At 42.1% G+C, this 63,599-nt stretch overlaps 4 protein-coding genes and 1 long non-coding RNA gene across 6 annotated transcripts; 1 reads left to right on the top strand and 4 right to left on the bottom strand.

Moving 5' to 3' along the window:
- Positions 1-3,503: 3,503 nt before the first annotated feature.
- LOC121318965 lies at positions 3,504-5,296 on the bottom strand. Its single transcript, XR_005950639.1, has 3 exons — positions 5,121-5,296; positions 4,613-4,734; positions 3,504-4,468 (listed from the first exon to the last, which is right to left on the bottom strand). It is a non-coding gene; the product is annotated as an uncharacterized LOC121318965 (long non-coding RNA).
- Positions 5,297-9,089: 3,793 nt separating this feature from the next.
- LOC121318964 (LON peptidase N-terminal domain and RING finger protein 3-like) lies at positions 9,090-23,196 on the bottom strand. Of its 2 annotated transcripts, XM_041256197.1 has the most exons (12): positions 22,153-23,196; positions 19,082-19,200; positions 18,844-18,966; positions 17,945-18,091; positions 17,346-17,586; positions 16,955-17,054; positions 15,488-15,602; positions 14,953-15,074; positions 14,481-14,639; positions 13,742-13,904; positions 13,149-13,298; positions 9,090-11,779 (listed from the first exon to the last, which is right to left on the bottom strand). In XM_041256197.1, exons 1-12 carry the CDS (start codon positions 22,805-22,807, stop codon positions 11,621-11,623), a joined length of 2,253 nt encoding a protein of 750 aa, XP_041112131.1. In that variant the 5' UTR covers positions 22,808-23,196; the 3' UTR covers positions 9,090-11,620. The 2 variants fall into 2 exon arrangements, with proteins under 2 accessions (XP_041112131.1, XP_041112132.1); XM_041256198.1 differs by lacking the exon at positions 18,844-18,966.
- A 1,739-nt stretch (positions 23,197-24,935) lies between these two features.
- LOC121318963 (COMM domain-containing protein 5-like) lies at positions 24,936-31,714 on the bottom strand. The gene is made up of 7 exons (XM_041256196.1): positions 31,285-31,714; positions 29,712-29,872; positions 29,333-29,361; positions 27,830-27,880; positions 26,605-26,700; positions 26,223-26,324; positions 24,936-25,120 (listed from the first exon to the last, which is right to left on the bottom strand). Exons 1-7 carry the CDS (start codon positions 31,418-31,420, stop codon positions 25,027-25,029), a joined length of 669 nt encoding a protein of 222 aa, XP_041112130.1. The 5' UTR covers positions 31,421-31,714; the 3' UTR covers positions 24,936-25,026.
- Positions 31,715-32,313: 599 nt separating this feature from the next.
- Positions 32,314-40,243, top strand: LOC121318962 (protein FAM199X-like). Its single transcript, XM_041256195.1, has 8 exons — positions 32,314-32,398; positions 32,910-33,066; positions 33,644-33,831; positions 34,296-34,515; positions 34,677-34,829; positions 35,920-36,081; positions 36,429-36,668; positions 37,259-40,243. Exons 3-8 carry the CDS (start codon positions 33,665-33,667, stop codon positions 37,439-37,441), a joined length of 1,125 nt encoding a protein of 374 aa, XP_041112129.1. The 5' UTR covers positions 32,314-32,398; positions 32,910-33,066; positions 33,644-33,664; the 3' UTR covers positions 37,442-40,243.
- A 13,830-nt stretch (positions 40,244-54,073) lies between these two features.
- LOC121317927 (homeobox protein ARX-like) lies at positions 54,074-56,276 on the bottom strand. The gene is made up of 4 exons (XM_041254024.1): positions 55,844-56,276; positions 55,055-55,100; positions 54,485-54,777; positions 54,074-54,378 (listed from the first exon to the last, which is right to left on the bottom strand). The coding sequence occupies exons 1-4, from the start codon at positions 56,167-56,169 to the stop codon at positions 54,189-54,191; spliced, it is 855 nt and encodes a 284-aa protein (XP_041109958.1). The 5' UTR covers positions 56,170-56,276; the 3' UTR covers positions 54,074-54,188.
- Positions 56,277-63,599: the final 7,323 nt, after the last annotated feature.

The following is a 63,599-nucleotide window of genomic DNA, read 5'->3' as shown; positions in this document are numbered from 1 at the left end:
AGATCATGATGCTGGATGAAATGCTATGCTGAAAGATCATGATTCTGGATGAAATGCTGTGTGAAAGATCATGATTCTGGATGAAATGCTGTGTGAAAGATCATGATGCTAGATGAAATGCTGTGTGAAAGATCATGAATCTGGATGAAATGCTGTGTGAAAGATCATGATGCTAGATGAAATGCTATGTGAAAGATCATGAATCTGGATGAAATACTGTGCTGAAAGATCATGATGCTGGATGAAATGCTGAAAGATCATGATGCTGGATGAAATGCTGTGCTGAAAGATCATGATGCTGGATGGAATGCTGTGCTGAAAGATCATGATTCTGGATGAAATGCTGTGCTGAAAGATCATGATTCTGGATGAAATGCTATGCTGAAAGATCATGATTCTGGATGAAATGCTATGCTGAAAGATCATGATTCTGGATGAAATGCTGTGCTGAAAGATCATGATGCTGGATGAAATGCTGAAAGATCATGATTTTGGATGAAATGCTGTGTTGAAAGATCATGATGCTGGATGAAATGCTATGTGAAAGATCATGATTCTGGATGAAACGCTGTGCTGAAAGATCATGATTCTGGATGAAATGCTATGCTGAAAGATCATGATTCTGGATGAAATGCTATGCTGAAAGATCATGATTCTGGATGAAATGCTGTGCTGAAAGATCATGATTTTGGATGAAATGCTGTGTTGAAAGATCATGATGCTGGATGAAATGCTATGCTGAAAGATCATGATTCTGGATGAAATGCTGTGTGAAAGATCATGATTCTGGATGAAATGCTGTGTGAAAGATCATGATTCTGGATGAAATGCTGTGTGAAAGATCATGATGCTAGATGAAATGCTGTGTGAAAGATCATGAATCTGGATGAAATGCTGTGTGAAAGATCATGATGCTAGATGAAATGCTATGTGAAAGATCATGAATCTGGATGAAATACTGTGCTGAAAGATCATGATGCTGGATGAAATGCTGAAAGATCATGATGCTGGATGAAATGCTGTGCTGAAAGATCATGATGCTGGATGGAATGCTGTGCTGAAAGATCATGAATCTGGATGAAATGCTGTGTGAAAGATCATGATGCCGGATTAAATGCTGTGCTGAAAGATCATGATGCTGGATGAAATGCTGAAAGATCGTGATGCTGGATGAAATGCTGTGCTGAAAGATCATGATGCTGGATGGAATGCTGTGCTGAAAGATCATGATGCTGAATGGAATGCTGTGCTGAAAGATCATGATGCTGGATGGAATGCTGTGCTGAAAGATCATGATTCTGGATGAAATGCTGTGCTGAAAGATCATGATTCTCAATGAAATGCTATGCTGAAAGATCATGATGCTGGATGAAATGCTATACTGAAAGATCATGATGCTGGATGGAATGCTATGCTGAAAGATCATGATTCTCAATGAAATGCTGTGCTGAAAGATCATGATGCTGGATGAAATGCTGAAAGATCGTGATGCTGGATGAAATGCTATGCTGAAAGATCATGATTCTGGATGAAATGTTGTGCTGAAAGATCATGATGCTGGATGAAATGCTATGCTGAAAGATCTTGTTTTGTGTCAAAAAAGGAGGGAGAAATCAAGGAGAAATGCCCCCTTTTTATTTATTTTTTCCGCTTTGGATTTGAAATTTTAGATATGAAATGTATGAGTTATATATCGTGAAATGCCTGGCTGAATATCACAGATAGTTCAACGGTGTATAGAAATTGCAATGACTATCGATGGCTTTTTCACATGAGAATACTTTATATTGAAGGATACAGTAAAACATGGGACGCTTCAATGTGTTATCTGTAACATTTACCTTTTTTTAAATGTCGGGAGTAAAAAAAAATCATCACTGTAAACATAACTGTATAACCAAATATATGAATTTTGTTTCCTTTGTATCTGCATTTCTTTGTACATTTAAATGCTTATTTTAATAAATATACAAAGGTAGGGTGATACAATCACGTTACACAGCATCCTTGATTTAGAGCAGCAAGATCTGCAGCTTTGCAGGTGGCATTCGTTTTTGGCACTGCACACTACAGAGAGCTCGCTGTTCACTGACCCACTGTGACAAAATGCAGCATTTTGTCACAGTTTCTAATTGTTCTACAGTGTATATATTTTTTCAATTTTATTACTTTTCTGTTTTAGACTCAGTTCTATTTTTACAAACTGTCTTTTTTAATTAGTTTTTCTAACTTTACAATTAAATTGTTTTTCATTTTGTAGTTTAATTATTATGTTTTTGTTTGTCCTTGTGATGAAAGGCGCCATAGAAATGCGAATTGTATTGTATTGTGTAGTAATCCATGCCAGGCCTGCATTAGTATCCCTATGTAATTTCACGTCATTGTAGACACTGTACAGGGGAGCGGAATAGGGCAGGGCCTTTTCCAGCACAGACTGTTACATTTTACCATCATCTGACACCTCACCTGAGACCCGTTTACAGTAACAGAAGGGTGTTGCAGTATCAATGATATATCAATGCAGGGTTTGTGGATTTATAACTATGAATATTCCTTCATTGATTGGAGGAAATGCTTTACCTGGCAGTGTCTCTCCCCTTTAACACTACGCGATGAAGATGAATCTTTTGAATTGTGTTCAAATATGATGTTAATGTGTGTATATATCCAGGACGTCCTTACAAATTACCACATATTCCTGTTTGCAGCTTTGCGTCACACACACACACACACACACACACACACACATATATATATATATATATATGTGTTTGTGTGTGTGCGTGTAAAATGTCTGGAACTAAAGTCAAATCTTCAGCAAACTGCTTTTAATTAGCACTGCAGAGAATATGTGCGTGTATATTTATTTAAACTTTAATGTATTATAGCTTAAATAACTTAAATGTCCCCAAGATTAAACAGATGGTAAGGGGCACTGTAAGAGTATGTGACGAATACATTACTCCGCTCACAGTACTATTGTACATACACACCCGTCATCAAATAATACGGCATCTTCATTTTACATCACTAGGGGGACCAGTAGCACCACTGAAAAGCATTACAGTCCTTTAAACTTATCACACCCCCGGGTATGTTTATTTATTATTTTATTTCCACAGTGGCGTTCAGTTATTTTTTTTATTTGTTTGTTGTTGTTTTTTTGTATCGTAGCTCATCTACACAAGCCTTAATCAGAAAGCGCAACAACTCATTCGTTTTCAGCAGAAAACTAACATTATACAGTTAAAAGATATACATACGTGTTATATATATATATATATATAGAGAGAGAGAGAGAGAGAGAGAGAGAGAGAGAGAGAGCCATAGCCATAAGGTTTTTTTTTTTAATGTACGAAAGAGAAATGTCGAATCGAGCGCTGCTGATAAAAACATATCTCTTGTTGTGAAGATGGATGCTCAGGCAGTAGCGGTCAGCTGCACGACATGTAGACGGACTCTAGATATTATGCAGCGATGTACGAGGTGCAGTACTGGTGAGCGTCTGTTTTTACTACTGCATGGAAGGAGTGTGCGCTGGGAGATTTAAAATGAAACCTGAAATATTTCAAATAAGACGAGAAACCCGGCGACGCTCTTTATTTATTGATCCCCGCATAGTAGGAATCGATCTGAACAGAGCGGTTTCATTTAAGTATATCCATGTTGTATACGTGCTTTTCTTTTATTATAATAAATAAACACGTAAAGAAAGATTACACATAGTACATTATTGAATTTGACAAAAAGATGCTACTGGTAAACATGCTGACAAAAATGCACCGTGCCTTCCAATATTTCATATTTCAGTCGTGATAAATAATATTCAGTGTAATCATAGACAGTGCCTTTAACATTGTACTGTTTAAAAATAATAGACTCAGCAGCTATTGGTTTTTATTTGTTTTTAATCTATTTTATTTTTCTCTCTATATAGCTCTAAAGACTGTCAGCTGAAGCACTGGCCTCTTCACAGAGAGTGTGCGGCGATCCCATTGTTAAAGCGCCGCCGGGCAGCAGCTCCGCTCGGTGCGGCTCTTCAGCAGGGCTTGCACGGCAGGGCGATGATGACAGGGGTGCCGCGAAGGTCCTAGGCTGCTCCGTTACCATTAAAGTGAAGCACAACACGCTAAACCACACACTGCAGCTCCCCGAAGGCACCACTGGGCTATGGACTGATTTCAAGGCAGCTGCGGGTACCCGCGGAGAAGATGAGGCTAGTCTCCAAAGGGAAACTGGTGCGCAGGGGCAACGTTGTGGACTTTCTGAAGGAAAGCGCCGTGTTTCATGCTTTCGGGAGGCAGGCGGAGGGCGAGGGTGGTTTGGACCAGCGGGATATTGAAGTACTGATGACCCAGCTGTCAGTGGAACGCAATGTGGCCGTCAGAGCCCTCCACAAAACCGGGGGTGTGATCAACGCAATGAGCCTCCTCTCTGACAGCATGTAGGGGGACAAACACTTGCATTTCTAAGACGAATAATAAACAATTTTAGAGGAATCACAACAAGCCCCTAAATGAAATGTCGGATTTCTTTTATTCCTAGCTTGATAACTTTACTGGGTACATTTCGACTGTCAGAAAACAATTAAAAAAAAAAAAAAAAAAAATACCTGCTAATGACAATTTGGAGTAAATGATTTTCAGAATCCAGGTCTGTGTGTTTAAAAGCAGGGGTTTATCTCCAATTCACGAGGCAACAAATGCAGGTGGAAATGAGATATGGATGAGGGAGCTGTGATAAGAATAGGTGTTACTGCTAAGAACTAAATAGAACTGTAAAATTGGGATCAAAATGGACAGATAGCTTCAAGAAGCACAGATCCAAGTCCTTTATGCATTGCAACTGCTAATTCCATTTGAAACTTTAATTTACATGCTTTATTTTTATGCAAATGCATGCACTCCCCTACTGTGTGGAATATGCTTTAGGTTTTTATAATTTAAGTGACCATTGATCCAGTGTATTTACAAATCAAGTATTTACAAATAAAAATACTACTAACAACAAACAAATATTAACTAGTAACACTGTAAATTAAAATAGTTTAGCCGTATTTAATTTTTATCTGCTTTGCAGCTTTTTCAGTTGCTGTATGGAAAATCGCCCATTTTGTTTACCTTTGTCATGTTTCCATAGTGAAATAAAGTGTCAAAAGCCAGTGTTGTTCCTTGTTAAATGCAATTTGTCTGAACTGCCCATGCTTGAGTTTATGAGGAGTGTTGCTTTTATAAGTTTATAGAACGGTGCGAGGGACATCTGTTCTGCTTAAACAGATGCCTGGTAAGAACTGAATGTGAAATGTGTTTACCACGACTCAGAAAGGTCAGTAAGATAAATCACATTGCTCTAGTGACAGCACCTACTGCATTTAGCTTTCACGCTGCATATGTTATGCAAGCACCCATTAGCCAAGTATTGAGCGCTGTGTTAATGTCTGGTTAATATGATATAGTTGCGTAAGCAGCAGTTATGTAATTAAGGGGAGGGGGCATTTGCAGTCAAGCTGGCAGTTTGATCTCTTTGCAACAGGAAACCTCTCTTGTTTCCTAAGTGGTTATCATGTGTTGTGCATCACAGGTTCCCAGGACCCTTAACAAACGGGCCAGCCAGCCTAGAGCATCGTGGATACTGAAGCATATGTAAACCCATCAGAACCTGGCTTCCCAAGCCTGTTTACTTTCAGATATATTTTCTTTTTTAAAATGTTGGGCAACCATGCTTTTACAGTTCAGTGAGTCACAATAACAACAGGGAGGTAGCTGATGTACTCCCGATATAGAATCACTATTGTGTAGCAGCCTGCCCTGTAGTTGTGTAACAGGTTATGAGTTCAGCTCACGTTTGCAGTATTGTGGAAGGCAGCGTAGACAAAAGCTTGCATAACATTCCTGTCTTTAAAAAAAGGTGCATCTGTCTCGTAATAGCTTATACAATCTGTTATGGAGTTTTCTAATCAGCTTGCTTTTCAAAAGATTGTTTATGACACTGACGAAGGCATTAGCTTCCTACTTGTCTTATTTTTTCAAAGCCAATATTATGATTCATACATTTGCATAAAATATTTATTTGTTAAGAATTTGGTGAAACATCTTGACCTCCTAAGGTTATTACAGTTACCGAACAGAACACAGTGCTCCTTGTTAGTGCCAAGGGCTTTCCTATTGCTTAGCAGGAAGACCTTTACAGAGGGCTTGTCTGGTTTGCACTGATGCAGTAGAAAGGTTGGATCTCAAGGTCACGATAGAGATAAAGGAGTTCCATAACAGCAGTGGTTTGCATGAGAAGATGTTTCTGCAGGTTCAAGGTCATGACAGAGTGTTGGGTGGCCATGGGGTCGTGTAGCTGACTCTGCTCAGCGTTCTCACAGCCGGTAAGTTGCTTGTTAGAGTTAGTAAGCCTCAAATCTGAAAACTATCCGTTTACCCTCAGAGTTGCCTTTTCTGGGTGAGTTACGTAACTGTTTCCCAGAAATCACTGCTCTGACCTAGTTCTGCTCATGTAACACTTTATAATTTTTTTTAATTTGTTTGGATAGGTGTGTCTGCCAAGTTTCCACAGTAACCTTTCCCTCCGGTGACCTTGTCTTTGGAGTTACATAATCCGGCTTGTCAAGAAAAATATAAGGCATTTGATATGGGACAGAGTGCAGCACATCTCATTTCAAGCAGATCCTAATAAAGTAGGATCACTGTGCTCCGATTGATTTTGCAGCATTCCCTTTTACTGAGTGTCATTTCAGAGTCTGGTTAAGATGGCGTATGTCTTTCAGTGTCTCAAGCCAAATGAAGTGTGAAGTGTGTCTAGAGTGATCATTCGAACAGCTGTGAACCCTTTTAGAAACGGGCTGGGTAATCGCCAGCAATAAGCTTGCGCATTCCAACAGCTACTGCCTGAAACACTGTCAGTCGCAGGGCTTTCTGGGATGGTTTGCTGTATTTCAAACCATTGTATTTCTTTTTTTCCCTCCAGTATTTGTTTAGGTTTGAAGAACCTCATGAGGACTTCCTTCAGATATGTCTCTGTTGCTGATATTAAAATCTAAACACAGAGCCCACACTGGAGCCAGGCTCCCACAGTCCTTGTCTGCCTAGATTCCACAGGTTTCTATTTCCCTGAACGCAGGCACATGTAATACTGCTATTGCAGAATCTCCTTGCATGACAGGTGTCATTTACAGACTCAATAAACACTTGATACTTAGCTGAACCAATTTAAACCTTGACACGAGGACTGTGCTCTTGCCGGCGTTATGTAAACATCATTAAGGATGACACTGGTGCCTCTCTCAAGACATGAGAACATAAGAAAATGTACGACCAAGAGGAGGCTGTTCGGCCCATCTAAGCGGTTCCTAGGAGCTGATTGATCTCAAAACTGTCAAGTTGGGTCTTAAAGGATCCAACTGATTCTACCGCAACAACATGACTAGGTGCACTCACCACTGTCTGTTTGAATAGGTGTCCTAAGTCTTATTTTCACCTACTTGGTAACTGTGTCCTCTGGAACTGTTTCTGTGCTGCGCTTAAAGTATTGGTTCGGGTTAACTATGCCAACTCATTTTAAGCTTTTAAAGACTTCAGTCATGTCCCCTCCTGATTCTTCTTTGCTCCAGTCTAAATAGATTCCTGACAGGACAGGGCAGGACCAGCGGAGAATGCAGGCTGCGCTCCGCTCTCCTCATGTAGCACAGCTGCCACTGGCAGGGAGGCAGGGAGATTATTCTCAGGGTTCTTTTTAAACAACCGCCAGGGCAGCAGAATTTAGGTCAGTGGGATGGTTAAGCTGCTGCACAGTTTCCTTCCTCCTGTCAGTCTGACCTACATTGCAGCTCGTACTTTAACTGCTAGCTTATGCTTAGCTAATGGCTAAGTAGGTTCCATGTCTTTCTCTTGCACTGAGGACCCAGCTCTGTTGGTGCAGACATGTTTGGTTTATCATGACAGCAAAACAGCCCCCCTCAAGGTGTCTCAGGACAGCATTTGATTGCCATTAGTTGTGTACTTTCATCACAGTTGTAAACATAAGTATATATTTATATATGGTTATAAACATACGACCATCTGTCAAATGCAAACGTGGTATGAAGTCTAAAGCCTGCTTTAGATTGAAGCTGCTGAGGAAAAAGAAAGAAATCAGTTTGTATTCTTTTCCCTTTGAGCTTGCAGCAGCTGGGATGTATAAAGCAATGTGTGCGGTCTGCGGAATGCTTTGAGGACTGGAAACATGTAAATTACCAGTAAGGGCTTTCCAGGAAGTCATTTGTTAGATACCTTAGAGATGTAAAACAGTAACAGATAGTTTAAGCTTTTCCAGGTAAACTATTGATCAGTGACAATAGCACAGTAGTCTGGGTTTCGCTGGTTCTGAAGCAATTGTTTCACCAGCTGAGGGTTTGATACCTAACGCCCACGTGGAGACGATTCCCAGGCTTCATACCACCAGTTGCTTACACTCCGACATCTTGCATCTTTGCTTTGTTAAATGTTCAATGCGTTTGTGCCTTTTGAGAAGTAATAAGCAATAAGAATGCCTGAGGATGTGAGCAATGACTACGCAGTGGATTCCCAGATGTGTGTCTGGTTAATTCTGGAGCTGTGTTCTGAGGTTTTCCTGACTCACCCTGTGTACAGTGTGTGCATTCCTGAAGCATTGTTTCCACTCATGTAGCAATGATCACTTGGAGTCTGACTAGAGAAGTGCTGCAGAGCAGTGGGCAGGTCTTTCTTTCATGTCGTTTTTCTTTCTGATCTACAGAACGAGGCACGTGTCTCTGCAACTGAAACTAATTTCAGGGACTAGCACAGTCAATGACGCCTGCTTTCGAATGAAGCCATGGAAGAAGCAGATGCTAAGGAATCACATTTTACTATAGGGGTTAACCCTTTGCTGCCCACTGCCCAATATATTTGACGTGGAGAAAACAGGCATTAAAGAGGTATGGGAACAAGCCCTGGGCAGTAAGGGGTTAAAAAGGTCTGGGAACATGCCCTGGCCAGCAAGGTGTTAAAGAGTCACTATAGTGATTAGTGACTCAGCAGGTGAAATCCAGTTTACATATATATGTAAATAACTAAAACCCACACCAATAACTGAAAATTTCTTTTTTTTACTTTGTTGTACATTTTCACAGTGTGACACACATTGAACTCCTGATTACTGTGCCTCAAAGAGGACTGAACAGGAAACCCCAGGAAATACATACATTGCATACATTCAACCCCAGAGTCAGCATTTACACAATAATACAGAACCACAGGCAGAACACACAGAGGCGACCGTAGTATACACACACAGACCAAACCATTCCCTTTGATTTAAAGAGACTGGAAGAACTAAATGCTTGTATCATAGAGGTAGTTCAGCTGTACCACAATCTGAGATGCAACTTTAAGGTAAAACGTCTGGATTTTAATGATGGCAATAATTTAAACAAGTCCAGTAACCTATTTGTGTCTGTTTGGGTTAACGCCTGTTCTGCTGTTTTATACACACAGACTCTCTGTTCACAAGTTAAAGATGATTATGAGTCAGCAGCAATTGCACTATAACTTTGCTGAGGGTGTAGATTTCACACTGAGAATGTCACCTTGAACAGGTTCTATATTATCAGATTAGGTATGTTCACATCAGGTTTTCTTCTGTGTTTTTATTTACATGTCATGCCTTCTAATATGTATATTAGTGTTCAGTGGCTACTATCAAATTGTGAGAGTATTTTCTTTTGCTTCACTTGGCCTGACAGAGCAAAGACTGAACGAGAAATACACTCTCAACTTGATTAGGAGGTAACCACTGCATACAAAAATACAAACAAGACACCAAGCATGAACAAGAAGCACATCCAGTGCCTGCTGCCTGAAAACAATCATACAGGGTCTACCACAGCAATAGACCTGCAGCATATAAAAAAAACTTACATCTAAAAAAACACAACACAGCTGTTCTAATAGCAATTGCCTGCATCTCTGAAGTTAAGACAAACTAGAGGAGTTTAACAATGGAACACCATTTAACAAACCTTTGAACTGAGTATGCAGAGTTCTTGATATACATTACATGGTAAAAAAAGAAATACAACTAAGGCACTACAAACAAACACACAGAATGCATGTCATCACTCGAGGTGGCAGTCAGTGAGGAGTTCCTAAAATGAAACCGTAAGGGTACTTTGCAATGCTGAACATCCAAAGATCAGCCCCCCTCTTGTTTTTAACTTAGCACTTGTGAGGACTAAAGGAACGGTCACAGCTCTTAAATGCAAAACGAAGCAGGTATTGTGGACAGGGAGAACCCTCTTACAGCTTTCTTCAGAAAGCATGAACATGTCAGGAGCAGAGTTTCCCAGGGTGTCTAGCAGGTGTAGGATGGGTATCAGTATTGTGCCTCAGAAGCTATCCTTGCCCAGTCACATTGGTTTTACAGACAAGCTCTGCAGCTGGTTTCTCTGGGTTTAGCAAGTCAACAATGGCCAGCACTCTGCTCTTTTATCTGGTTGTGGAATGTTTTTGAAAGATTTAAAAAAAAAAAGATTTTCATTTCAGTCTTAATCATCACCAGTGGAAATAAAAAGTTTTCTTTCATAAAGCTGTCCACAGATGGCAATACTGTACTAATGGCCTGTCATTCAGAAACCCTTGTTCCTTCTTTGTACATCTACTTCCATTCAGCGCCAATCCAGTCACAAAATAAATGATACATTGACTTATTACTTCAAGTATGCACATTTACAGACAAGACTACATTCGTTGCTTTATGTGCAGTGCTTTAAGTGTGTGTATTGCAGCTTAAACTATAGTGTAGCGACGTTTCCACTATAATGAGACACAGCTAATAGGAGCAAGGGCACCTATTGAAGAACATGCATTTAATTTGTTAAAACAGTCCACTGTCACCCCTTTTATATGACAGGGAATTCATTACTACAGGGAAATGACAGCTGTTCAATTGTGATTCATATGCATGTGTTTCAATGTTAGGTGTCTGCCCCACTTTTATAACTGTTACAATGTACTGCTGTTTATATCACCTATGTTAACACAATTCTAATGTGTTCTTCATTTAAACTGATAAGGAAAATGGCTAAATGCTGTATAGGTTTTATTTCCATTATTCAGTGTGTTTTCACACAGGTGCGTTTTGATAAGCTGCGAGCTCTGCCAGTTGTTTCTGGAGAAGGAGGGTTCATATACAGACAGCCTGTCTGAAACCAGTGCTGCTAACAAGTGGCTGGTTGCACAGTTAGTACTGCACAGGAATAAACAGAGTTGGTGAAACGTTAGTGTGTCTGTAATAGGAAAAGAAGGAAGCCCGGTCAGGGATGACAATGAACCTCTCCAGAAGGAAGGTGAGACTATTCTAACTTATACAGTAAGAGCCTGGACTATGAGTTCCAGAGTACAGTAAAAGCCTGGACAAACAACCTACTCAATACAACAACAGATCCCAGATCCACACGGAAAACTTGGCATTGTATATTAAAGCACGCTGATTGGAAGCACAGTGGAGCTAACCAATGGTAGTTTTTTTTTTTTACACAAGGCTGTACAGGGATACAATTTTGGTCTTATAAAAAAAAAAAAAAAAAAGTAAAAGAAGTGGAAAACGAGGCAGCGGGCGGTCAGCGGGCACGGCCACGGGACATGAAGGACAGCACTCTGCGGATGCCGACCAGACGCTCCCTGAGAGATGTCATGGCCAGGAATGGCAGCTGAGCGCGACCCTCCAAGGGCAGGACCGCCAGTAGCCACCAGCACCAGGAGGGACCATTGGGGCTGACCTGGAGAAGAAGAGAGAGGACGGGTTAGAGCTGGAGCATTCATACAGTGCAGGGGCACCGCACCCCCCCCCTGCCACAGCACAGGGCAGCGCACAGGGCATCTGAACTCTGCTCAGTTCAAAGCACTTCCCCTTCTAATAGGATGTCACCCTGCAAGTGGTCCAAACAATGCAAGTGTAATTGTGTTATTATTATTTTTAAAGATCAGTTCAATGTCTGTCTTAATCGGAATTCTCTGTCCATCCCCAATTATTAACAATTAGGTCATTCAAATATCCTGCTGTACAATAGAAAAGGAAATATGCATAGAGTGCATATGTGTCATGCGCAGAACCAAGCCAATGGCAGGACAAAAATATCATGCATTTGAGAAATGTACAACTGATGTAACATGCAGATGTGCTTAGTAAGCAAGCCTGTAAAATACAAACCATTATTTACTTTAAAGTGATTTTCTAAAGGTTTGAGCTTCAAAGTACTTTTATATACATTACTTTTAAATACATTGTCAGACCTTGTCACAGTAACACATGCGCCAAAATTGAATTCAGTGGGCAAAATGCACACCTGAGTGCTAAGCAGCAAAATCAATCTGATTTGATCATAACTCTAGTGCAAGAATCTATCACCTACAGCACTATACAGAGGGTATGTGGATTAAAACAGATATTAAGTGCCACAAAAAATACAATTTAAAGGGATAATAAAAGGCTAAAAACAAACAGGATTGACTTTGCTCTACTTTAGACACAATTTGCATCATGTGATCAAGTCCTGTTAAATAACCTTTTTTTTAAGTTAATATGGCACATTAATAATTCCCTGTCTAGCCAGACAGAGTGACTGCAGCGTTGGAGGGAGAGCTTCACGCAGTGTCTGAAGAATTCCATGGGATCTGGATACGTCATGTGTGTTGCTCAGTCTGATATGGATATATATCCCTATGCCCCATTCAGTCTGACCTGTTTCTGCATGTACTGCCCTGGGGAATAAGACCTGGGGATAAGCTCTTTGTAAGCTGTCATTTAAGACACTTTAATTAATTAAAGTATTTTTTCTGTTTTGTTTGCTTATTTCAGCCTTTAAATGCCCTCTTACACACATGGAACTCCAGGCGATTTCCCCCAGCGTTCTGCGTCAGCAGCAGACCTAGTTTTCTGCTGTGCTGGAGGACGCGCCCTCTTCACATGCTGTGACAGTAATCCTGCAGAGCACTAAAGCTCGAAGCTCACTCCTCTCCTGGTGTCAGAGCTGTACCTCCCACTGCACCCTTCCACATGCCAATTAAAGAAAACTTTCTCATTTCCCACAAGGAAAGCAGAAGCGCGCCCCCTGCAGCTCAGCTGTGTGGCCTGCACTGCACCTGTACCTGTGGCTCAGGTTCCTTGTCTGGCATTGGTCCGAAGTGCCCAGTGATCCGCTCCTTCTGTTCTGGTTTGAGGGAGTTGAACCACGTGAAGGACTGGTTGTACACTGCGTCATGGAGCGACAGCAGCTCTGCATATCCCTCCCCCTCCACCTGCACCAAGGGAACAGCAGGCAGCTTAGATCAATGGACACAATCACAGCAGAAACATCAGAAATCACTGGTTTGTACCTATTGATGGGGATCCTCTGAACCAGAGTGTGGAAATGTGCAAATGTCGGTTGGATCAGTAGGAATAGTTCCCCCTGACTAAGCAGTCAAAAGCAAATAAGCTCTGCAATTGAAGTATGAAGTAAATTATTTCTCTGTCCTCTGCATCGCACATCCAGCATGAAACCACACTCCAGGTACACAAATCAACGAATCAGTCAAAAAAGGGGCCTCTACAGATACCAGGACCAACAGGTCGCAGTAAACACTCCAGGAAAGAACTAAAGTGCAGCACAAGATCTCTGATACAGATACACACAGCACCGCATGTGTGTCTGCATGTACAGGAGGTGGCAGAGACAGAAAGTCAATCTGCTGAAACTCACCTTCTTGTCCTCCAGGTATTCGATATCCGCAGTGTTGTAGCCGTCGCGCTGGCGTTGCTCAACCACTCTAAACCTCCTCTTCCCGATGGTGTCGACCACAGAGCGGCCGTCTGCGAAGAACTCCACGTTCCTGATCTCAAGAATGCAGCCGTAATCTGCAAAACTGAGCAGAGGAAACCAGGCGGTTAACAACACAGGCTTCCCCAGAGAGGAGCACTGCAGGGCACACAGTGAAGAGCTGCTCAAGATGCTCAGGCACATACATGGGTACAGTTTAGGACTCCCGCTGCATAGCACTTTGAGCCGTTCCAGATGTTAGTGAGCATCTCGATAAGACCCATAACTTGAATTGGTGCCGTTTGCGCAATGAACTGTGCTGTGCAATACTGTTAAGACATCTGTTTTTAAGATTGCTGAAAATCTAAAGCGGTTTACAGTTCATAATGGCTATATAGATAGTCAGATAAACTGATAGACACTTTTATTGGTTTCATTTCGAATGGCAACTCTAAACCCTCAAGTCTGTGAACGGAGACAGGCAATATCCCAGCAGCACGACCAGGCGAGTCACTGCAGAGACCAGTGTTGGGAGAAATTCCGATTCCTGCCAACACTGGATATCCAAAATGTATCAATTTATCTTAGGGGCCAACATTCCTTTGCTTTCCTTTCCTAAGTAAACCGTGCTGAGCTGACCCAGTCCTGTAGAGCTTGTGTTCTGATTGGCAGTTTCTCTTACCCTTTGACGGAATCGGCGATGCACATTCCAAACTGCTTGGTGCCGGTCTCCATGCATCTCCGAATCATGAGCCGGTAGCAGGGCTCGAAGATGTGCAGGGGGCAGGGCACAGTGGGGAAGGCCATGGTGCACACGAAGATAGGAACGTTCTTATTCAAACTGCAAAGAAAAAGGAGGCGAGCGCCAGGGTGAGAGCTTGAAAGCAACACAAATGTACTCAAGCGATCTCGATCTCGCACGATACACTCATGTGTTTTAAAGGAAAACATGCTTCAAGTGTTGAACATGCTGCAGCTGGAAATGGAGGTTCTTGTTCACAGTTCAATGCCTACAAGACTTTGAGAAGTGCTTGCACCGGACAGCCTCTAATGTTCCATTATTAAACACAGGCAGTGTGCTAGACCTGCACATCCTCTTCTTATAAAGCATGTGCCCTGCCTGCCTGTACTCATCCCACAACTCCAGGACTCACTTGGACAGCTCGGCGATTTCCTCCTCGTGAACTTTCCTCCTCTCCACAAGCTCCTCCAGCAGATAGTTATCTATGAGGCCCTCCAGCAGCGGGGTCTTGCTGTACTTCCTCTGGGCCAGGTACTGCAGGGACAGAGACAGGGTGGTCAGGGCTTGCACTGGGGGCACACTCATAGAGGGCACAGAGGTATACGCAATACACTGTGTTCAGGGTTGTAGCCTGTTCATATCTATCAGTGCCCTGTTGCTTTACCTGGGATTTAAAGGGTTACTCTTTATTCTAATGGGTCGACGATACCCCTTGCAACTTTTTTTTTTTTAATCTATTATCCTAATCATAGCACCAACCTAAAAATTGTAATTATCAGCAGTTCTTGCTGGGAAATATACCTTAACATATAAAAGAAAGCAAGTCAAGCAGACAGGCTAGGAGGGCTTCTTGAGTGTCAGGTAACCACAGCTTGCACTACTTGCTAGGATCTTTGCGACATGACATGGCAGAGCTGCAGTGCCAGTGGCATGCTGCGTACACGCACCTCAGAGAGCCTCTCTTTGCACAGCGGGCACTGGGAGTTGTGGTCCAGGCATCGCTCCAGGCATTTCAGACAGAAGGTGTGGCCGCAGGGAGTTGTCACAGGTTCATAGAAAAGTCTGAAACATGTCAAAGAGACGAGGAATCATGCAACAGAAAACAATGATGACATTCATACTGTACAAATAACAGCTATACCCAGACAGCTAAATCTATGCTGGTCCGCAGTGGATACATTACAATCTAAAAGGTGGGCCACAGTTAATCCATATTGGTGAAGTTCTTAGTGTTCATGGACATAGAGCCATTTCCTGACCCTGAATTCAATTCCGTGAATTAAAAAGATCAAACCAATCAAATACAAACATGTTTTACCGAAATGCATTTTAACACAAATGGGATTTTTATTATTTTACCATTTTGAAAAGAGCCCAAAATGAAGTCCTAGTAGAGTGCCTTGCGATATGGCTGTCTCTTAATGCTATCAGTTTTAAAAGTGGACTCATGACCTGTTCTCAACGGTGTGTGCTGTCAAAATTACAGCACACAGTTCTGTATAAGCTGTGAAACTAAGCATGACAGTTTTAAAAATATATATTTAATACATTCAGAGCTCAGAAATACAAAAATAAAACTCAAAAAAACCAAACACACAAACAAACAAACAAAACAAGCCAATGAGTGATTGGTCCAGGTTTTAAATAGGCCAGGACAGGGCGAAGCGGGGAGGGGTTGGGGGGGGGGGGGCAGCAGGAACAGCAAAGCTACTTAGGTATGGAAAGGGCAGCAGCTGAAGCGATTCCCAGTTTCACCGCAAGCTTTATTACTTATATTTGCAAATATGGAGTGGCTCAAAACTGAGGAGAAACACATCTCTACTCATCCAGCAGTCATATTACAGTCTAAGCAAGGTGCAGCACACACAGTTACTGTAAATCGCAGAAGAGTATGGAAGCATGGTTACATGAAAAAAACAAACACAAGAGACAATGGTCTCTGGAACAGAATTCTTATCGTCCTCAGGTGACGCCTGGACTGCTGCTCAACACCGTGGCTCCGCCCACAGCTCTGTCTAACAGCTCTGCAGACAGACTTCATGAGGTGGAGACTGGAATATTGACAAGTTAGACGACAGGAAAACCGAGGCTGGGCTTCCCAGTGAAATTACATTAAAAAAAGATGTGCTTACTCCAACATATACGTAGTGGATAATAAAACCAAGCAACTTAAAAATGGTGCGAAATCATATCAAGAAAACACATGTGCAATTAATCCAAGGGAAATGCCTCAGATAAGTGAAAATCACAGGGAAAGCAAAAGGAACTCAAGGGGCTTGTAAGATGACACTGTGGGGCCTGTGTGGACAGGTCAATGTTAGTAAGGAATTGGAAAGGGGCTGGCATTCTACTGGGGAACCCTGGATGGACTGCAGGGAGACCACATGGAAACCTCTCTAGGAATGAGTGCATACCTCATACACAGGGAGCACTCCAGGTCACAAGGGTCAATCAGGTCACTTGGGACAGAGCACCATGTGGCTGTGGCTTCCTTCGGCACCGTGGACGTGGTCTCTGTGGATGAAAAGAGTCTCCAGTCACTGCCCTGGCTGTGTTTCACACTTCACATTACTGTCTATAGTGTTGTCTTGATCCATTCAGCTGTGCTCTACACCACACAAAGAAGATGTGCCACCTACCCAGTATATACAAAGCTTATCCCTCTCTTCTTTATAAACCCCATTTAAAATAACTTGACTCAGACCCAATCCCTGCCACCTCGTTTTTATCTCCATTACTACACTATGGCAGAGCTCCACGGAGCATGTGAATGCAGCTCTGTTATATAACTGGTCTATCATTTACCTTGCTTCATATACTTGCAGGATCTTTCGAAACTCCCTCCCTTGTCTTCCTCCTCCACGCCGAGTTTCCTCTTTAGAAGGCAGCTTGTGTCAAACGCAGGCGGCTGATACTCTTGTGAAAAGTACTTGACTTTGCCCTGGTCTTCACAGCAAGGAGGCTTCGCTCCCGGTGCATCAGCAACAGAGAAAGATGACTGCGATTCCACTGGTGACATCACGCTGTCGTTTCTCTTCTTACAGTCCTGGAAAGAAGAGAAAAAAAGAAAGAGCATTTCACAGCGCGCTCCCGCTTTTTCTTTTTTAATGTTGCCGTGCAGTATGGCACTTATTTCAAGGTGAGCGGGGGCTTATGCTCTTTAAAAAAGAAACTTGCAATATGATCGAGGCACTCGTGACATCAGTGTTGAAGCTCAAAGGCTTGTGCTCTGCGATGTTAAGCGTCAGAATCACAGAACCTCTTGAGTTAAGCATAGCCCTGCACATAAATGTTCATTTTTTGGTACCCTATTTGGATAAGTGATCAACCTTTCCTTGCAATGATCGGAGTGCATGTTTGTAAAGTGCCACTCATGCTTGTACAGAGCCCTGCCCTCTCTCTACCTGGTATGATCTTGGTGTGCTGCTGCTTTTGCTCAAAGTGTTCAAGGTGTTTCCCTTTAATCTGGCTCGAGGCGACAGTAAATGCATGCAGTCGGGAATTCTCTCCTGGACGTTATCCGGGACTGGAGAGAACAGATCAATCAGCAGCTACGAGAGGAGAACAATAAGCATCTATTAATACTACTAATATAATTCTTTTATATATATATATAGAGAGAGAGAGAGAGAGAGAGAGAGAGAGAGAGAGAGAGATAGATAGATAGATATATAGATATGTAACTGTGCACATTAGTATAACACATTAGGCTTGGGGTTCACATGCATTAAGGGAGAAACACATTCAATTCATAGCATAAACCTGCATGAAAATTACTGAGTACATTTACCAGTTTGCTTTTAAGATTTTAGAACGAATTCTGGATTTGTCTGCTGTTGACTTGATCCAGTTATCCTTTCAGTATCTATTTTTTTAAAAACTTTATTTATTGATTGATTTTCAATTAAAGGGAAGGGGTTCAATTCTGCAGAACCCACAGTGTGAGATTCATTTCCCACTGAATTGAATTTACCTGGCAATGAGGAAACACAACAAGGTATTTTTCAGGGCCACGTCATAAATATGTTATGCACTGTTTGAAAAACATCGGGTCAAAGAGTAATCTCCTGTGGATTAAATATCAAACGGCTTGAAATGCACTCTTTTGTAAGCTTTCCCTTACAGTGGAGATCAGTAAACAGGAAGTATGTGTATACTGTTACACAGGTACTTCACTCTCTGCGAGGGTGCTTTGGGTTATGGACCACTGACACACCCTGGAATGCACACTCACTCACATGGGTATGCAGTAAATCTGCTTCAAGGACACAAACTCAGCACTGATGCCAATATTTCCATGTACCTTTTGTGCTTCACATTTTGCCATCTTGCTTTCTGGTTCCAAGGCAATACAGAAGAGGTATTCAGTTAAAGCCTCCTCTGATTTCCTGAGAATCATCAAGGCTTGTGCTTTCCGTAAGTGTCCCTTTATAGAAAAATAACACAAGCAAGATGGTTTTAATGATGTCTAGAATTGCACACACATGCAAACACACGGGGGGTCTCAACTAATTATACGGATGGGAAGCATGCTTCCTCACCTTGAGCCAAAGAGGTTGAAGTCGACATGCCATGTCAGCATCGCTTAATGCAGCTTCACAGTTCTTCAAACTGGAGTTTATCTGTGATCGGTTGCTGAACAGCAGATGGTCCCTGGGAGCTGAAAAACACAAAGAAGACATTTCTAATTCTAAACACAGTGAATTTCAATCGCACGCCCCTTTTAGACATGTCCTCATTTGCTCCACAAGTACTGTAGTAACACTAAGGCTGAACTCTGGTTTGTGAACATGGTTTTAGGAAAGGGAGATCGTGTCTAACTAACTTGCTTGATTTTTTGGAGGATGCAACATCGATAATGGATAATTGCAAAGCACATGACAGGGTTTATTTAGATTTAGATATACAGACGACACAAAAGTAGGAGGAGTGGCAAACACTGTTGCAGCAGCAAAGGTCATTCAAAATGATCTAGACAAGATTCAGAAGTGGGCATACATATGGCAAATGACATTTAATAGAGAAAAGTGTAAGGTACTGCACGCAGGAAATAAAAATGTACATTATAAATATCATATGGGAGATACTGAAATTGGAGAAGGAATCTATGAAAAAGACCTAGGAGTTTTTGTTGACTCAGAAATGTCTTCATCTAGACAATGTGGGGAAGCTATAAAAAAGGCTAACAAGATGCTCGGATACATTGTGAAAAGTGTTGAATTTAAATCAAGGAAAGTAATGTTAAAACTGTACAATGCACTAGTAAGACCTCATCTTGAATATTGTGTGCAGTTCTGGTCACCTCGCTATAAAAAAGATATTGCTGCTCTAGAAAGAGTGCAAAGAAGAGTGACCAGAATTATTCCGGGCTTAAAAGGCATGTCATATGCAGACAGGCTAAAATAATTGAATCTGTTCAGTCTTGAACAAAGAAGACTACGTGGCGACCTAATTCAAGCATTCAAAATTCTAAAAGGTATTGACAGTGTCGACCCAAGGGACTTTTTCAGCCTGAAAAGAGAAACAAGGACCAGGGGTCACAAATGGAGATTAGACAAAGGGGCATTCAGAACAGGAAATAGGAGGCACTTTTTTACACAGAGAATTGTGGGGGTCTGGAATCAACTCCCCAGTAATGTTGTTGAAGCTGACACCCTGGGATCCTTCAAGAAGCTGCTTGATGAGATTTTGGGATCAATAAGCTACTAACAACCAAACGAGCAAGATGGGCCGAATGGCCTCCTCTCGTTTGTAAACTTTCTTATGTTCTTATGTTCTTAGCTAGTTTTAGTTCAGCCAGTGTGTTTTCTACTGTAAATTTTCTGGGTTACAGCTCCATAGCTTTATTCAACTCCAGTTGGCAACGCTGACCTTAAAAACGACCCTGCTTGCAAAAAAGGTTTTAGTATTCAAACATGTGACAGCAAATCTGAACAACACAGCTCAGGACTCAGTTAATGTTACAAGATGCTCAGATTATTAACCTTCCTATTTTTTTTTTTCTCTGGATGTGCGTTAATGGTGCTGGATTGTTATCTCTGAAGCTTTGAAACACTTTCATATTCTCTTTACATCCAGCAAAATAACAACAACGAAAAAAAGAAAACCTGAAAAGGTGGAAAGACCTGCCTTTTCCCAGAGCGGGTCTATTTCAAGGACCCTGTTTTGAAACATCATGTTGGAGTTTATATACCCTATTAAGTCATACGGTATATCTGCCTTTTGCCTGTAGGGGCAGCATAGAGCACACCAGCTGGCGATTTCGTATGGCCAGTTAATTAACTCTTTAAATTGTACAGCATTCTGTTCAAACATAGCCATCACACGCATCAAACAGCAGCAGATCGTATAATCGCATTGCTCATTCTCATACAACACTCTTGTTTAGACTTACAAGACCAGCTGACTCCAGGACAAATATTCCTTTCATTTAAACTTGTGGTTATAGACTCTGTAAACACGGTGCAATTTTCATTCACAACTGTTTATTTCCCCATATAAACATGTACAGTGTTAAAGTCATGGCGTTTCCTTGCAAACTGATATATCGTTTAACAAACTGCACTAACTCGTTTACGCAATAGAGTGAAACTGTAACCCGCCGCACTGATCGATTAATTTTATAAAATGGCTAAAGGCGTCACAAATTCTACAGATTACTGTATGTTGCGGGCACGACCTTGTTTAAAAAAAAAAAAAAAAAAAAAAAAGGAAAGCGAGACGCGGTAGCCTAGTATTTAAATGTCTGACTCGTTGGCGCTAATTAACTGTACAGTTACTGCTATCCACCCGCATGAAGAACCGTTGTAGTTAAGTGACGTGTGTTCTTTATGCTGACCCACATTCTAAGGTTACACTGCGGGTTACACTGCTGGTTACACACCCACTGAAGGATGGTGTGGGGAGCGGTAAGCGAGCGCCGCTCAAACACAAATGCAGAGCTGCGGGTTACATAATCCCTGCTCGCTGTGCATGCGGTCTCTTCTCTGCTTATACAACTTCCACGCATCTGAAACTATAAGATTACTACGCACTGGCTCAAGACTTCACCCGTCGAAATTAACGTGACACACAATAACCTAGTTATTATGCAACGGTTATAAAAGACTTACAGTTAAAATAAAGATAATAAAAACAGCTGTCCTTTTTTTGTTTCAGTACCACACCCGCACTAAGTTTCAAAGTTTTAGTTTACACAACGAGTAAACGTTACGTCCTACAAGTAATTATTTAAGAACGACACGTAGCAGTGACCTTATCCCAGATGATATTTACAATACCAGACCCTCTTTGCGACTGACAATTGGGTTTTCAGTATGCCTAAAATAAACGCGTTTGAAGACGTTTAATACAAAACACTAGCAGTAAAACACTACCTCACGTTTCAGGCACATCACATCTGGAAGACCGCTACAGACCGGTACGCGTGTAGTTTCCAGTACCTTTACTGCTAGTCTAATCATAAAAAGTGTTTGGCTTTGAAATGTAATTTTACTAAGCAGTAACACACACAAAAAAACAAAAAACAAACAAAAAAACAGTGGGTATCTGTTATATAGCGTACTAAATATATTAATATAATGACTCTCCCCCCTCTGAAAAAGTGCATTACCTAATTGTATTGCTTCATTATACTTTTCCAGTGCCGCTTCCAGGTTTTTCTCCGCGTATAAAGCATTCCCTTCGTGTCTCAGTCTCACTGCCTGCACTTGCGACGGAAACCACTTTGCTAACAGGTTGCACAGCACCACGTTCATCCTGTAGTCGTGCACATCGCAGAGCTTCGTACTGTCTTTGCACTGCTTGCAGACCAGCGGTCTTTCTTTCTCTCTGTCCAGACACTTCCTGCAGTACGTGTGTCCACAAGGCAGGGTGACAGGCTCGTATAGGAATCCCAGGCATATCCTGCAAGTGAATGCACCGTATACGCTGCTGCTGGTGGTGTCGTGCTCCTGGTTCTTATGAGCGCCCAGTCCCTCTTTGCTCCTGATGCTGCCAAGCAGACACTCGGTCAGATTCTCCAGCTGCGCCGGTCGCAGCCTCTCGAGTTTGGATGCTTTCTGGTAGATCTCGAACGCTTCGCTCAGTCTGCCCCCCAAAGCTAGCGCGTCAGCCCTTCTCAAGAGCACTTCCACTTGCGTAGCAGGGTCGCTGAAATGCCGTAGCTGGCATTCGTAGATCTCCGCAGCCAGCTCAAAGTTTCTTGCCTGGAAAGCTTCAGCAGCGAGCTCCAGCATCACATTGCTTTCCGCGGTCTCTGTGCCCATCGCGGAGCTAGGACGGTGCTAGTATTATTCCTGTGTGGAACCCAGTGTTAACAGTTTGTTAAGACGATATACTATTTCATTCATTTTGGTCTCCCTTGTCCTCCTGTTTAGTTCACGAACATACACAAGATCCATCGCACAGCTGTAGGTATTGAGCTTAAGGGGAAAAAATGTTATATAAAGTACACCACGTGGCCCCGTTCAGCTCTTCTAATTGGTCGGGTCTGTAAGACTGTTACAAAACATCTCCCGTTTTGTAACATTGTTTTGAGTCTTGCTGCCTGCGTGTCTGAAGTAATGTGTTTTACTGTTGCTGTAGTTTCGAAATAGCTGCGAAGGTATTGACTGAATGACATTTAGTAGCTGTGCTAGTGCTACCTTACATTGAGGCAACTCGGATTAAGCAAACTGGCACCTAAATATGCGCACTCAACTGACCCCCGATCACCTCTATTTATAGCATGCGGAATACATGGCTCAGAATTCAAGTGGGGCTTTTCTCTGAGCAGAGCACGCACAGCACAGTTTATGAAACGCGTTATCACTGAGCTTTGCATGGTTCCTGGCAATTATCCCTGAATGTGATTACCATCTTTTACAAACATTAAGGGTGACCACACACTTGCCCCCTCCCACGGAATGTTTTATAAATTCAAGGATGCTGATGACGTGGTTCCTTCATCCACATGCTGCATAACTCTGCGGGATATGTCGACTTCATTTTATATAAGTTTCATGTGTCATGCAATAATGATTTGCGTACTAAACTATCCTGTATACGTAACCGTTTCTTGACTCAGTTGACCTTATGCAACAGAACTATTCATAACAAGTGTAAATTAAATGTCAAAATTGAAACAAGTTTTTATTTATTTTTTCTTTCATAACAATATTAATATAGCCTCTACGGCGCACCGTATCATGATCAACTGTGACAATATATTAATATTACATTGCATAATAATAATAATAATAATAGTGTATGTAAATACAAGTACTTTTAATCAGCAGGCGTTACGCTAGTTCACCTTGTCCATGTCTACCCGACACGGTCTCAAGCCCCTTTTTCAGAGGTGCTTCTATGCCACAGCGACTATAACCTTGCTAAGAACTCTTGCTCATCTGGGGAAGTGGGGCATTGCAGTCATCCAGGCAGGCAGGCAATAGTCTAGACCTGTTATGTGCGTCACCACAATGCTCTTATATGATCACAGGCATTTTTAATGGGATGGTAAATAGCATTGTTTTTATACCACTATGTTTTTGGAACTGTTTTTTTCTGCTTTGTTTTTTTCATATATATATATATATATATATATATATATATATATATATATATATATATATATATATATATATATATATATATAAATCAGTATTATTTTTGTGTGCCCTACATCACAATTCAGCTTTTAAACCTCTGTCAAAGAACAGCTCTGGTTGCCAGAGGCACACTGTAGCCCTCCCAGCTGAGATGAAGATGGTGAACTGTAATCAGGGGCGTCATTTACATATGTGATTGTGAGCAGCTGGCTGCACTGCTCTGCCTGTCACTGCACACATGCACGCTGATCAAACAAGGTCTGCAAATGAAGGTGGAAATACAGAGTGTGATAGATAGGTCCTCCCACTCCTCTGAAAGCCAGGTTGAGAAAATGACAAACAACAAAATAAAAACAAGTCGTCCTCTTGCCTTTCTGATAACTCTTGAAAATATTCAAGACCTCAAATGAAAGTAATTGAGCGTACATTTAGAGAGCGCTAAATAATACACGGTTACATAACCGTCTGGGAAAGAGACTGCCTTAAAATACCCTTGATGACTGCAACTAGTGTGAAATAGAGCTGCATTAGGATGAAGGTACGAATAGAGGGCATTCTCACAGCATGAAATCCACTTTAGAACATAGTTAATCTGGGGCACAGGTGGCTCCACACATTAGTAACCAAGTTTCTTGCCCGTGTTGTCAGTTTGATCAGTGCCCATGTATTAGCAGCTGACTACATTTTGAAGGGATACTGCAGGCACTGAATATTTACACATGACTGTGTGATGATGAACTCAAAACCAGGCACCTGGACCAGAAAACCCCATTTAATCAGGGAAGTGAAAACAACAAGCTGCTCATTTAAACATCACTCACTCTTTATTCAAAATACAAAAAAAAAAGAATAATAATAATTAGAACCTCTTTTAGGGTTTAACGAGCTGAACTGATTCAGTCTTGAATTTTCAGCACACTTCTTTTCTCCAAGTCGTTCATTTCCTTCAAGATCAGGGCAGATAAAGAAGTTCTAGTCCCGTTGTAGCAACTCTTGGAACCTTGGACCTAAACGGATACCTTGGGGGGGGGGGGGGGGGGGGGGGGACAAAAAAAAAAAAAAAAAAACATCCTGAGGACATTGCATTTAAAGTGGTGTTCTGTGTGCTTGTGTTACGTGTGGCTCTGTGCAGGGAGACAGCTGGGCTTAAGGGATCTGTTGACCTGACACACAAACTGCTCCCTCCCCTCCCCTCCACCAACATAACTGGGTTCTGTTTACTTGTCATCTTTCTGGTCATTAGGAAGAGAAAAAATGTCCAGCAACATTTGCTTTGGAAAAGAATGAATCACTTTAGCACGATGCTTCAGCTAGATCGAAAACACCTTATGTTTTTCTAATGCTCATGTGTTACATAACTGCTGCGAATAACAGCAGCAGAAACACAAACAAGCAATTTAGCATCCTCTCTCTGAATGGATTCATAATTCAGGGGATCGCTCCCATTGCCTAGAAACTCATGAGCCTAACACAATGCTACCCAGTGCTCTGCTCTCCACCGCATACTGAGATGGCCACTCCCAAAGGGCATTTCCCAGAATCACAATGTTTTATTAAAAAATATAGAAACACTAAACGAAACCGAATAAAATCTGCGACAAACGTTTCAACCACAAGTATTTTTTTCAGAGTCTTCAAATGAAAAAAGATTGAAAAGTTATTATTCCGTTGATTTTAGTGTTTCTGAACGTGGCACGACTCAGTGTTAAAGACTGATTTAATGAAATCCCCTCTTCAGAGGGATTATCACTGAGCCCTGCAACTCTGCACAGCTTTAATTCAGAGCGGTTTTGAAGTGGTGCAAGCAGCTGAAGGGGAGAGACTATTTATTTAACAGGGGTCTGATTGCTCAAATCTTTGAAATTATGTAGATCTGAAACCCCAGGGTGCAGGACTAGTGGGAGTCTCTAGCCCTGGAAGGCTTTACATAATAACTAAACAAACTTACAAGTCCACAATGATCATATGCAAGAGGAGCTCATGCCAAAGGCTAAATAACAAATCAATAGCTTTGCAACACATACACCATTAAATATGAATCACGCCGACCAGCAGCTGCTACACAAATTGGGTAGAGCCTGCCTGCCCTCACACAGAAGTGAAGGTAATAAAGATTACCTCAAAGCGGTGGGCATTCCCATCAGTCAGCTTCATCTGCATCAGTATGGCGGGCTGCAGCGCACGGGCTAAAGAGCTGCAAGGAGAAAGAAAATCTAAAATGGCAATCGGATACCACGGTTACACCGTGCTTGTTTTTCAAACCGATTGTGCGCACACACACACACACACACACACAGGCTATAGGGACCCAGTTACATGCATGTGCAATTGAGGCTTTGTTGCACGCCATGTGCATTGACAAAAGCTGCACCACGTGCACTGTCGCAATCCAGCATTGGCAGAGTGGAGGTGCAGGGAGCCTGTGAAAGGTGCACCTCTTTGAAAGGGCACAGGGGCAGAAGCACATTGTTTACCTTGTTGAGATGGCCACGTCTACTCTCCACCTGAAGTCAGCAATGCCTGGCCGGCGGGTTCCCTGTTGAGCAGCTGCACTCTCGAGCACCGCTCGCCTGAAAGGAGTCGTACAATGAAAACATATTATTACTATACGGGTCTGTGACAAGAGCATGTCAATCACAAGTTGTGGTGATGGTTAATACAGGATATGCTAATGAAATGCAAAGTTTCAATCACTATTATTATTATTATTATTATTATTAACAAGTCACGACTCAATTCAAATAGCCCAATTGATGACAACTACTGTACAAAGCTTCTGCTTCCTCCCTATCTAGCCCACAAGTAAAATAACTAGTTATGTCAAAACTGCTGCAACAAACCCATTCACAGATGCATTGAACAGTGATTCAAACCCATTCACAGATACATTGAACAGTGATTCAAACCCATTCACAGATACATTGAACAGTGATTCAAACCCATTCACAGATACATTGAACAGTGATTCAAACCCTTGAACAGTGATTCAAACTCAAAACTTGGCTGGAATCAAGACTTTTGCTCCCAATTATATATATTTGTATAAAGTAATCTTGTAATACATATGTGAAAAAAGAAACCCTCTTCATGGTAGCCATCGAGCCCCCGCAGATGGAGTCGCTTGTTGTGTCCTTATAATCCTATAACCACTAACTGACTCTGATGAGGAAGATCAGGGACCACTTTGCTAATCACCAGTAGCATTGGAAACAGCTTTAGTTAGTTGGACAATCACAATGAATTAGGTCACTGCTACTTATAGTGATTCGTTTCCCACTTGAACCACGATCTGATCTACAGTATTTATATACAGTGCAGGGTGTAAGCGGGAGCCACTATCAGTGACTATCACTAAACAAACCATTGCAATACATCTGCAGGGGGTGAAAGATGCTGTATGCATTCCTTAATTATTCTATGTTCAGGAATCATAGCTCCCTGCAGAATGTATCAAATGGAAGCAGAGTTTCAGTGCAAACCCACTGCTAACTTACATAACTGCAAGGCAACAAATAGATGTTTCTTTCCTCTTTATTTGTGTGCCTGATAAGGCACTGCAGCTGCAGGATGACAGAGAAAGAAAGCACTATATAGTCAGACAGCCTGTGTACAGCATAGCTAGTTCTGCCGTCTCCATTCAATGAATAGGATTATCTGTTCTGCCAACACCATCTTACACAAAAACCGTAAGATACAAACCTACTGCCGAAGATCACGCTGGCAAAATCTGCAATGAACTCCTCCGATATCCTGCAGCAAGACGAAACTGTGTTAGAGACACGCACACAGTGGAGGAGAAACACAGGACAGAAAATAACTGCTTTTAGTAAGGAAAGCTTCTTCAGGATCTATCTATAATACTTCCAGCATACAGATACACATATACACGTGCATTATGCTCTACACTACTGAAAGCACTTTCATTTAACCCTTTCATGCATGACATTGAAAAATGCTATTGCTTCATATGTGGAAAAAATGGCATCCTCAATTCCTCAAGAGGTCATGATGCATTTGCGTCTTCCACATGTCTCCATATAAAAAGACAAGTGTTTTTTTTTTAACCTGTCCCCATACAAGTCCCCCATGCATAAAAGGGTTAAACAGAGTTCCATATGTGTCAAAGCATTGTTTTCACACCTTTTCTAACTAGGTGTGTGGGTCACCTAGTTTGCCTTGGAAAGTAGACACTGCCTATTCCTTAAGGAGTTGAAAGTTAGAATCCAATTTCCTTTCTAGTAGCCTAGAAGCTGATGATTGTAACTTTAAAAGGCAAAAATCACTTTAAAACATGTATGCCTGACATCCTCAGGCTAATTTCTGCTTGTATAAAAGATAATAGGCTGGAAATTACATAACATCTGAAAAGGACTGAGAATTAAACACGCCTCCTATACGCGATTTCGGTATCGTCAAGAAGCCAAGGCAACAGGGCGTGGGAATCCAGCACAACCAGATCAGAACAAGGGGGCTTGAGCTGCATAACAAACAATTTCACTGCAATGAGTAGCGGAGAATATAAATGTTATCTGAACACCGCTGTCAACTGAGTGTTACTCGAGGGGCCATCTTTGAAATCAGTCTCAATGGGCCCTTTGAGAGCTGAATGCAAATTAGGGCTATTTTCAGCAAGGAGTGTCTCATTTTAAATCAGTTAAAAACATTTCAATAAAATAAGCCGGCACTATACTGTATATCAAAAATGAATGGATTATTAATCAATTACAAGTGCCAGTGCTGGTGTTAGCAGCACATGAGCTGAGAACAAAGAACACAATCGCCAGCCGTGGCATGACTTTGAAATCAAACCATTTGCCATTTCAGTCGTGTGTCAGTGCCGAGGACCTCATACAGATAAGGATCCTGTCTGTGTTACTGTCCCCTGTGAGTTAAAGATGCACTTGTTAAACGGACACTGTGTCTGTGCACGTTCATAAAGATGCACTTGTTAAACGGACACTGTGTCTGTGCACGTTCATAAAGATGCACTTGTTAAACGGACACTGTGTCTGTGCACGTTCATAAAGATGCACTTGTTAAACGGACACTGTGTCTGTGCACGTTCATAAAGATGCACTTGTTAAACGGACACTGTGTCTGTGCACATTCATAAAGATGCACTTGTTAAACGGACACTGTGTCTGTGCACGTTCATACACAGGATCTGCAGCAAGAACAACACAACAAAAATACTGCCATTACCTAATATCCCGTAAATCTTCCTTGAAGACCTGCAGAAGAAAAAAAGAGGAATAAAATAAAAGTTCAACCCAGAAACCCTAAGATTATATTGGCAGTTTAGCAGCAAAACCTGTCATTGCACAGCTGGTTAAAGTGGATCCGGACTTCTTTACTATCAGCACAGTTACACTTCACGCTAAGGGCTGGCTCCAAATACAACCCCCATTACCATGGCAGTAAATGCAGAGTTACAGCACATTAAATTGAATGACTTACAGTGTGCGGGATAGAAAAAAAATCTAAACATGACATTTGACAAACACTTCTGTAGTGTATTGTATCTCTCCAGTCTCCAGTCATGCTTGTTTCTACAGCGCTTGGTGTTGTATGAAATACTTACCTCCTGTTTGAGAGAAGAGGCTGGGAGTCGCAACGCTTCCTTCAGCAGAGTGTACATTCCTGCTATAATGTAGCTTAACTGCTCTTCAGAGAGATTCCCATGCTCAGCGATGGCAGCCATAGACTCTCTGCAGTCCTTTCCTTCCAAAGCGCTTACAACAGCTACAAAATACAAGCACAGCACAGCATGACGATTAAAAAGCACTGCCACTGACATTACCTTGGGCCGTTCAGGTGCTAGAATATTAAACAAAACTGTTTTATAAGTTATGGATTTTGTACGAATGCATTCCCTTATTTTATTTCCCGGTGTTGTGAGCTTGCAAGCTGTTCCATGGTGTTTTATTTACATTGTAACACTTTAATGGAGATGGAGAATTTCATGTTAAAATACACGTCCAAAGTAGTGTAATTATTTGCAGAGTAGGTGGCACACCTCAATGAAAAACATGTGTCCCTGATTGATACAGAACCTTGTAGAACAAACACACACATGTGGTTAGAAATGAGCTATGGTGCGTCCAATCTTCAGCATGCGGAATTAACCTTGAGTTCAAGTTTAAAAGAAAGGCATGGATGAATACTGTTCTAATTCAGCCTGCTGTACATTTTGAGAAGTTTTGTTATCTGTAAGGTGAAACTATTTTAAAAGTTTTTTGTCATGTCCACATTCAGGCTGGCGTTTATTTTTTCCACCTGTTTCTTTCATAATATGTGTGTGCTGTGTGCGGTGACATTCTCCCTGTGTGTGTGCTGTGTACCGTGACATTCTCCCTGTGTGTGTGCTGTGTGCGGTGACATTCTCCCTGTGTGTGTGCTGTGTGCGGTGACATTCTCCCTGTGTGTGTGCTGTGTGCGGTGACATTCTCCCTGTGTGTGTGCTGTGTGCGGTGACATTCTCCCTGTGTGTGTGCTGTGTGCGGTGACATTCTCCCTGTGTGTGTGCTGTGTGCGGTGACATTCTCCCTGTGTGTGTGTGTGACATTCTCCCTGTGTGTGTGCTGTGTGTGTGTGCTGTGTGTGGTGACATTCTCCCTGTGTGTGTGCTGTGTGCGGTGACATTCTCCCTGTGTGTGTGCTGTGTGCGGTGACATTCTCCCTGTGTGTGTGTTGTGTACCGTGACATTCTCCCTGTGTGTGTGCTGTGTGTGTGTGTTGTGTATGGTGACATTCACTGTGTATGTGCTGTGTGTGTGTGTGTGTGTGTGTGTGTGTGTGTGTGTGTGCTGTGTATGGTGACATTCTCTGTGTGTGTGTGTGGTAAAACAAGACATGGTAAAAACCGGTATCTCTTGAATAAATGATATTACACTGCAGGTCACCTTGGTAATTTTCAGTTCACTAAAAGTGGTACAGTGGGACCTGTATTTATCGCACTGCATTATTAATTGTTTTCACCAAACCTTAACGTTTTCTGCATAAAACGCAACACTGTAAAAAATACCTTTGACAATACTACTAATGCTGTACTCAAAATCGTGTAATGCTTGTTTCAGACAAGTACTGAGGTACCGAATTTCGAAGAAACTCCTTTCTGCAGTACGGTGCAGGGTTGGGTTGGGGCGCATACTTACCTTTGAGGATTGTTCTGAACACTTCTTTATCAAAATCCTTCAAGTGTTTGGCCATGACCTCCACCTCTGAGGGGATCCTCGCTCCGAGGAAGCCGGTTCTATCGCTCAGCTGACCTGCGGCTGAAGGTGATGACATGATGATGACAGCCCCGAGTTTGAAACTTGTTTTGGTGTTGTTTAGTACGGCACACCTCAATTCAATCCTGTCACAAACTACTGCATGCCGTTCTAGATGCTACCTAGCATAGCGCAGTCACTGTAGTAAAACCCGTGTTCATTCACCAGACACGGTACCGCGGAATTCTCCAATGATTCCTGTACATAAACGTAATTACATATAAACATAATACTATATTACAATCGAAAAAGTAAATACAGATAAACACCAGCCCTGCTCTGACCTAAACCGTTCTGTAGCTGTTTCCTGCGAAAACACGTGATTCGCATAAAAGCCGCTCATGTGATCATAAGAGTAATTAACTAAACAGTAACGGTGCGCCATCTGGTGGCCACATTGTTACTGTGCTTTCGAAAAATAAACACACACACACACACAAACGGTGGCTTTGTTATTATGAAATAAACGAATTGCATGTTTTAAAGCAAGTATTTTTCAAAATGTTATAAATGGAAAACTAAAAAAAGTTTTTTTTTTTTTTTATCAGTTTGGACACAAAAAGTATAGAATTAAAACTGTATGTATTGTACACAAGTTTATATGTGTACACAAAACAATAATTTTCTATTTCTATGCATTTTAAACAAGCACGTTCAAAATACTAAAAGTGTAACTTAGGTGCTGCTGCCATGTTAATGGTTAAGGATTCAGACTGTGTTTTGTAAACCAATTCATCGATTACAAAGCCCTGTCACTTTAGCAAAATAACTGGAAATTGAAAGACATATAATATTTCCACATTTTGTTATTGCCCCCCCATAGTCATCCCACTCTTTAGGGGGCGCTGTCGTTATTCAAGGTTCGCATACTCTCTGAAGCCACGTGATGACATTGCTGGTGGATCCCGTCCGGGGAAGAGAGGAAGTGGCGTTGCGTGGTCCGCAGGGAACAAGAAGTAGGGTCTGATGAAAACAAGTCCAGGCCGGTATCACAAATGTGCGTTTATAACGATGTCTGTACCGAGCAGCACGCTGAAGTGCAACATTATACGCGTGTTTAGCGGTTTAGCAGGGTTTAGCAGGGTTTAGCAGGGTTTAGCAGGGTTTGATCTGATCCTGGTACCGGGTATGTATTGACAGGTTGCTCACGATGGCTACGGCGGAGCAGTGTGGGCGTCTGCACGTACTCACGGGGTCAGAAGAGCCATGTCGTGTTCTGTGTATATCCGGGCTGTTTGACTAGAGGTTTCACTTACACTTGATCAGAGAGCAGCAGACCCCCGTGTCAAGGTTATCAGTTAAAGTGTGTGCACCAACCGATGTAAATCTGAGATTGCTCTGTAAATTATGCAAAGCCGTCTGAAGTAGGCGGGTCTGACTACAGCCAGGCAGCTGCAGGGAAACCGCCGTGTTTGGAGCGTGTGATGTGGTCGCTCCTTGTTGCATTGCTGCACAGTGTTAATGACAGGATTGGATTATTAACTGTTGTTTTGTTGGCGCCCCTGTAGAACCTGTCGAACACGTCTCTGTTTACACTCAACGACAGAAGACGAGTAGTGAACGAGCGAAGGCCGAGGACTTGTTGCACTGCGGTACCATGAAAGGCCAGCATCATTTCAGCTGTGACACTTCATTTGGTCGCTCTATAGTTTATTGACCCGCCAGGTAAGCGCACCTGAGTCACACAATTGCTGTCGTTATTCACGGATTCTATCATGATGTAACGGTCTGCCAGCATGCAGTTTAGACCGTTGCCGTAGCACTTTGTGTCCAAATAAAATTGTTAGAGTAGTTGTTTATGAATTATGTTAATTGTTTTTGCAGAAAACATTTGAATAAACAGTTGTAACAAAATATATATATATATATATATATATATATATATATATATATATATATATATATATATATATATATATATAACCCATGAGTGGTTTCAGAGACGCCGATTACCATTAAACTCGGTCTGCTCAGTAAAACACGATGATAGTTAAACACACATTTCGAGGACTTCAGCTTACTTGAGTATCTTCATATAGTGTAAGGCATTTCGTTGCTGCAATTAAATTAGGTCTGCAAATATAAGTTGGGTTAAGTTTAACCCTTTGCTGCCCAGTGTCTAATGTATTTAACATGAATTAAATAGGTGTTAAACATGCAAGGGCACATCCCCAGGACAGCAAAGGGTTGAGATCAATTGCTGTGTGTGTTTGTAGTTGAATGATGAATTCCATGCCTTTAGCACCTCAGCATCCCAGTGACAATGTCCGAAGATCTCTACGAGAAGTTTCTGTCTCCGGGGGATCCGTTCCCTTTGCTGTCCCAGCGCGGTAACGCCAGTGAAGAAGGAACGCTGGACGTGAGTGACTTCAGCTGTCAGCTTTCCTCCTGTCACAGAACTGACCCCCTTCATCGCTTTCACAGCAACAGGTCAGGATGGAAAATTACTATTAAAGTAGTCTTTAGTACAACAAATGCATATTCTTTAAGAGAAGCCCAGTTTTTAGGTGTATATCTGGTCATCAACTGCATGCCAGTATTAATAGTTACAATGTAAGCATATTTACAGAAGGAGAGGTCATTCGGCCCATCAGTACGCCTTCTGTTGATAGAAGTTTGTTAATCTCAAAACTGTTTAATGGGGTTATAAAGGATTCCAGTAATAAAGCATGTACAACATGCCATGGTAACCCATTCCATCTCCTCAACAAACCCTCAGTTCTAAGTCTGTCTCCACTAAATTTGCAACACTACATCCTCTGGTCCTGATTTCTGCCTTTAAAGTATTGATTAGGGTTCACATGGTCACCTTCTTTTAAGATATTAGGCTGAATAAATTGCCATGGTGTGGTTTTAGTAATGTATTGCTCATGTGTTGATTGCTCTGTGTTCAGATGGAACCTGACCTCGTGTGGTACCAGTGTTGCGAGCTCCGAGTGCAGCGAGGAACTGTTTTCCTCTGTCTCTGTCGGGGACCAGGATGACTGCTATTCCCTCCTGGATGACCAGGAGTTCACCTCCTTCGAGCTGTTTCCAGAGGGCAGTGTCTGCAGCGACGTCTCCTCTTCCATCAGTACCTACTGGGACTGGTCGGATAGCGACTTTGAGTGGCAGGTGGGTGCAGGGCACACTGAATCTGTGGCCAGCAACTAAAATCCAGTGCATATAACCAGGGATGGAAGTAAGACCCCTATCGGTTTGATCCATTTCTGGTTTTATAATGAGCTTAATGCAAACTGTATTTAGTAATATTTGTTGTGTTTCTTGATTCAAAGCTGCCTGGCAGTGACATTGCAAGTGGAAGTGATGTCCTGTCTGATATCATACCCAGCATTCCTAGCTCTCCTTGCCTGGTCCCAAAGAGGAAAAGCAAACAACACAGGAATCTGGACGAGCTTCCCTGGAGTGCCATGACCAACGATGAGCAGGTACTGTGCAGGGTGTTCCAGTGAGGAGGCAGGTACTGTGCAAGGTGTTCCAGTGATGAGCAGGTACTGTGCAGGGTGTTCCAGTGAGGAGCAGGCACTGTGCAGGGTGTTCCAGTGAGGAGCAGGTACTGTGCAGGGTGTTCCAGTGGGGAGGCAGGTACTGTGCAGGGTGTCCCAGTGATGAGGCAGATACTGTGCAGGGTGTTCCAGTGATGAGGCAGGTACTGTGCAGGGTGTTGAGTGAGGAGCAGGTACTGTGCAGGGTGTTCCAGTGAGGAGCAGGTACTGTGCAGGGTGTTCCAGTGATGAGGCAGGTACTGTGCAGGGTGTTCCAGTGATGAGGCAGGTACTGTGCAGGGTGTTCCAGTGAGGAGCAGGTACTGTGCAGGGTGTTCCAGTGATGAGGCAGGTACTGTGCAGGGTGTCCCACTTAGGAGCAGGTACTGTGCAGGGTGTTCCAGTGATGAGGCAGGTACTGTGCAGGGTGTCCCAGAGAGGAGCAGGTACTGTGCAGGGTTTCCCAGTGAGGAGCAGGTACTGTGCAGGGTGTTCCAGTGAGGAGCAGGTACTGTGCAGGGTGTTCCAGTGAGGAGCAGGTACTGTGCAGGGTGTTCCAGTGATGAGGCAGATACTTTGCAGGGTGTTCCAGCTGGTGTTGTAAAGCCTGCTTGTACCCACAACAGGACAGACGTTCAACAAGTGCAGAAAAAAAGGCGATTGTTGTCCTGTTCTAATTTATAAAGTATAGTTTATTGATTCTTAAAACTGGTGTATTTGATTTTTTTCATTTGTGTCTCTCACTGAGCCCATTTTTAGTTGGTTGGTTTTAATTTGAACCTTCCAGGAAAAAAAAAGTCTCCTTAAGATTTTATTGGGAGGTCCTTTAGATTCATAGGCTTTGCATTGATTTTGTGGGATTGGGGCACTTTCTGATTCACATCTATCAAAAGATTGTTTTAGTGTAACAGAGCTGTTGCCCCAAAAAACAAAGGATCATTGCAGTAAACACCCACCAAGTGTCACTCCCCCAGTCGTTTTTTTTTTTTTTAAGTTGTGATTTATCAACTCTTCATTTATTTTTTTAAATCAGGTTGAATATATTGAATACTTGAGTCGAAAGGTGAGCACTGAGATGGGACTGAGAGAACAGCTGGATATTATCAAAATCATTGATCCCTGCGCGCAGATATCTCCTACAGACAGTGAATTCATCATCGAGCTCAACTGTCTTACAGACGACAAGTTAAAACAGGTAAGGCTGCTGCCTCTTTCAAGGAACGCTGTCTGTACAATCTGCTGAAAAGCTTTACAATTTGCATGTGTTCATTTAAGTACCCTTTTTAAGCACTCCTTAACACACAAGTGAACTTCTCTGGGTCCTTTCGGGAACACTCCGAAATTGGTATCATTAAATAACTGAACCCAATAAAACGAGATGTTTCCTGTTGACTTATCCCTGTTATAAGTGGTGCATGTTTCTCAGCACTAGTTTGGTGGGTTCTAATCTCCTTTATGCAAAGCAAGTGCTTCCTTAAGCCTTGGTTTCCATGTCCTGTGCTGTACTGGCAGTGTTAACAATCCCAGTGCTGTCTGCCCCAGGTAAGGAACTACATCAAGGAGCACAGCTCTCGCCTGCGCCCGGGCAGCACCCGGGACAGCTGGAAGAGGAGCAGCTACAGCAGTGCCAGCACCAGTGGGGTGAGCGGCGCCAGCAGCAATGCCAGTATGGTCAGCACAGGCAGCAGCAGCAACGGCTCCAGCGGCTCCAACATGAGCCGGGCACACAGCGACAGCAACCTGTCCACCAGCACCGCAGCTGAGAGGATCCGAGACTCCAAGGTGAGAGCGCAGCCATGCGACCTCCTGGATGCGTCTCCAAGTGACTCCAGAAATAGTACCTGATTTGCACTTCACATTCGCTACATAGGTCTCAAATGTGCAGTTCTGAAAGCATGTTAAAGCAAATATGTATTCTCATTTTGAAACTCCACTAGATTAAAAAAAAAAAAAACATCTCACTTTCTATGCCTTACTTTCAGGAAACCTACAGATGGGTCATTTCACCTCAGTAGTGTGTTCTAGGTCAAAGTATGTTGCAGGCTGAAAGCATGCGAGTCAATAGGGGAAGGAGCTGCTTGGTTCATGACAAGAAAGAAGCAGTTGTAGGGGTGGGGAAATGACCAAGAAAGTGCAACAGCAGAAAGGAAGGCTTGCAAACAGACATTTCTGTAACTTACTACAAATACTAGAACAAGTGCTGCTTTCAAAACGAGTAGAAAAAGTAAGATTTCTGGAATTATTTTGTTAGCTACAATCCCTTGTAAGGATGAAACAAGAATGAGGTTCTGTGTATTTTATGGATATACATATGTATATTTATTCTTGCACTAAGCTGATTTTTCAAGGTGTGTTTGTGTTGTCTTTGGCAGAAGCGCTCTAAACAGCGCAAGCTCCAGCAGAAAGCCCTGCGCAAGAAGCAGGTGAAGGAGCAGAGGCAGGCCCGCAAGGAGAGGCTGAGCGGACTGTTCCTGAACGAAGAGGTGCTGTCACTCAAAGTGACAGAGGAGGAGGAGGAGGAGGATCACGAGGGAGACGTTGAAGTCTTGATGTGACGAGCGGGACTCCCTCAGTGTTCCTTCTGAGCCTCTAGCTTTCGTATGTGAGCATTAAAAAAAAAACTAAAAACAATACCCAAAGAGATACGTGCATTTAGCTTCCAATATAGGGTTTCCACTACATTGTGTGATTGAAATCACAAGTATAGCTGACTGGTGCATTTTCACTGCAAGGCAGTGTATTCATATGTTTGCGAGGCAGTATTATGGGGTATGTTTGACCTGTTACCCAAGCCTAACGTACAGATACTGTACACGGAGTGCAACATTTTTCCCTTGAATGACATCCTGCTTACTGTTAAAGATCAAATGCACTTATTACCCCTTTAAAAGACTCCTTTGGCTGTTAATAATATTATCACAGAGTAATATTAAGCCAGGAACACTCAAACTTGGTATAATCATATTCTTTCTCTTGTCATATTCTTTCAGCAGAGAAGCGTCTTCGGGGGGGGAAAAGTTTGCAAAGCATCATATGGCTAAATATAGGCTTTTGAAACTACTTTTATTTATTTATTTTTGCTCCTAACCCCCTTTAACAAACACTAAACTGTACTTCGGTCCCTAAACTGTTAATGCTGATTACATACCTGCAACACCAGAAACCTCTCCCCATTCTCTGCTGTAAAGGACAAACATTTCCCAAAGTGACAAATCCGTAGTAATGAGCCGTAGAGGGAACACTGAGCTCCAAGTGGAGCAGAGAAGCACGTGGACACAGTAAAAGGGGAGCTGATACCTTTTGTTTCCAGCTGAGCGTTCTCCTTTTCTTTGTGTTTCCAAGTACTCGGAATGGGTCTGTCTGTTTATTGAAGTATGAAAAAGGCATCAAATCAATTGTTTACTTTGTTTGCTTTCAGAGGAGTGGAAAACAATGTTGTTCTTGTTGCAAATTAAAACACTGCATTAAACCTGGGAGCTATTTGCACAGATCATTATCACCCATGTTATCCATGCTTTATAATAATCCATAGGGGCATGTTTACTAAACCCTTTATGCAGTTTGCCCCATTTTTTCTGAAAGATATTAGGATTGTAATGTGTTTTTAGGAAAAAAAAAAAAAAGGATGGTGAACACCAGGAATGAAATTTGTTTGTGAAATAATATATGCCATTGAGGTCATGCATTTTGACAGCAGTGCTAGGTATTATTTTCCATAAGCCTGTAAAACATGTGAAATGACTTTGTAATGGACTCCCTGTTCAGGTGATATATGTGGTATACAACCTGTGGATGTCTTTGGTATTCAGGCATAGGCATTACCCTTCATGATGTATATGGTACATTGTGTGAAATGTATTGTCACAGTGCTTTGAGATTCAGTATAGATAGAGCCTCGTAATGCTGGCTTTAACTAATCTAGTTGTTATTTTTTGGAGTTAGGGTATTGAGCTTAAGTTGTTTTATTGTTTTATTATTAACCCTAATAGAATCAAATACACATTTTGAGCAAGACTTGTTTTATTGCATGCATGGAAAGAAGCCCTGTGCATTGCAGTTTAAATTATTGCTGGCTTTACTATGAGACAATGCAGTTCAGCTCCTGACCTTTTCTGTTTAATCAATGTTTTAAACCCTGGCATGACTAATTTATCACAGTAAAACTTGAACGTTGGAATCATCTACTGTACTGTCAGAAAAGTACTAATATATCGAAAAAGAATGAAAAAATGTCAAACGTTTAAGCACATCTTATTATAAATACTGTAAAATTTTTAGTGCTGGACAGTGCCGATATGTTAAGACCTTTGTATTGGAAGCATGGCAGTCTAGGAGATTTGTGAAGGCATCCAATCTTTATTTAATGCTAACTTTACAGAGCACTTTGCAAAGTCACAAATCTTAATAAAGATACGTGATATATAATAGATTACGTTTAGCTGGATTCAGATTGTGAATCTTATAAACTTGAACTTACTCTGTATCTGAACAGATATGTATATCCAAGCATCTGGTGGGGGGTGTGCATTTAATACACTTAAGATTTATATGTATGCATGTGATTTCTCAGTGCTAGTTTTCTTCATTTGAAGCTGTGCTTTGTAGCAGTTGTAAATCTAATGATTGCACTGGTAAAATACAGTTAACATTGTATTTGTTGTAAGCCGTGAAAGTGCAGAGAAATCCAGGATTGCTCATTTGATTAAACCTCACCGAAACGCTTGCAGTTTTAGCCGTCTTGATTTGTGTAGTATCTCATGATGCCCAGTAGATGGCGGTATGCAGAGCCTTTAATTTAATCTTAAATATATTGCAGTTACACGAAAGGGATCTTTGTGCCCAGCTGCTGTACTAGCTCTCCCTATGAGATTCACTTCATACAGTAAACACATCCACTTTCTGTACCGCCTCAGAGAGCTCAGACACAGGGATGCACGGGGGCAAGGAGACCAGAAAATGTCAAAATAAGTCGGACCCCACAATCACACACTTGTGCAGCTACATGTGTGCTTTTGACAACACAGTTCAACTTTATCATTGTATTTCTGCAAATCTAAGTGTGGGTGATATAGGTGAGTAAAGTAAGAACAGATCCGTTGGCTGATAATGTAAAAATTTATCGTTTTAAATTATTTTATTATTTCGTACTCAAATCTCCACGTTGTCGCTACTCTGTTCTTTGGGATGGAATCTACTTTATTTTTTATTTGATGCGCTTCTTTCTTCTGTACGAATGTCAAATCCATGTTTCAATTTCAAAAGTAACCAAATGTTACATTGCAGTTGTTTGTCAATTGTGTTCTTTAGTATGATGGTTTACTTTTTATATTGGTTAACATTAAAAAGTTGTAATATGATTCTCTGTTGCAGTTCTTTATCACCATTCCTATCACACAACACTTCCAGGCAGCAGTTTGCTAAATCAAGTCTAATTCTACAGTGTGAAAGAGTGGAAAGCCTGCAATCTGCTTTCCAGCACAATCAACAGGAGGCTGGAATCCATTGGAGACTCGCTCCTCGGTGTGAGCAGTAAATAAATAGCATCGTTATTTGTAGCACCGGATACAAACAGTTCTGAGCACAGCTTTACAGAATGCAAGCAGCTGCAGGCAAACGCTTCAGACACAGGTGGAAACTATACGTCCTCTTTCCTCTCCCCTAGCACTCCTATTGACACCCTTGTTTTCTGACACGCTGGGGCTTCCTGAGCATGGAAGCTCTCTAAATGACTGTATCAGTTACGATGTTTGAACTGCATAAATCGCCTCTCCTGATGAGCAGACAAACTGAGCGCCTCACTCCCCTCTAAACCAGGCAGTACAGCCCTGCCCACTGATACACTGATAGTATACTGTTTACATTTTACTCGCTTTATAGAAACACTCCTTTTATTTACTATTGTATATTCTGTTAAAAATATTCTCTATTAACAATAGCAAAAATACCTATTTAAAAAAACCTTTAACCCAGCTTCCGGGTAATTTTTTGTTTATGAATTCAAAGAAAACATTTATCATTGCATCGACAGCTTTTTTGCAAAACTATACATTGTCTTGACATTTTTTTCATGTTGAAAGATTGCTTGAAAACATATGTTTGTGGTGAGATAGAAAAAATATGATTGTCCCATTGTTATAAGAATAGTTCTTCCTCTAGAAGAGTCCACACTGGGTTCTCAAAATACATTGTATTACATGACTCTCCACGCATTGAGGAGGCTGTGGAAAGCTCTTTAGTATCTTTACCACTAGGTGGTGCCAGTTGCTTAAAGTCGGTCAGCGTAAGGTTTGAACAATGTATGCCCAGATATTTCAGAAACTTCATTTCCCAAGTACATGGATGCAATTTTATGCATCATGTTCATCTTTAATTCCATGTCTTGATGCTCACCTAAATAAACTAAAAGAAAAACACCCTCCATAGAAGATAAACAACACTTCTAGCTTTGAAATAAAAATATGGTACAGTGAATAATGAGGGGTGTCTGTTGAAATGTCTCAAGCATTTCTACATTGTGATGCATCTAGAACTGTTTGTTCAACGCAAGTCAGTCCTGTTTACTCTCTGATGTAGAAAATAGCATTCACTGTTTTACATTTAATTTCAATGTCATTCATGTATACAGATACCTTGTTCTGATGACTGCTGTAAATTGATAATTATTTTGCTTCTTACATGCACTCTGTACATTGTACAGTTATTATATATATATATATATATAAATATTATATATAATATAATATATATATATAATATATATATCATAGCCTTTAACAGCACAGCTTCTCTAGCGTGAAGGCTAATGCTGCGGCTTAGGGTTTAACCTGGAAGAGCGAACAGGAATCAGAGTTGTTAGAAACGGAAGCATATTGTTCAGAACAGTGTGGTTCAACTGCAGTGGTGCTGGCTGCACTGTTCAGCCCTGCAGTGCACGTAGTTACATTGCAGCTACAAGCACCTGAGTGGCAGTTTGAAGTGCACTGATATCTCATTTTACTGTGCTTTTTAGTATGTTTCCAACACAGTGCCTTTTCCTTATCACCAGACCTAACGGTCTTGACTTTGAGTTTCAGTCACAGTGGATTACCTACCATTCAGCAGAGTGAACGGCAGGGGTCTGTCACAGTCCTGGGGTTAAAGAGCTGCTTACAGGATTTCAGATTGCCTGTTGTCATGCTGCGTGGGAAGAAAACACTCTTCAGTATACTGTGCTACACGCACACTGACACGCACGCACACACGCACACACGCACACTGACACGCATGCACGCACCCACACACGCACACTGACACACGCACGCACACTTACACGCACACACACGCACACTGACGCGCACGCACGCACGCACAAGCACGCACGCACACACACGCACACGCACGACACTCACTGCGCCAGACGCAACGCACACGCACGCACGCACGCACAAGCACGCACGCACACACACGCACACTGACGCACACACACACCGACACGCATACACGCACACTGACACACATGCACGAACCCACGCACACAGACGCACGCATACACACGCACACTGACACGCACACGCACGCTGACACGCACGCACGCACACTGGCACCTTTCAATCTTTTTTAATGCTGATTCTCTTGCGACACTTGCCTGCAGTGAGTTGTCCTTTTTAACCCACAAACTGCTTTTCAAGCTCAAGATTGTATTAGCCATCATCATTTTTCTTTACACCCCACATTCATTTGTATATTTGCACGAAACATTCAGAGATAAAGAAGAGTGCCGACGAGCATGTATCTGGATCATCCTTTTAGCTTAATTGCACACAGATTTCCTGCTATAGTCTAACGCTTAAGGTCAATAAGTGGTGCATTAGCTCAAATAAATCCATTGCACTGAATAAAATCAGAGCCTAAGAACTCTTCCGCAATGGGGTGAGCGTCTCGAAATGAACCTGGTTACATTGATTTGTGATTAATCATTTCATCCGGTGATTCATCTGTCATCACAGTGCACCAAAAATGTCATGTTTGCTTAACAGCATTACCTCTGTTTATCTCACCTGTATTGGGAAAATGTCCCTGTAGTTAATGTATGATATGCTGGTCAGAATCAATCACATGTTGCTAGAAGAGCTAATGTGAAGGGCTTTGCTATTGGACAGGCTTAAAGTGCAGTTGAAATATACCAGTGTATTCTGCAGCAGAACTGCACATGTGAGAATGATATTTCCTTTTGTATTGCATTGTGGGAATTGGGGTCACTGGGTCTTCTTTAATAATGTATAGGTAGAATTTGCAAGTAGCACAATCCCTGCAACAAAGACTGTCAATTGGTTGTCGTTCGTGTTTCATCAAGATGTACGGTATTACAATTCTAACTAGTTGAAATATTTGTAGAGATGCTGTATAATTCACGATAAACATATCTGAACAATTTAATTAATCTGAACTAAAATCAGCACACAAGCAGTGCCGGAACAGGGTTTAAATGGGCAATAAAGAAATAATGCTAGATCATCTTTCAGGGTTAGGACTTGTAAGAATTGAATTAGCTATGCAATGAGGAGAATAACAGCCCCCCCCCCCCCCTTCCTGTACAGCAGTGGGTTTGTTTATTTAATTAATCCACACTGAGTTCTTGCCCAGAGTGGAGAAGCCCTCCATACTCATCCACACAACCCTACTGTACTCTGCACTGCTGACAATACCAGCCTGGTGCTTTTCAGATCACTAAAAGCTTTAAATAAATCCCTGGCCATCTTAGGGCAAGCCTGTAACCCTCCTTCCCAGTGTGTCAGTGACGGACATGCCTTCCCCTGCCCTACCCTCACCTCACACAATGCCAGGGCCACCCAGATTCAAACTTCACTTTGTTTTGTAGGCACTTGACAGTGGCTCATGCGGTGATGTAATTGCTGCAGTTTAACCAAACGCCATGGCAACGTGTGTTATTTTGAGCAGATAAAAAGTGATTTTTCTCACCGCATTGTCTGCTTCAATAACAAACCCGAGTCAAAGCCTTTGATTCATTTTAATTAGCTGGGTGTTCAACAAACACATCCTGGTGAACATCTTAACCACGCAGCTGTGGAGAGGTTTGGTTTGTTCTGACTGTCTCCTCCAGAAACACACACACACACACACACACACACGTATATATATATAAACATTTGTCAAATAAGAAACCAGATTTAAAGATTCATTCCACTGCAGAACAACTTGTCAAAGGTTCTGTTTGCATGTTTCTCATCTATCTCTCTATCTCTATCTATACCAACCTATAGGTCTTTCTATATATACTGTATGACTGTCTAGCTCTTGTCATGTGCATACCTGTCTGCCTGTCTGTTTGTCTGCCCCTGCAGTATTTGAACAAGATGGTTCAAACTTTATTTTCAGCCCAAGTCATCTCCTCCAGGATGCCCTTATCTGTGTATATATATTCAAGCAGCTCAAGCAAAGGTCACACTTATGCTGTGATCCCATTGTGTGTGTCTGATGCCATGACTGGGACTAGGGGTTAACCATGTGTTGATGTTTTCATAGCAGCTTGCACACAGTAATGCCCATCTACAGCAAGTACTATACCTGCCTGTCAAAACTGCATTTCTGTTCAAAATTCTGGACAAATAGGTGCAGGTGCAAACAGGATGCAAGCTTCCATGTTATAATTAAGAGAGTGACTGATTATTCAACAGTCATTAGCCAAAATGTGAAAAGCGGAATGTTAGTTTGTTGCGCCTATCCCGCTAAAAGAGAGTCTCGCAATTGATTGGAAAAGAGAACGGTTTGCACTTAACAGAGAAGCCACTCGAGCACCGTCGTCCCTAAATTGCCCAATTAACAAACAAAAACACCCTTTTCACAATCCTGCTCAAGTGAACTTTCCAAAATCATTGCTCCTTGAGCGCAGACAATTAGAATGAAGCCCCGATTAAGCCCTATTGACATTACATGCTGCTAATTGAATGAATGTCGAGGCACACATAAACAGCACCAAGCAGATGTCAATCGCGGACCTGCTTCTCTGAAATGAAGTGCGCGGCTCGGAAAACAAATTGTGTGTCAAATCGCTGCTTCAATTCTGTCATGTTTCTTATTTAATGTCCTGGTTTTTGATTGTTTTTTTTTTTTTTTTTTTTTAATTACCATTCAAAAGCGAAGTGTGCACCCCAAGGAGCTGCTTGGGTCAGATAGAACTTTTATTAGCGAAACATTTTATTGAATCGCAAATTAAAAAAGGCTTGGACCCTTATGACTCCTCGCCTCTTAAAGAAACCTTTCAGATTGCATTATTATTATGCATGCAATATTTTGACATTTTTAATGAAGGGGGGCGGGAGGGGGCAATCCTGGGGGGTCTGGATCCGCCCATGAGCTCTGTGACTCAAGAGTACGTGAAGTGTGAACTATTGACTCTGTAAAGGTTACAAAGGAAGCATTCTAATTGAGCAATGATGTAAACCTTTAGAACAAACTGCTGTTTACAGCCCAGGAAACTGTTCATCTTATTAGAAACAGGCCTCTTTGTACAAGTCATTTCTTACACTTAATTTGCCCCAAATATAAACCATGTCAGTTGATTGAACAGCACCATACCTGTCAAAATTGAAAGCCCTGCTGGGTGGAAATAATTCAGATGGTTAGTTAATTATCATTTCCGTATTTGTTGTGCTGTGTAATGGCCCCAGGAAAGAGATGCACTGAAAAAGGCTGTATTAATTACAGAGAGGGGCAGTGCTGTTGTGCTAAATCAAACAACTGTTGACGTGGGCGGTGACTTGTCTTACAGTGACGTTGTGTTGCTCCTGCTCTGGTTGCTTTGGGGGGGGTGGGTGGGGGGTTCAGGTTTAGATGTTGCTTTTTGGTGCCCATCAGAAATACAAACAGAACCACAGATTTCTGTTGCTGCTGGTGTGAAGGTCCTTAACATCCCAGAGGGAGAGGGTGCGCTTGTTCATTTCTACACTGTTAATCCCAGAGGGAGAGGATGTTCTCCTTCATTTCTACACCGTTAATCCAAGAAGGAGAGGGTGCGCTTGTTCATTTCTACACCGTTAATCCCAGAGGGAGAGGGTGTGCTTGTTCATTTCTACATCGTTAATCCCAGAGGGAGAGGGTGCGCTTGTTCATTTCTACACAGTTAATCCCAGAGGGAGAGGATGTTCTCCTTCATTTCTACACTGTTAATCCCAGAAGGAGAGAATGTTCTCGTTCATTTCTACACCGTTAATCCCAGAGGGAGAGGATGTTCTCCTTCATTTCTACACTGTTAATCCCAGAAGGAGAGGGTGTTATCGTTCATTTCTACACCGTTAATCCCAGAGGGAGAGGGTGTTCTCGTTCATTTCTACATCGCTAATACCAGAGGGAGAGGAGGCTCCTCTCCACTGAGATATACTCAATATTTGGTTTATCATGCAATTAGTGCTTCCTTTTGCTTGCAAATACACATCTTTCAACAACACTGATAGAGCCCCAATCCTTTCTTGTTGTATTGTGTCTGAGACTACATGGCCAAAGTTTCAGCAAAGATATCTATCTGACTGGGCATAGTGTTGCAACCCTTGTCACCCATGCATGCATATATTACCTGGCATAGTTTTCTGTTTCATGTCAGAGACTGTGGGTTTGTGTTTTATCCAGACAACCTATTTCCTTCCTGATATTCCCAATACATTAGTTTTGTATATCGCTATTTTTCTGTGATTATCTCAGGACCACCTAATTTTTACAATTAATCCCAATGTAGTGTCAGGACTCTAATTCGACTAGCATTTCAGAGCCTCTGAGATTATGACTCTCTGGTAATGGAATCTCAAAACGTAAGAATGGATCTAGCAGATAATAAAAACATGCTTATTCTCCGAGTCATTTATACTGCATCACTGCAGACTTTTAGGGTTATTCCACCAATTCATTTGTGAGGTTTCTCAGGGTTTCTCTCTGGAGTGGGATTGTTGAGTTTATCTCATATATTCTATATATAAAGTGAAATAGCAGCTCTGGTAAAAAGCTGCTCTTGCCCTTGTTTTAATATGCATGATGTAGTGACATGTCTTTCTTGGATAGCAGTCTCATGATATCAATGAACTGGATCTTTGTTTGTATCACGCTTTCTGGCAGGGATCTACAGCATTTCTAGAACCTAGAGTTCAAATTTGGCTGGTTCTGGAAAAAATGTAGTTCTAGAACATACAGCACTAAACAAAAATAAAGTATCAAGTACCACAGTAGGTTAAGGATCCTAGATCATGCCGAAGATATTAGCTTCTTGATTTGCAACATTTAATGCAAAGACACTGAAAAACCTGGTGCATCATTTATTAGACACGGGTACTGAAAATGTCATCTTTGGAATGAAGGCATGATTCCAGAACTGATTCTAACTGTACAATTCTAGAATACACAGGGCTATGTAAAGTTCTGTATTACAATTCAAACCATTTGGAATAACAGGGTTCTCAGGTACTGGTTTGACTGCAAGGGGCACAGAAAAAGGGATCTTCAGAGAAGACTGAGGGGAAGAAAATGAATGAACAGACCTGGAGAGATGTAACATGTGTAAAAACCTAAGTCCACCTTTTCCTTTAAAAAAAAAGAAAAAAGAAAAAGGGCATTCAGCTTGGGTTTGCAAAGTAACATCAAACAGGACCTCTGTGTTAGCACGGAGCAAGAGTTTATTGAAATGATTGTGAGTCTGTAATACAGATTAGGTGGCACAAGCAAGTGGAAAAGAACATGAAAGCAGTGTGCAAACAGCAGCTCGGTATTCTGTAGCACAGGTCCATGCTCTTCCCATTTAGAGAGCTCTGTTCAAAGAGCAGCATTATCATGCACCATTTCCTTCTTGATGATTCTGTTTGTCCCCTCGGCAGGGGATAAGTGATTCGAAGCCCAGAAGGAATTATCTCCCAGCAAATTACTCCTAACACCACTTACTGAATACTAAGCATCCCCAGACCTTTACAGCCAGGCAATCACAAGAGATAACATTGCAATTTATTTATTTGGTTTAGCAAAAAGGTAAAAAATAAATAAATAATACAAATAAGTGAAAGCATAGAGCACGCTGCACACATTGTGCCTGGCTGACAGTGATGAGAGCGTCTTTGGATAATGCACCGTGTCTCAGGGGTCAGACTTTTCACCCAGAAGCTGTCTGAAGGTGCATTGCTTCTCACGGCTAGTTGAGCACTAATGTTCCTAATAGGTGTGTTATTGCTGCTGAGTGCTCCAGCCACTGGACACTGAAGCACTAACAGATTCTTCTCTATTGAAGATCCAGGGTCCCATGAAGAGAGTCCCGTGCTTATGAACGTTCCACACTGATATCAGCTCCATAGCTGTAAAATAAAACACCATTTCCAAAATAAAAGTGACCCCCCCCCCTTTCTATTTCCGTTTTACTGCTGCAGGGAGAAGCACTGAGGCAAGCGAGTTTCAAGGGGGGGGTGAAGCGTGTGTCCTTCCAGATAAAACAAGTATCCTGTTAGTCTGCTGTTCCTTGTAAACAGTGTCCCATTGTGAAAACAAAGTGTAATAAAACAGTGAAGCACCCTAAAGAATTGCACTGTTAAACCCAGAGAAGCATGTATTATTAGGGAAAAGCCTGCTATAATGACTTTATATCAATGTGACGACTGCATAAGCAACTACATTGATAGTCTTAATATTTCTCTGTGCCTCATTACAAGATGCTGTGATTTATTATCTCATTGACCCATTCCTGGGAAGGACAAGTGGGTTTATCCTTTGCACAGAACAGAATAGAAATAATCCAGTTATTAGTATTGGTATCTCTTGCACCTGCAGAACTGTGGAACTGTATGGAATTCTGAGACATTCTAGAGACAGTGTGGTGCTAATGATGCTTGCAAGAAACTGTGCGACATTCGTGCAAAACTGAATAGGGAAGGGTAATAAAGTGTGTGCATGCGTGCGTGCGTGTGTATCTGAATTCTCTCTCACCAGCACAATAGGTTTTGAACTACATTCTAATTGTGTCTTGAAGTCTGGTATGAAAGGGTGTTACCCTATTTTTTGTCAAACTTTTTTTTTTTCACACAATGCTTTTTCACAACAAAAGCTGTCAAAGATTGAAGGTTATTTTGTGCTTATCCCCTTTGTGATGTAACTGTGCTTGATGCCTTTTCTATTCCTTTCAATTTTAGCTGCAGTTTCAATGCACTCTCCAGACAGGGACTGCATAGACCCTGAATTTAAATGACTCCATTATAGGACTGGCGTGTTAGAAAATGAGCTCCTCTCGTTTCTTAAGTGTTTGCAGCGTTTTCAAGCGGCTTGTTATTGTTTGAGGGGTTCGGGGGGGGGGGGGGGGGGGTTGAGTAGCTTGTATCTTTCTCCTCTTACTATAGGATTTCAATGATAAAAAGGGCTGGATAGCAGTCTACTGTACTTGTTCACTTGTTCTGCGGGGTTACAGGTACTGCAAGGGTATTCTCTCCTTAGAAAAGTTCCCCTCTGGTTATACTGTGTATTTCCCATGATTTCTCACGGTTTGCCATGTTTTAATGTGCTTTATTAAGCCTCTGGGTTACACAGTGCTTACCTATGCTTTACAATGCTTTCACAATGCTGGATTACACTTTGCTATGCTTTTACTGTGGTAAACTATTATAGGCTAGGAAAGCTAGCGCAGGACTAGTGTTTATCAAGGTCTGTGGAAGCCGTCTTCATTGACTTGCTTTGGAATGTAGTACATCTATAACCATACCTCTAACCCTAACACCATGGACTACAACGTGGAGAGATTCACTAACCACCTGCCTCTAATCATGCAGAATGAAAACAGTTTAAGAGAACAATGGGGGTTACCATACCAGGAGCCTAAAACGTCATTTGTCTGCCTGCCTGCCTGCCTGCCTGCCTGTCTGTCTGTCTGTCTGTCTGTCTCTGTTGGACATACGTTGGTTTAACAGCCCTTTTGCATTCCTGTAGAAGGAGCCAATCCTGATAAATCTGAACCCTGGTTAATCTGAACCCTGGTTAATCTGAACCCTGGTTAATCTAAACCCTGGTTAATCTGAACCCTGGTTAATCTGAACCCTGGATAATCTGAACCCTGGATAATCTGAACCCTGGTTAATCTGAACCCTTGTTAATCTGAACCCTGGTTAATATGAATCCTGGTTAATCTAAACCCTAGTTAATCTGAACCCTGGTTAATCTAAACCCTGGATAATCTGAACCCTGGTTAATCTGAACCCTGGTTAATCTAAACCCTGGTTAATCTGAACCCTGGTTAATCTGAATCCTGGTTAATCTAAACCCTAGTTAATCTGAACTCTGGTTAATCTAAACCCTGGTTAATCTGAACCCTGGTTAATCTGAATCCTGGTTAATCTAAACCCTAGTTAATCTGAATCCTGGTTAATCTAAACCCTAGTTAATCTGAACCCTGGTTAATCTGAACCCTAGTTAATCTGAACTCTTGTTATTCTGTCAGCCCTGGGAGGAAGAGAATTCAAGAGCCACTTGTTACAACAACACAACAGCACTCTCAGAAACCTGCTCTGATTTACTGTGGAAATCAAATGAAACATTCTTCAGCTTGATTATGTGTGGCTTTTGGATCCTTTATTGGCAGAGCAGAAGTGTGTCCTCCAGCACAGTTGCTGTGTGTTTTATCCCCAAATTAGGAGTCTCTGTAGTACTACAGCAGGTGCATGGACGAAGGCCCAGGAAAGTGAGAAAAGAAAAGGAAAAAGAAAGAAAAGCACAAAGGCAAATCGCTTTTACAGCTATCGACACTGAAATGGTGGGGTTATGTCCAATTATTGCTAGAACCGTTGAAAAGTTTGTTAGAATAAAACCGAAAAGTTGTAATCACTAATCTTGTATGAATGGGCTCAGCTGGGCAACTGCACGCTTGTGAAATGCACTTTGTGGAGTCACTGCCGAGACGGGTACTTTGCAACACCTGGCTCTCTTTTCATTTTCTTTTCGTTTGGAGCCCCCTTCCCTTTCTCAAAGGAGGTTTATGATATTATCCCCCCACACTAATCTAAAAGATTAGACTCATTTCTAAAACATGCAGGGGGCTGGAGATAAAGCCTGAAGCACAGACATGTTCGGGAAAACAAAAGGATGTATTGTTTTGCACGGATGATAATAATGATAATAATTAGGAGGGGGCTGGTAAGAATGGTTTCACTACTGTTTCAGGCTAGAACAGTTATTGTTATGTAGCGTGCTAGCTAAAGACCTTAAGCCCTCATACCCTTCTCAATCCTGACTCCCCACCTTACTCCCCCAAAATATTAAAAAATGAATTGCGTTCTCTTACCTTCGCATACTTTTGTGCCTCTTTGTGCCATGAACTGTAAATCGCTGTGTATTATGTATTTTATGTGTTTGTTACTATAACCATTCAATGTTATGGCATGTTGCACTGTCTACATTATATTGTCAAAAAGTAGCTATTGCAGTCTACTATGAAGCATTGCCTATCCTAGATAAAAACATGGTCATATTTTTCTAGCAATCTTCTTCTTCTTCTTCTTCTTCTTCTTCTTCTTCTTCTTCTTCTTCTTCTTCTTCTTCTTCTTAATAAAGAAACATGATTATAATAGAACATTTGTTAATGCTAATTGGTATTTGGAACAGCCAATAATGTCTATTACAAATTCTCACATCAGAGAAATAAATAACAGCTTAATAGCCTAAAAATTAATTCATTAAAATTAAAAACAGTCACAAATGCATTATGCATTGCAATTGAGTACTGTGAACAGCTGTTCCTTTAGGTTCTACCAGGAATATCTTTGTTTCTCAAATGTAAGAGCAGGCACCTGTTCCTCATCCTATCCTCAGCTTCCCCACCATTAGAACGGTATTATTCTGGTCTGTTGCTCCGAGGCAATCCTGCATTATTATTCCGGTTGTTTTGTTCTAATGCTTGTCCAGGCTGTTTGTGTGTGTGCGCAATGTCATTCCATTGAGTGGAAGCCTTCATCGAGGGGCTGATAACTCATTCAGAGGGAATGCAATTACTCCAAATGCAGGGCCACAGGGCAGGCAGGTCATAATCTGATAGCAGTAAATGAAGCATTCAAGCCCACCCACTTCACAGCAGAAGCCATTTCCGTGATCTCTTGAAAATATTATGCATGAAACACCTGATTTCTCTCCACTTGCTCTGCAGAGAACGTTGAGCTCCTTCCATTGCATGGACTGCATTACTGAATGAGTCAAATTGCATTTGCAATCGAGTCGAGGGAGGGGAAGCTGCATAACCCCAACACACCCCCAGCACCAGCAGGAATACAGAGTTAGTATTGCACTGAGCGGGGCTGCATTCAGAAACTTTATATACAGAGTTACTATAGCACTCAGGAACCCTTACAGAAACTTTATATACAGAGTTAGTATAGCACTCAGAAACCCTTACAGAAACTTTATATACAGTTACTACAGCACTCAGAAACCCTTACAGGAACTTTATATACAGAGTTACTACAGCACTCAGAAACCCTTACAAAAACTTTATATACAGAGTTACTACAGCACTCAGAAACCCTTACAGAAACTTTATATACAGAGTTACTACAGCACTCAGAAACCCTTACAGAAACTTTATATACAGAGTTACTACAGCACTCAGAAACCCTTACAGAAACTTTATATACAGAGTTACTACAGCACTCAGAAACCCTTACAGGAACTTTATATACAGAGTTACTACAGCACTCAGAAACCCTTACAGGAACTTTATATACAGAGTTACTACAGCACTCAGAAACTCTTACAGAAACTTTATATACAGAGTTACTACAGCACTCAGAAACCCTTACAGAAACTTTATATACAGAGTTACTACAGCACTCCTACAGCTACAGCCAATTTGGAAACAGTGGCACATGTAAGTGTCTGTATGTTTTTGCCACCCTTTCATTGTCATGAAAACTGTTTGTTTCTTTGCTTTTATGTTCTAACTTTAATTGGAGATGCAGGTTGGAAAATGGATTTGAAAATGACTGAACTAATGCACCCTCCCGGAACACAGCTCTGCAATAACACCAGGACAGCAGCCCTCAACACACAAACAACCTCTTTATTTTCTATGATAAATAGGATTTTTATTGGTATTACTTTAATATCAAACATTCTACTTTACTCTAATAAAATAATCTGGATCATTTGATTACAATGCAGCACATTACAGTTTTGGGCTGATTTGTTTTACATGTACAATCCTAATCAAATACAAAAGTGTTGAATATGTTCAGACTTACAGTTTCGCACCACTATAAATACTGATCATACATACATGAATACATCCGTACACACACACACACACGTTACAAAATGCTACACTTAGGCACATGGTTTTGTACTTTGGTTTACAAATAGTCTGAGCTGCAGTGTGATTCAGGGTCTGATTGAATATCACCATAGAACAGGGAGAAAACATGACTTGATGAAATGAACCCTCACCACTGATCCCTCATTTACAGTGAGGAGAAGGGTGGAATGACTTATCGACGGACACTCACAGTAAATCAAACAAATACAACAGGAAATATCTCGGTGCTTAACGAGCTGCGTTTGAACAGCCAGCGTCTGCAGGTGTGCTGCTGGCCACCAATACAACCCCTTCGGTCTCCATTTCTCATTTTCATTTGTAGACATTTGAAAACACTTTGTGTGAACTCTCTGGAGTTCAAGAAGCTGCCCTGCCACAACTTTTAAAAAAAACACATCTGCATTCTAAAATACATACATAGATAGGAAAGAGAGAGAGAGAGAGAGAGAGAGAGAGAGATTATTGCTAGATAGCTGTCTGGTTGTGCAGGCTGCACAGCAACATGGGATGCATTTAATAGTAAATGTCACAGTTCAGTAAATCAGTTTACCCTGTTTTTCCTGGACCAGCCCTGTAGGTTTTGGTTCCACTTTAATAAAAGATGCATTGGGATGAAACTAGGGAGGAGGTAGAGGATAAGAGCTGGTTATTATTCTAATAAAGAGCTGGAACACAAAGGACATGGGCTTTTAACTAAGACTCCTCAATACAGGGCTACAAAGGTGTAACCCTATGCATAACAAATCCGAGCAGCAGGGAAAGCCCTCTGCCGAACCATCTCTTGAAAAGTACTTTTTGTGCAAAGTCCTTGTGCGCAGCACACAGCATACACACCGCACTGTGCATGAGTTAGGAGTCATGGTGAAATCAAACATGGTGGCGATGCAAGTAACAGAACCCACCTGCCTTCCCCTGGGCTGCTGCTTCACACATGCCATTGCTTGGGCAGGGTAGCGTTTGTCAGGGTTCTCCAGGCACAACACAGTAGTCTCTGATGGCTAGGTATCTTGCGGTGGCATGTGTGCAGAGTGCTCCTTCGCTTGTAGTCTCAGCTCCGCAATGCTGGAGGTTTTTCTTTCACTGGTCATGGGGTCCTTCATGACAAGGGAAGCGGGCTGGAAGGACTGTCCGGGGGATTTCATGAGCAGTGAGGGCGTGCCCATCAGAGGGCTTACTGCTGTGAAGAATCTGAGGTGGTGGGAAAAAAAAACGCATTTCACTGCTTTAGATTGTAAGAAGACAATTTAATAAAAAAAAAGATTTATACTGCTGCTATGACTATGACTTTGACTACCTGTTGAAATGTGGGTTGAGGAGAGGATGTCTCAGGAAGGAGGCCCAGGTCAGCGCTCCGAGGCCCAGGTTTCCCACAGCAGTGGGGGTAAAGACTGGAGCCGTGGGGGAGGGGGGGAGCTCGAGTACCGGGATATGGGTGGATCTCCAAGCGAGGTCCAGAGACAAGGGCTGGTTCAGGGGAAGGTCCAGATACACACTAAGGGGGCTCGCCATGGCTAAGCTGGGATCGTTACTGAGAACGGCAGCCTTTTCACTCTTCCGCCATTTAGCTCTGCGGTTCTGAAACCAAACCTGCAGGCAAAACACTTCAGTTACTTTCTGGTGTGGAAACACCATTAACATCATTCCATCAAGCACTGGGACAGGTGAACATAAGCAGCTACAGACTGCAAGTCAGGGGGGGCTGCGTTTCTGCATGCAGTACAGACGTCACAATGCCCTTCACTAACTGGAAGTAGGGACTTACAAATGACTTGCACGCTGCACATATAGAATAGTGTCTTCAAAAGACATGGAACCGTGCTGTTCCTCTGGTTAAGGTGAAGAGGCTGTCAGAGAGGACACTTACCTGCACACGGGCTTCTGTTAAATCAAGACGCAATGCTACTTCTTCCCTGTGGATACAGAAGCAGTGCCTGTTTATTCAGGGACCTACAAACACAGGATTTATATCTCAAGGGCTTTCTATTACAGTGTCTAAAGTTTTACAAAACATATTTGTATAAAACCACTGCAGTCCTGAACAGGGTTTCAAAGCAGGAACTAAATGCATTTACTAAAACGTGTTATAAAACGCACTTAAAGCAGCCCACAATTTAGTTTAGATGAGTATTTCATTCAGTCTAATTCTCCAGTGAAGAATACATGTGTACTGCCTTGATTTAAACTGCACCAGGAGACCTCTGCAATAAAGTGTGAGATAAAATACACTTTCCTGGGAATGTATATAACACTGCTATTGCTAGTTATATTATATATTTCAGGTGGATATATATTTATAATATAATATATATATATATATATATATATATATATATATATATATATATATATTATCTATTGTCAGATGATACAGTGTCAGTTATGACAAGACCCTTGAAAGAATATTCGCAATACATTGACTCCTCCTATAGTGCTAACCCCACCTGCTGCCACAACAAACACTGTTAACAAACACAACCATTGCCGGATTTCATTTTGCTGTAATATAAAAATAATGCTCATTTGCATGTTTAAATGTTTCAAATTAATTCCGCAAAAATGCTTCATCGCTTATTTCATAATTTTTCTACTTGGTCCCTGGAAGTTTGTTTCAGGGGCTATAGTGCACTACTTTAAAAACAAAACCCCGTCCCACCTTGAGAACACATCTGGGTAGTGAGATTTCCTGAACGCTCTCTCCAACTCCTCTAACTGGAAGTTCGTGAATGTGGTTCTGTACCGGCGCTGCTTTCTTTTCAAGCAGGTCCCGTCAACTTGACCCGGAGAAGCGCACTTCTGCTCCAGGCGCGCCCTCCTCGCGTCCTCCGGCAGTCTTTCACCGGGCTTGTCTTCTGTTTTCACACCCGTTTCTACCTCTCGCTCGCCCCGGGTACTTGCGTGCTGCAGATGCTCCTGGGCTGGGACGTTTCCCGGATCGCAGATGTGATGGGATTTGATATAATTGGAGTAAAGTGTCTCCATCGCGTGTATGATACTCGCTGCCTGCGAGCCGGGTTCTTTCAGCGGGTCCAGTGGAGCGGACAGCAGCTTCACTTCTGACTGGCGGCCCCTTGTCTCAACAGAAGTGATTTCGTTCAGGGTATCTGTTTCCGGAAGCAAAAGTATATTATTCTATACCGATACCAACACTTGTTTTATTTGCATAACAATCAATAATCTTTTACGAGTTCAGCCTACTGTCATTAAAAAAACAATGCGTCTAAGCAAGTCAAGTTTTTTTTACAAAATCCTATTTGCAGTGTTTAACAGATAGCCTACTACTGCAGTAACCGTTTTGATTTACTTTTTTAAAAACTTTGTTTTTAAGACAAACTTTTTTAAAAAAACAGCATCTAACACTAAGTTCCATCGTCTTCACTTACCCCGACCCGTTTCGCTGACCCTCGTCCCTCCTTCGCCTGCTGGACTCTCCTCGCCCTTGGCCCTGCCGATGCCGCTTCCCAAGATGCTGTCGATGAAGTAGGAGGACAGCAGAGGAAAGCTCGACGGTGCTTTCTTGGATGTGCCGGGCTTGCTGTCACCAGCGCTGTTGCAGCTAGCGTTGCTGCTGTTAGATCTGTCGCTACTCCGTGCTGTCTGCATAGCCCCGCTTCTTTCCAGTGCCACGCTGCTGGTCCCTCTTCAGTTCCAACCCCAATGGCACTTTTTAATGACAGTAAATTGTGTACACAGCAATATCATCAAATACACACGACTGGAGCTCCCATTGGTCCTCATGCAAAGTACTTCTGTGTGATTAGCATTTGATGACACGGGCTGGGGGGGTGGGGGGAGTGGAGGCAATGTGTAATCATGCACAGTACAGCGTATAGACCGCGCAACACGACGGGGTTAGTGTTTTATATGGTTCAGTAATAAATATATCTGCTGTATATATTAGCCTATTATATTGTGTCGTATTGGCAGGGTTTTGGATGTGCATTCAATGTGTTTTCATGCACCATCCTCCTCCTCTTTCTTCAGCTGATGAGAGGATTCATATCTGGAGCCACAATTAAGGCTCTAAATGCGATTCTGCTTGTTCTGCGCAGCGCCAGCGGGAACCTGTAGAGTCCAGCCTTCTGTTTGTACACAGATTCTTTAGGGCAGTTTGCATTTAGATATTTAATATTTATTCAAAGGAACCAGGTATTGCATTATATTTACAGTAGATGTTGTAAGCCCACGCTATGTTTTGATAACACTATGTAACACAATTTATGTTCCTGGGTAGTAAGTGTTATTTCCTAATCGTTTATGCCTCAAAAGTATAGAAAATGGCTATTATTCCCCACAAACTTTGATTTGTGACCAGGACAGTGATATTTTGAAATTTACCTATTTCCAATGAGAAAACAGTCTTTTCATCACATAAAGTCAGAAAAAAACAACATATGAATCCAAATTAACATGTATTTATACTAAAGTAATACAAAAATGACTACAGAAGATTTAGAAGTGAGTAGTTTTTCAGGATTTACGATTATACTGTAAACCATTTTCACGAATCAGCCCCCAAATGTAGTCTCCCACCATGTTCTCATTATACTGTCCTTGGTAGCGACGTTCAAAGTCCAGTATATCCTGGTGGAAGCGCTCGCCTTGCTCCTCCGAGTACGCTCCCATGTTCTCCTTGAATTTATCAAGATGAGCATCAAGGATATGGACTTTGAGGGACATCCTACAGCCCATTGTGCCGTAGTTCTTCACCAGAGTCTCAACCAGCTCCACATAGTTTTCGGCCTTGTGATTGCCCAGGAAGCCCCGAACCACTGCGACAAAGCTGTTCCAAGCCGCTTTCTCCTTACTAGTGAGCTTCTTGGGGAATTCATTGCACTCCAGGATCTTCTTTATCTGTGGTTCGATGAAGACACCGGCTTTGACCTTTGCCTCAGACAGCTTAGGGAAGAAGTCTTGAAGGTACTTGAAGGCTGCCGACTCCTTATCTAGAGCTCTGACAAATTGTTTCATAAGGCCCAATTTGATGTGCAGTGGTGGCATCAGCACCTTCTGGGGGTCCACCAGTGGCTCCCACTTGACGTTGTTTCTCCCCACAGAGAACTCGGTCCGCTGTGGCCAGTCCTGCCTGTGGTAGTGCGCCTTGGTGTCCCTGCTGTCCCAAAGGCAAAGATAGCAGGGAAACTTGGTAAAACCACCTTGGAGACCCATCAGGAATGCCACCATTGCAGCCTCTTGATGCCATCTCAGAAAAATGCAGATATGTATCCACTTAGGCAGCTGGAACTAAACTGAACTGGTGGGCTTAAGGCCCCTGTATTTATACTACTATTTATATTACTGGAAAGTTCTAGAAAGTTCTAGAAGTTACTCCAAGTTTACTCAGCACTGAATCTATCTGGAATGTTCTGGAAAATAGGTAAATTTCAAAATATCACTGTCCTGGTCACAGTGGGGAATAATAGCCATTTTCTATACTTTTGAGGCATAAACGATTAGGAAATAACACTTACTACCCAGGAACCAAAAAAAAAAAAAAAAAAAAAAAAAAAAAAAAAAATTGTTACACAGTGTAATAATTTTACGTGTATTCTCTCTAGCAAAATAAAATGCTTATATAGGCTTATATTAGTAAGCAACCATTCTTGTTTTAGCCAGGGTTACAGGACAAAAAAAAAAAAAAAAAAAAAACTTTTCAGTTTTAAGCTATTATATTATAATAATGATTTAAGACACGACCTTTATACAGAACACCTGAACTGTAACTTCTATATTACAGGTGTGTTCGCAAATATCAGAAACCATGCCCTCTTGTGGACATCGTGTAGCACTACATTCCAGTCTAACTGCGGCAATGGAGTGGACTACATCTGGCACGCTCTAATAAAAGTGATGAAGCTTTCAGGATAGACAGACATGCGAGGGCTTCCTAGAGTCTCGTGGATCGTGAACTGGTAGATTTCAGCAGACAACAAATTTGATTTGAGTTTTGGTGCCACTTCTAGGTATTTAACACATTTTTCACTGCCCCAGTCTCTCCAGAAAGTAAATGAATTCGAGAAATTAAAACGCTCATCTTAACCTTTGTCGCCCTCTTGTGGACATTCTTGCACATTGCCGTTTGAAATGTAATGTTGGCAGTGTAAATACAGAGTAACTATGCGAATAATGAAAAATATCATAGGAGCCCACCAGCTGAGCCAAAGAGGCGTACATGTCATGCTAGTATTACTGCATGAAGAATTTCAGTGACGTTCTAGTGTGTTCAAAAGTGAAGTATTGATTTTTGGAAACTGTACATTATTTGTGGACAATGTAAAAGACTCTAAATCATTCGGATGATACATGTGGAAACCTATCTTTCGTCCATAGCAATAATGTGGGCTGAAACCATGTGACTGACATTCCCGTCACTCGCAATCTCATGTTCAACACGTCAGGGTCGTGTATTAATTACTCAGAGTGAATAGGGAACAAGTTATCCCTGGGCTTGAATACATTAAACCAAAAACGTTATGTTTTGAGCTTACATTGAGCTTGCCTGGGGAATCCTAACTGCTGGGACTCATTAGCATCTCATTCAAATCAGAGTGGGATGTTTCAGCTCTAGATGCTCTAGAAGCGTCCCTGCTCTCCCTGTCTATATGCATGTGGAGTAGACAGGGCTGACAGAGTCGAACTCTTCTACAACACATCTGCATAAACCGTCGTCTTCTCTGCCAGCCAGAAAGTTCCTATGAAAGAGGCTTGTGATTATTGCAGGAGCTGATCAGCTCCTTCCATACGACTGTTGCTTTAAGGGTCGAGGCTTCGGTTCTTCCACGTTACTCCAGGTCGTGGTCTTCCAGGTGATTGATGTGACCTGTCCCTGAAGGTGTATTAATACAATGAAGCCGTGCCTGGTGAATGCAGTCTATCATTTCCCATTCCTGATAATCAGATCAACACCTTGTTTGAAATCAATAGCAGCTTGTTTTAAGCCTCCTGGCTACCAGCGCAAGGTGAGCTTTTGTTTAAAATAGTTTGCAATGGTACAGTGATTTAAAAAGATCCAGCAGCATCTTTCATTATTATAGCTAATAGACCGACTTGCCGGGTCTTCATTTTATCACAGTGATAGGACTTGATTGGAGAGCGAGGGTCTGTGCTCTGCTGTGGGCTGAAGATCCAGCAGCATCTTTCAATATTATAGCTAATAGACCGACTGGCCGGGTCTTCACTTTATCACAGTGATAGGACTTGATTGGAGAGCGAGGGTCTGTGTTGAGCTGTGGACTGAAGTAGAAGTAATATCTAACAGTGCTTGCCATGTGTCCAAAGGTTATCAGCATCCATTGTACTTTTTCCTGACTAGTGCCATTAATATGTTGTCAGATTAAGCACTTAGGCTGTCTGTACTTGCCAGTGGAAATGGTTTTCTTTTAATTGATGGTATTGGTTTTGTGACTGCACTGGCTCAGGCCGGCTCTGTGTTTTCTGCGGCTCAGTTTGATGAATGTGTGGGAGTGTGGGTACAGCGGGCTGCATAAAATAAGAGACGTGAGGGAGAGAGAGAAAACAAGAAATTGCTAACAAAAACAAATTCAGTATTCATGTGCATGTTTTACCAAGTTAAATATTGATTACAGATTTATGCTATACTCTGTCATAGAAATGCCATGCAATTTATTTAGTGCTCAGTTTTGGCTTCGACTCGGAAACGTAAATCATTGAGAATAGATGAATATGTGGTTAAAGACATTCGCTGTGTGCCGCTACAGTTAGAGAAAACGGTACAGCACTGTTCCCTCTCTTATTGAATATCTACCAGCCATTGCTCACTAGCACCACCTTTTACACACACACAAACACACACACACACACACACACACACACACACACACACACACACACACACACACACACACACACACACACACACACACACACACACCACACACACACACACACACACACACACACACACACACACACACACACACACACACACACACACACACACACACACACACACACACACACACACACACACACACACACACACACACACACACACACACACACACACACACACACACACACACACACACACACACACACACACACACACACACACACACACACACACACACACACACACACACACACACACACACACACACACACACACACACACACACACACACACACACACACACACACACACACACACACACCACACACACACACACACACACACACACACACACACACACACACACACACACACACACACACACACACACACACACACACACACACACACACACACACACACACACACACACACACACACACACACACACCACACACACACACACACACACACACACACACACACACACACACACACACACACACACACACACACACACACACACACACACACACACACACACACACACACACACACACACACCACACACACACACACACACACACACACACACACACACACACACACACACACACACACACACACACACACACACACACACACACACACACACACACACACACACACACACACACACACACACACACACACACACACACACACACACACACACACACACACACACACACACACACACACACACACACACACACACACACACACACACACACACACACACACACACACACACACACACACACACACACAGACTCACTCTCACAGTTCAGATGGATAGCCTACTTTTAGTTTTTTTTTTATAAACTGCAGTCCACAGTGGGCAATAAATCAATATTTCAGCTATAGGTGGCTCCCTCTCTTCTTGTTAAACCTTTACAAGTTGCAATTTACAGTCCCATCAATGAGATGCGTGCTGTTTGGAATTGTTGAACGTTGCCCCGTCCCCGGGGAGTCAGGAATGAAGGGTAGAAGTATGAGCAGCAGTGCTGTGCTGTGGGACTGGAGGAGCTGCTCACAACCCTCTGTGGAAAAGAAGAATATGCTTACAGCAAACATTTCTGAGATGCACTGTTATCAAAGAGAAAACAGTGAAACAGCAGACGACACAAATTCAGCATCCGGCTCCTTAATAAACCAAGTTCAAAAATTGATCAAATGTGTATGTCGTACACCACTGTACAGAGACTGACCAGTCAGGTTTAAACAAATCGGTACGAGAGCTCCAGATTTAAATATTGCAAAGAAAAGAGAGGGTCTTTCTCGCAGCATGGGGAGTAAACATCACTAGCATGAACCAGGAGAGGGTCTTTCTCTCAGCAAAGGAAGTAAACGTCACTAGCATGAACCAGGAGAGGGTGTTTCTCTAAACACAGGGAGTAAACATCACTAGCATGAAACAGGAGAGGGTCTTTCTCTCAGCACAGGGAGTAAACATCACTAGCATGAAACAGGAGAGGGTCTTTCTCTAAACACAGGGAGTAAACATCACTAACATGGACCAGCAGAGAGTCTTTCTCTCAGCACAGGGAGTAAACTTCACTAGCATGAACCAGGGGAGGGCCTTTCTCTCAGCGCAGGGAGTAAACATCACTAGCATGAACCAGGAGAGGGTCTTTCTCTAAACACAGGGAGTAAACATCACTAACATGAACCAGGAGAGGGTCTTTCTCTAAACACAGGGAGTAAACATCACTAACATGAACCAGGAGAGGGTCTTTCTCTAAACACAGGGAGTAAACATCACTAACATGAACCAGGAGAGGGTCTTTCTCTCAGCGCAGGGAGTAAACATCACTAGCATGAACCAGGAGAGGGTCTTTCTCTAAACACAGGGAGTAAACATCACGACCATGAACCAGGAGAGGGTCTTTCTCTAAACACAGGGAGTAAACATCACGAGCATGAACCAGGAGAGGGTCTTTCTCTCAGCGCAGGGAGTAAACATCACGAGCATGAACCAGGAGAGGGTCTTTCTCTCAGCGCAGGGAGTAAACATCACGAGCATGAAACAGGAGAGGGTCTTTCTCTAAACACAGGGAGTAAACATCACGAGCATGAACCAGGAGAGGGTCTTTCTCTAAACACAGGGAGTAAACATCACGAGCATGAACCAGGAGAGGGTCTTTCTCTCAGCGCAGGGAGTAAACATCACTAGCATGAACCAGGAGAGGGTCTTTCTCTCAGCGCAGGGAGTAAACATCACTAGCATGAACCAGGAGAGGGTCTTTCTCTAAACACAGGGAGTAAACATCACGAGCATGAACCAGGAGAGGGTCTTTCTCTAAACACAGGGAGTAAACATCACGAGCATGAACCAGGAGAGGGTCTTTCTCTAAACACAGGGAGTAAACATCACGAGCATGAACCAGGAGAGGGTCTTTCTCTCAGCGCAGGGAGTAAACATCACGAGCATGAACCAGGAGAGGGTCTTTCTCTCAGCACAGGGAGTAAACATCACTAGCATGAAACAGGAGGGGGTCTTTCTCTAAACACAGGGAGT

This window comes from Polyodon spathula, chromosome 7, assembly GCF_017654505.1.
Source record: "Polyodon spathula isolate WHYD16114869_AA chromosome 7, ASM1765450v1, whole genome shotgun sequence".
Lineage (NCBI taxonomy): Eukaryota > Metazoa > Chordata > Actinopteri > Acipenseriformes > Polyodontidae > Polyodon > Polyodon spathula.
Note: the sequence above shows the minus strand (reverse complement) of the source record. Positions and strands in the feature narration are given on the sequence as shown.

What these genes read in the sequence shown, in the direction of transcription:
- LOC121318964 (XM_041256197.1), bottom strand. Translation starts at nt 22,807, where the DNA reads ATGGGCACAGAGACCGCGGAAAGCAATGTGATGCTGGAGCTCGCTGCT. An exon ending in TTCAACCTCTTTGGCTCAAG is followed by an intron (nt 18,967 to 19,081) that starts GTGAGGAAGCAT and finishes TTTTCTATAAAG; the next exon opens with GGACACTTACGGAAAGCACA. An exon ending in AATACCTGGAGGACAAGAAG is followed by an intron (nt 13,299 to 13,741) that starts GTGAGTTTCAGC and finishes CCCTTGGTGCAG; the next exon opens with GTGGAGGGGGAGGGATATGC.
- LOC121318963 (XM_041256196.1), bottom strand. Translation starts at nt 31,420, where the DNA reads ATGTCATCACCTTCAGCCGCAGGTCAGCTGAGCGATAGAACCGGCTTC. An exon ending in GTTCAGAACAATCCTCAAAG is followed by an intron (nt 29,873 to 31,284) that starts GTAAGTATGCGC and finishes TGTATTTTGTAG; the next exon opens with CTGTTGTAAGCGCTTTGGAA. An exon ending in TTTATTACCTTCACTTCTGT is followed by an intron (nt 25,121 to 26,222) that starts GTGAGGGCAGGC and finishes AGGTTCCAAGAG; the next exon opens with TTGCTACAACGGGACTAGAA.
- LOC121318962 (XM_041256195.1), top strand. Translation starts at nt 33,665, where the DNA reads ATGTCCGAAGATCTCTACGAGAAGTTTCTGTCTCCGGGGGATCCGTTC. An exon ending in CCATGACCAACGATGAGCAG is followed by an intron (nt 34,830 to 35,919) that starts GTACTGTGCAGG and finishes TTTTTAAATCAG; the next exon opens with GTTGAATATATTGAATACTT. An exon ending in CAGACGACAAGTTAAAACAG is followed by an intron (nt 36,082 to 36,428) that starts GTAAGGCTGCTG and finishes TGTCTGCCCCAG; the next exon opens with GTAAGGAACTACATCAAGGA.
- LOC121317927 (XM_041254024.1), bottom strand. Translation starts at nt 56,169, where the DNA reads ATGGAGACACTTTACTCCAATTATATCAAATCCCATCACATCTGCGAT. An exon ending in TAACAGAAGCCCGTGTGCAG is followed by an intron (nt 54,778 to 55,054) that starts GTAAGTGTCCTC and finishes TTTTGCCTGCAG; the next exon opens with GTTTGGTTTCAGAACCGCAG. An exon ending in CTCAACCCACATTTCAACAG is followed by an intron (nt 54,379 to 54,484) that starts GTAGTCAAAGTC and finishes CCACCACCTCAG; the next exon opens with ATTCTTCACAGCAGTAAGCC.